This window comes from Bufo bufo, chromosome 9 (genome assembly GCF_905171765.1).
Source record: "Bufo bufo chromosome 9, aBufBuf1.1, whole genome shotgun sequence".
Taxonomy (NCBI): Eukaryota; Metazoa; Chordata; class Amphibia; order Anura; family Bufonidae; genus Bufo; species Bufo bufo.
Window position 1 is genome coordinate 35,282,351 of NC_053397.1, and position 60,948 is coordinate 35,343,298.

General features: G+C 45.9%; 2 protein-coding genes across 2 annotated transcripts in view; one reads left to right on the plus strand and one right to left on the minus strand.

Moving 5' to 3' along the window:
• Positions 1-2,732, plus strand: part of ARF4 (ADP ribosylation factor 4) — a 25,683-nt gene extending 22,951 nt beyond the window's left edge. The window contains exon 6 of the mRNA XM_040406977.1: positions 1,658-2,732. Coding sequence (XP_040262911.1) covers positions 1,658-1,744 — 87 coding nt within the window. The 3' untranslated portion in view covers positions 1,745-2,732. The remainder of the gene's footprint in view (positions 1-1,657) is intronic.
• Positions 2,733-43,918: 41,186 nt separating this feature from the next.
• PDE12 (phosphodiesterase 12) lies at positions 43,919-53,319 on the minus strand. The gene is made up of 3 exons (XM_040407684.1): positions 52,077-53,319; positions 49,879-49,957; positions 43,919-44,436 (listed from the first exon to the last, which is right to left on the minus strand). Exons 1-3 carry the CDS (start codon positions 53,247-53,249, stop codon positions 43,994-43,996), a joined length of 1,695 nt encoding a protein of 564 aa, XP_040263618.1. The 5' UTR covers positions 53,250-53,319; the 3' UTR covers positions 43,919-43,993.
• Between the last annotated feature and the right edge of the window lie 7,629 nt (positions 53,320-60,948).

Genomic DNA, 60,948 nt, shown 5'->3' on the forward strand with positions numbered 1-60,948 from the left:
CAGACGGTTGTATTATCTGAACGGATCCGTCTGTGCAGATCCATGAAGGATCCACACCAAGCGCGAGTGTGAAAGTAGCCTAAGAAGAATCCGTTCTAACTCCAATACAATATAAGAATAAAAGTGTTTATACATGATGAATATGTAGCTGCTGTGACATATGGTGTGCCTTACAGACAGTTGCAGCGTTAGCGCCTCATTCCATTGGTCTACTTACCCAAATCCCTTTCCCATTTCCCCCTTAGACTCACTAAGCAGATGTCTATACACCAGAGATATTAAAGCTTTAATGGATCCTTGAGTCAGAATCTGCTCTATAACAGGGACCACAACACAATCTACGGGATCTGTTCTGAATTGTGCCGGAAATGGGTGTTGAAGCTGCAGAAATTGGTAAAAAGCAGTGCGAGGAAGGGCAAACTCATATTGAAGCTGTTCAAATGACTTAAATGCCCCTTTCTTCTGAATCTGACGTAAGAATAGCACCTCCTTTCTCTTCCCACGGGGAGAACCCTTCCAAAAGGAATATCTCTGGTAGACTAGGATCCCGCCACAGTGGAGCCAATTGTGTAAATCCTTTTACAGACAGTAGATCCTGGAGCCCACACCATACCCTGCGCGGTTACTTAGAACCATATGCCTCACATGAATAGTATCAGTTTGGACCTTCATGGGCTTCATATGAACAGTAAGTAACCCCATCATGTACCTGACATTAAGCTCATGTTACCCAGTATGTGAGGATGTACATGATGGGGTTGCTTACCATTAATATGAAGCACAGGCGGTCTAAACTGATAAAACCATGTGCCTCACATTACTAGTAGGCAACCCCAACATGTACCTCACATTAACCCCAAGTTGTCAATTATGTGAGGAGGTAGTTGATGGTGTTACTATTAACGTGAGGCACATGGTTTTATTAATTTAGACTTGTATGTGCCACCCGTTAAGGGCTCGTACACACGACCGTGCAGTTTTTTCAGTCTGCAAATTGCGGACGCTGCCTGTGTGCGTTCCGCATTGAACAGAAGGCCCTGACCATAATAGAAATGCCGTTTGTTGTCTGCAAAACGGACAAGAATAGGACATGTTCTGTTTTTTTTTCTTTTTGCGGGGCCACAGAACGGAGCAACAGATGCGCACAGCACACGGAGTGCTGTCATCTTTTGACGCGAATGGGTCCGCAACTGACCCGCCAAAAATGCGGCTCTGATGCGGACCCAAACAACATTCGTGTGCATGAGCCGTAATAGTAAGACCCCATCAATTACCTCCTCACTAAATGGGCAGTTGATGCTTATGGCAAAGAAAAGTGCACACACAAAAAATACCCACAAAAATACCCAGGCAGCACAGGGTTAGGCTAGTGATGATTTACTTTTCATTATTCTGTATGTGATTTTTTTTTTTTTTTTGTTATTGTATATTTTTAATCACTTAGTAAATATATTTATTCACTTAGCCTGCATAAGCCTATTCATTCTCAGATCTTTCACATTACAATGTGTGGGTGTTTATTTATCTTTTTGCTTGTTATAAAATTGGTGTCAAGTATTTCAATACTTGGTATCGAAAACAAAATTCTGGTGTCATGATATCTCTTCTATGAAGTTTTGATAACTTAGTAGCTGATTCTCTTTCTTTTGTCTTCTAGTGGTACGTGCAAGCAACATGCGCAACTCAGGGGACCGGTCTGTACGAAGGACTGGACTGGCTATCAAATGAGCTCTCCAAGCGTTAAGGCGGAGTGGCGTTCAGCAGAGGACACAATGAATAGAAGTGGTCTAGGCGCATAACATCCAAACTAGTTCTAAAATGGTATAAAGAAATGGAATGGGGGCAGCAAACACTCTAAAAGTTTCCAGATTCTTTTGTTGCCGGTTACTTTACAGAGTTTTCACGTTGCTTTCAGAGCAATGTGGTTAGACATAAAGCAGAAAATAATAAATTCTCCCTTATGTGAAAGTGTTTTCTGGTTTTACTTCTCCTTACCATGCCTGGAAATCATTGTGATGCTATAGATTTGACTGCCTCCCTCCCCCCACCCCCTTTCCAACGCAAATACAATGTCATTTCCAAGTCGGTCGCAGCTCTCCTTTGTAAAGTCAGGGCTGTTTTAATTATTGCACACTTGGCAGAATTCTTGCTTTACTGATGTTTTTTGAAGAAGTGTCCCCATCTTCTGCCCCCACGTGTCATTCCTTAGACTTTCTGCTGAATTAAAACGTAGCATTCCATGTCTATTTATTGTTCATCCATGCCAAAAGATTTAGTTTTTGGGTTTTTTCTTTTTTTTTAACTACTTGCCCGTTATCAGCAGACAACACGAAACACTATTCGAAACACCAATTTTCATTTCTTTTATTTAGCCACGTGTTAGCTGAGACTAACTTTGCTTTTGCAATGAGGGTTGGTGGGAAAGGCCTTTGCTGGAGAGCGAGTTTGCAATAACGGCTTTTGCTCAGAACTTGCAGCGGAGGAGCCCCGGCTTGTTTTATTTCAACAGATTTGTCTTCAATTTAGGGTATTTTTTTAATGTTGCTTTCAGCTTGACTGGTTTTGCCCATTGTATCATAGTTCTGCTGATTGTTTTATTGTTTATTGGTGAACATATCTTCATGATGCAAGATTATTCTTTTTTTTGTTTTTGAAATTCCTGAATCTAAACAATTGACGTTTTCTTCATACCCCACTAAGAATTATTCCTAATAAAATAACAAAAAAAGTTTTTTTCTTTGTATTGTTTCTGTTAAGAATGATTTAATTGTGGATGAGATGCCACTCAAAAACGGTTACTCGCTACTACATTTGGTGCTTTAAGGGGTTATCTAACTGATGGCCTATCTGGACCCCTGCCGATCAGTTGTCTTAGGCCTCTTTCACACTTGCGTTGTCCAGATCCGGCGTGCACTCCACTTGCCGGAATTACACTCCGGATCCGGAAAAACGCAAGTGTACTGAAAGCATTTGAAGACGGAACAGTCTTCCAAATGCTTTCAGTGTTACTATGGCACCCAGGACGCTATTAAAGTCCTGGTTGCCATAGTAGGAGCGGGGGAGCGGTATACTTAGTCAGTGCGGCTCCCGGGGCGCTCCAGAATGACGTCAGAGCGCCCCATGCGCATGGATGACGTGATCCATGCGCTTGGGGCGCCCTGACGTCACTCTGGAGCGCCCGGGAGCCGCACAGACGGTAAGTATACTGCTCCCCGCTCCCCACTACACTTTACCATGGCTGCCAGGACTTTAGCTTCCCGGCAGCCATGGTAACCACTCTGAAAAAGCTAAATGTCGGCTCCGGCAATGCGCCGAAACGACGTTTAGCTTAAGGCCGGATCCGGATCAATGCCTTTCAATAGGCATTAATTCTGGATCTGGCCTTGCGGCAAGTGTTCCGGATTTTTGGCCGGAGCAAAAAGCGCAGCATGCTGCTGTATTTTCTCCGGCCAAAAAACGTTACGTTCCGGAACTGAAGACATCCTGATGCATCCTGAACGGATTTCTCTCCATTCAGAATGCATTGGGATAATCCTGATCAGGATTCTTCCGGCATAGAGCCCCGACGACGGAACTCTATGCCGGAAGAAAAGAACGCAGGTGTGAAAGAGCCCTTAGGCTACTTTCACACTTGAGGGGGTTCCGGCAGGCAGTTCAGTCGCCGTAACTGCCTGCCGGATCCGTCAAAACGTATGCCAACTGATGGCATTTGTAAGACTGATCAGGGTCCTGATCCGTCTTATAAATGCATTGAAATGCTGGTTCCGTCTTGACGGTGTCATCCGTAAAAACAGATTTTTTTTTTTATTTTTTTTTTCGGTCTGAGCATGCGCAGACTGGAAGGACTGATCCTGCATTGCAGTATTTTAAATGCCAGATCTGGCATTCCGGCAAGTGTTCCGGATTTTAGGCTGGAGAGAAAATTGTAGCATGCTGCGGTATTATCTCCATCCTGAACAGTCAAAAAGACTGAACTGAAAACATCCTGATGCATCCTGAACGAATTGCTCTCCATTCAGAATGCATGGGGATAAAACTGATCAGTTATTTTCCGGTATAGAGCCCCTAGGACGGAACTCTATGCGGGAAAAGAAAAATGCTAGTGTTAAAGTACCCTTAGAAAGCCCCAGCACTCCTGTGAGCGCCGGGACCTTCTTGCTGCTTAACCTAGGCCAGTGGTCGGCAAGCCGCGGCTCGCGAGCCACATGCGGCTCTTTACACACTTTAATGCGGCTCTTCTGCAGGGCTCCAGATGCCATTTGCGACTGGACCCGCCGCCGCAGCTCTGCTCAATACAGCGGCGGGCACAGGAGATGATCGTTCTCAGCAGCGCAGGAGGAGTCTCTCCCTCCCCCCTGTGCTGCTGCTGCCCCCGCCGCTGCCAATAAGAAGAGACGGGAGGAGGAGGGGAGGGGCTGTGGCCACTGCGCCACCAATGAAGAAAACTGACCTGTTAATACAAATACAGGAGGCGGGTGCCGGAATCAAATAGCCAGCACCCGACCTCTGTGACAGGGAGCTGCGATCCGCTGCAGTTGAGTTAACCCTTCAGGTGCGGTACCTGAGGGGTTAACTGCCGCTGATCGCAGCTCCCTGTCACAAAGGTCGGGTGCCGGCTATTTGATTCCGGCACCCGCCTCCTGTATTTGTATAAGAAACGTTGGTGGCACAGTGCGCCCCCCCCCCCCCCAGTATAATAAACGTTGGTGGCACAGTGCGCCCCCCCCCCCAGTATAATAAGTGCGCCCCCCCCCCCCCCCCCCCAGTATAATAAACGTTGGTGGCACAGTGCGCCCCCCCCCCCCCCAGTATAATAAACATTGGTGGCACAGTGCGGTTCCCCCCCCCCCCCCCCCCAGTATAATAAACGTTGGTGGCACAGTGAGAAGTGCCAATGAGGGTTAAAAATAATAAAAGAAAATTAACTCACCTCCTCCAGTTGATCAGGTAGCTGCCGGTCTCCTGTTCTTACTTCTTTCTAGTTTCTTCAGGACCTGTGGTGACGTCACTGAGCTCATCACATGGCCCATTACCATGGTGATGGATCATGTGATGAGCACAGTGATGTCACCACAGGTCCTGCGTCCTGAAGAAACTAGAAAGAAGTAAGAACAGGAGACGATCAATTGGAGGAGGTGAGTTAATTATTTTTTTATTTTTTAACCCTCATTGGCACTGCCCACTGCGCCACCAATGTTTATTATATTGAGGGGGGGCCGCACTGCGCCACCAATGTTTATTATATTGGGGTGATGGGGGGGCGCACTGCGCCACCAATGTTTATTATACTGGGGTGATGGGGGGGCGCACTGCGCCACCAATGTTTATTATATTGGGGTGATGGGGGGGCGCACTGCGCCACCAATGTTTATTATATTGAGGGGGGGCACACTGCGCCACCAATGTTTATTATATTGGGGTGATGGGGGGGGCGCACTGCGCCACCAATGTTTATTATATTGGGGTGATGGGGGGGCGCACTGCGCCACCAATGTTTATTATATTGGGGTGATGGGGGGGCGCACTGCGCCACCAATGTTTATTATATTGAGGGGGGGCGCACTGCACCACCAATGTTTATTATATTGGGGTGATGGGGGGGGCGCACTGCGCCACCAATGTTTATTATATTGACCTTCTACTATGCATTCTGTATTCAGAATGCTATTATTTTTCCTTATAACCATGTTATAAGGGAAAATAATACAGTGAATAGACTTTCATCCTAGGAACCATGCGTGAAAATCGCACTTGCTTGCGATTTTCACACAGCCCCATTAACTTCTATGGGGCCTGCATTGCGCGAAAAACGCACAACAGAGCATGCTGCGATTTTCACGCAACGCACAAGTGATGTGTGAAAATCACCGCTCATGTGCACAGCCCCATAGAAGTGAATGGGTCCGGATTTAGTGCGGGTGCATTCCAGTATTTTGAATGCCGGATCCAGCACTAATACATTCCTATGGGGAAAAATGCCGGAGCCGGCATTCAGGCAAGTCTTCATTTTTTTTCGCCGGAGATAAAACCGTTACGGTTTTATCTTTTGCCTGATCAGTCAAAATGACTGAACTGAAGACATCCTGATGCATCCTGAACGGATTACTCTCCATTCAGAATGCATGGGGATAAAACTGATCAGTTATTTTCCGGTATAGAGCCCCTGTGACGGAACTCAGTGCCGGAAATGAAAAACGCTAGTGTGAAAGTACTTTAAAATATTAAGTTTAAATCCCCCCTTTCCCAATTTTACATATAAAATATATAAACAATAAATAAATAAACATATTACATAGCCTTTTTAGTCACCTTGTCACCCCAAAAAATAGGATAGGACTGTTCTATTATGGGCCGAATGTTTCATAAAATGCGAAATGCACGTGGCTTTTTTTGGTGTTTTTTTTTTTTTGCACGGTATTGAGTATCACAATACTTTTTTATGGTGACGAAAGCGAATCAAAATTTTGGTTTCAAAACAACCCTACGCCGATCTGATCGGCGTAGCGTTGTCACGATACCAAAATTTTGATTCAGTTTCGATTTGGCGACTAAAAATTTGATTTGGCTCCTAAATCTTTCAGTTCAGGAGCCAATGGCTACTAGGAATTTTTTTTAGTCTGGAGCACTGTTCTGTGTGCCGGGCGCCCGCTGCCCTCCCTCCTCTCGGGGGCGGCAGCCTGCGGCTGTCCTGCCTACATGTGTGCCGTGCGGCGCTCAGGCCAAAGGAGGCGTCACTGACTGTATTTTCGGTTTTAAAAATGTGGCTCTCAAAATAAATTTCAATCGTGGTTTTGGCGAGATTTGGCTCAGTTGAAAAAAAAGGTTGCCCACCACTGACCTAGGCCAATGACATCACGACCAACAGTCATGTGGCCTAGGCGCAGCTCAGCCCTAATCATCCATATGTCTGTTTCACAGTCCCGCAAAAATGATTTGTCTCTGTTTTGTGGACAAGCATAGGTACTGTATTGTTATAATGGGTCCACAAAAAAAGTGAATGCAACACAGACGCCACCTGTATTTTTTGCGGATCCTTGCTTTGCATACAGCAAAATATGGTCTTGTGAATGAACCCGAACGACCATAGAAGTGACTGTGCGTTACGGTAACGGCATAGCACAGTGAGCTTGGCTACTGGATGTGTCGGCCAGCTGGACAGGGCCGCTCAGTCAGATTTTTGGCTTATTCTGTGGATCTCAGAATACCGTTAGAAGGGTTAATCCCATCTAGACATTTCTTGCATATTCACAGGATAAGGCCTAGTTCACACGAACGTGTGTGATCCGTGGCCGTATTGCGGGCCGCAATACACGGCCACAGTTCCGTGTGCATTCCGCATCACGGATGTGGACCTATTCACTTCAATGGGTACGGAATTGCGGAACGGCCGCACAGAACGGGACCCCTCGGAAGCATTACGGAGTGCTTCCGTGGGGTTGCGTCCCGTACTTCCGTTCCACAAAAAGATGAGACATTTTTTATCTTTTTGCGAAATGGGCGGATCGCAGACCCATTAAAGTGAATGGGTCCGCAATACGATGCGGCTGACCTACGGCTGGCGTTTGTGCATTGCGGCCCGCAATTTGCGGGCTGCAGCACGGGTCACACACGTTCGTGTGAACTCGGCCTAAGCCTTATAATAGCTGGGCACCTGCCACAGATAGTGAGATGGTGCTGCTCTCTCCATTCACTTCTATGGGATTTTGTAAAATAGTTGAGTGCATTTACCTACTCCTAGAGCTGGCTGATTCTCTTATGTTGCTGAAGGTGAGCGTCATCAGATGCATCACAGTCGGTCCTCTGGTTAGGGTGAAATTGGTTATTTTAGTTTGGTAGAATCTGGTTTGGTTGTCAGACTAGGGCAGTGCCTTATAGAGGAACCAAGATCAATATTCTAATCTTAAGGTATATGCACAGATGTTTGAGCAGAAAATCCGCAATACAAAACCAGCTAAGGGTACTTTCACACTAGCGTTATTCTTTTCCGGCACTGAGTTCCGTCCTAGGGGCTCAATACCGGAAAAGAACTGATCATTTTTATCCCCATGCATTCTGAATGGAGAGCAATCCGTTCAGGATGTCTTCAGTTCAGTCTTTTTGCCTTTTCAGGACGGAGATAATACCGCAGCGTGCTGCAGTTTTATCTCCGTCCAAAATTCTGCAACATCCAGCATTTTTTCCCATTGACATGCATAAATGCCAGATCCGGCCCCCGAGTGTTCCGGCAAAACTGATCCGTTTTTGTGGTCTGCGCATGCTCAGACCGCAAAAAAAGTGAAAAAAAAATAAATACCGGATCCGTTTTTCCAGATGACACCAGAGAGATGGATCCGGCATTTCAATGCATTTGTCAGACTGCTTTGCAATGCAAAAGGTAAGATCTGGAACAAATCTGTAAGGCTACTTTCACACTAGCGTTGTTTGAATCCAGCGTTCAATTCCGTCACCGGAACTGCCCGCCGGATCCGGAAAAACGTGTGAAAACTGATTACATTTGAATCCTGATCAGGATTTTTATCACAATGAAAAAATGCATTGGAAAAAACGGATCCGCCATTTATGGACTTTAACTTTTTTTTCAAATTTTTCGGGTTTAACATGCAAAAGCCGGATCCGGTTTGACGGAACACACTGCACCGGATCCGGCGTTAATGCAAGTCAATGGGAAAAAGGCCGGATCCGGCATTCAGTCAAAGTGTTCCGGATTTTTGTCCGGAGGTAAAAATACAACATGCTACGGTTTTCTGAAAAGCCTGATTAGTCAAAAAGACTGAACTGAAGACATCCTGATGCATCCTGAACGGATTGCTCTCCATTCAGAATGCATGGGGATAAAACTGATCAGTTATTTTTCAGATTTGAGCCCCTAGGACGGAACTCGGTGCCGGAAAAGAAAAACGCTAGTGTGAAAGTACCCTAAGTAATACATGTGGATTTTGGTGCAGAAATGCAGTAAAAACTTTGTGAAAAACCACATACACTACACTGGGATTTTCCAGGCATTAAATATTAGTGATCTATCCTCAAGATCATCTCAGTGGTATGTGTCAGACTCCTGGCAACCTGCCTTTCAGCTGTTAGAAGAGGCCCTATTGCTTGACTAAATGCTGTGGCCTCTTTGTAGTATATACCAAGGACTCTGCCGTACATTGTATAGTGGTTGTGCAGCAGTGTTCAGCTAGGAAACACTAAGAAGGTGCACCATAGGGTGATAACGTACGTATATAGTAAGAAAATGTCTCCAATAAGGAGGCTCGCCTTATGTAGTTGTGCTATACTCAGGCACAACTCTAGTGTAAGCTCATCTGGGGTTGTTTTGATCCCCCTCTTAAACGGATGGTGTGCAGCCAAGGATGCAGGTACTTCTGGTCAGGGGTTCCTGGAGTCCCTCAGAAGATAAGTAGATCAGCAGAGAAGATGTCCTGCGGCACAAGAAACCATCCAATAGTTTGAATCAAATACAGAGGTTTTATTCAGCAAGTGGTAAAACGCGTTTCGGGGACAACGGTCCCCTTCGTCAGGTACAGAATGCTTGTATACAATATTGTGATTACTACACACACAAATACCCTAAAAAAAGCACTGATTTGGGGGTCAAGGGGTGGGAATGGGCGGTGACATTGCTCAGCGATTATGCTAGGTTTTCAGTAAGGCTAGTGTGTAGGCATAAAGAGGGTTAAACATTGGTGGGGTAAGTGGTGTGCGAAAACTTTCTTGTATCACGTAAAGGGAAAGTCTCTCGGCGATGCCTGGTGTTTGCAGAGGCGCTCATGTGACCCGGATCTGTGGAAACGTGATCGCAGAAGTGGGCACGTGACCGCCGATGCCCAGTAACGAGATGCTGAGGCAGCGAGACGCGATTAGAATGTACAGGGAGTGCAGAATTATTAGGCAAATGAGTATTTTGACCACATCATCCTCTTTATGCATGTTGTCTTACTCCAAGCTGTATAGGCTCGAAAGCCTACTACCAATCAAGCATATTAGGTGATGTGCATCTCTGTAATGAGAAGGGGTGTGGTCTAATGACATCAACACCCTATATTAGGTGTGCATAATTATTAGGCAACTTCCTTTCCTTTGGCAAAATGGGTCAAAAGAAGGACTTGACAGGCTCAGAAAAGTCAAAAATAGTGAGATATCTTGCAGAGGGATGCAGCACTCTTAAAATTGCAAAGCTTCTGAAGCGTGATCATCGAACAATCAAGCGTTTCATTCAAAATAGTCAACAGGGTCGCAAGAAGCGTGTGGAAAAACCAAGGCGCAAAATAACTGCCCATGAACTTAGAAAAGTCAAGCGTGCAGCTGCCAAGATGCCACTTGCCACCAGTTTGGCCATATTTCAGAGCTGCAACATCACTGGAGTGCCCAAAAGCACAAGGTGTGCAATACTCAGAGACATGGCCAAGGTAAGAAAGGCTGAAAGACGACCACCACTGAACAAGACACACAAGCTGAAACGTCAAGACTGGGCCAAGAAATATCTCAAGACTGATTTTTCTAAGGTTTTATGGACTGATGAAATGAGAGTGAGTCTTGATGGGCCAGATGGATGGGCCCGTGGCTGGATTGGTAAAGGGCAGAGAGCTCCAGTCCGACTCAGACGTCACAGGGCCACGGGGCCTTACTAGGGTCACCAGGAGGTTCCAGAATACGGGATCGTCCTTATCAGGGCGGCCATTCCGTTCTTAGGCAGGGCTATTTAGCCCAGGGCCAGGAATAGCGACAGATTAGACTCCATCTCTGTCCCCTCAGTCCATTTTGACCCGTACTTCTGGACGATTACAAGTATCATCTTCCATGTCATCAAGGATATATCTTCTTTTTTGTTCTTTTTCTATGTATGTCTGTGGGAGTTTTGTTATTTTATGTTATAATTAGATTAAAGGCTACGTTTTAAACAGGTCGTTCCCTGTGATTACATTAATTGGATTATATACCACCTGTGGTTATTATTCCCTCTGACGGGATATTGTCTTAGCTGTGATTACTTTTATTTAACCATTTTGTTACCTATCCGTGAGCTTGTCTCACGCATTGATATGGCTGGCTTTCTTAGCACACAATTAGATACCAATAAATGGCTCCTAGAAGCTAATGAAATTTTTTCAGAGAAAGAGCTGACGGGCACAAATACCGTTGCTCCATCAATTAAAACCACTTTCAAGGAACTCTATGAAATCCATAAGGAGTATCACAAATCCTGGTGGGAGGTTCAGTCTTTAGATAACTACATTAGGAATTCGATCATACCTAGAGGCCTACGAATCTTTCTAAAACCCGCACCACGCATCTGTACCCCAGATTTTTTGACCAGGTGGGAAAATGAAATAATAGAGAGCTCTCTACGGCTTATGCGATTGTTGCTGGATCAGGAGCGGGTTAATTTGGAGACGGTTGGGAGATCACTGAACACCCAGGTGGAGATAGCACTGGGATTCAGGGACCACCCAGAGTTCTCAAAGAAAGAAGTTGAGCTACAAACTAATGTTGAGAGGTTTAAGTCTAACTTAGTTGAACGTAAGCACCGACAATTCATTAAGGACTTGGCGGACTTTAGAAATAAGACAGCGTATCTAGTAGCACAGTCTACTGAGAAAGCCTCCGCCAGTGAGGGCTCGGCCTCTGAGGCTGAAAGCTCAGATTTGGATTATTATCAATCCCAACAACATCAATACTCTAGGCGCCGTGGTAACTGGAGAGGCAAGGGTCGAGGCAGAGGGAGAGGTCAATATAATCAGAGGCCTCAGACAAGAGGCTACCAACCCACAGGCCAAAGGTCTGGGGCATCATGGGGAATACAGGCCCCCTCCCGCCAAACTGCAAGAACAGATACTGTCGACCCAGAACCAACAAACAGGTTAATGATGGCCCAAAGTGGGACCACCTTATTGGATACTGCCTCCTCATCTGGTATCTTACCAGCTATAAACAACTCTTCTTCCTCTTCCTCTTTTTTAGGCCCACCCCCACCCAACACCTACATCCTGAGAGACCGTACGCAAACACAGTGCCAACCTGTGAAGAAATACTGATCTCACCAGAGGGTCAGCCTGTGATTCTTAATCTATCCGGGATTGATTTATCAGAGGTTGAACTTAAATTATTAAATAAAGGACTGTCGTTTGTGCCAACCACCCGTTTCTGTCTTTTCGATTGGGTAAAGGATCTCCACTTATTTGTGAGAAAACTACGGTGGCGCAAGCTATTTTGCGCCTCCGACAAAAAGAGGAGCATCGAACTTGGACTTGATCCAAGTGACCTTATGGGCTATGATGCCCTAGTGGATCTATTGGACGACAACGACCGTCCTCCGGGCCAGGGTCCATTTACGAGTCTCAGAAATAAGAGTACGAGGATGCCTCCCAAAACACTGGGTGAGGCTCATATTGATTTGTTTCTTAAATCAGTAACCAGGGACTTGGGGAATCTAACATCGACACAGGTGAGCGGTATGAAAAACTACACACAGAGGGAAATGGAAATACTACGGGATCTTAGTACCAACAAACAACTCATATTCAAACCATCGGACAAAGGGGGGAACATTGTTGTTATGTCTAGTGAACAATATTGTAACATGTGTATGTCGCTCCTATCTGATGGATCCAGCTATGAGTTGCTCAAACTGGACCCAACTCAGCTGTATGCGAGGGAACTATCCCAGATCCTACAGGAGGCCCTTGAGGGGAGACTTATTGACCGACGTGAATGTGACTACCTTGAAGTATCTAACCCCCGGGTGGCGACGTTCTATTGTCTCCCCAAGGTTCATAAAGGCACGGTCCCCCTCAAGGGTCGTCCAATTGTATCTGGGATAGGGGGCCTTACAGAACATGTAGGCACCTATATAGACAAGATCCTGCGCCCATTTGTGATGTCTTTACCCTCATACCTCCGCGACACAAATGATCTACTGAAACGGATAGATGGCATTTCATTGGATCCAGGTGTGTGGCTAGCCTCCATTGATGTGGAAGCTCTTTATACCTCTATTCCACACAATAAGGGCTTGGCAGCAATCAAATATTTTCTAGACACCAGATCCATCGATCTCAAGGAACATAACCATTTTGTCATCAGACTCCTAGATTTTGCCTTAAGACATAACTACTTTGTGTTCAATGGTCGGTTCTACCACCAGCTCAGGGGCACGGCGATGGGGAGCCCCTGTGCGCCCACTTACGCCAATTTGCTCCTGGGCTGGTGGGAGGACACCATTGTCTTCACTGAAGGGATGCAGAGATGGACCCGCCATATAATATCTTGGTCGAGGTTCATCGACGATATCCTGTTATTCTGGTCAGGTACTGCGGAGGATTTTGATGGGTTCATGAAAGACCTTAATATCAATCATATTGGTCTATTTTTTACCCATGAACTACAATCCAGAACAATCAATTTCCTCGACCTACAGATTAGTAAGGACATAAACAACACCTTAACAACCACCCTGTTCCGTAAATCCACCTCAACAAATAGTTTATTGAGATGGGATAGTTTTCACCCCAAACCACTCAAAAAGGGTATCCCTAAGGGACAGTTTCTGCGGATCCGCAGGAACTGTTCCGATCAAACCGAGTTTGACAAACAAGCCAGTACCCTATTCCACCGTTTTAAACAGAGGGGGTATTCTGAGGACTGCCTTTATGAAGCTTGGAACCATGCTGGATCTCTTGATAGATCAGCACTAATCCACTCTGTGGGGAGAAAGAAAACATCGGATGAAGTGATCAGAATTATAGGTACATACGACACTGAAGCTAATCAAGTCCGCCAGATCATCGGACGATACTGGTCACTGATTAAAGCTGACCCTGACCTGACTGATCTTCTTCCGGAGCATCCCTCAATCACATTTAGGCGAGGTCGGAGTATAGGGGATCAATTGGTACATAGCCACTTTGAACCTGCCCCCCCCTCATGTACGTGGCTAGTAGATAGGAGAAATGGTACCTATAGGTGTGGTAAATGTAAGGCTTGTTCCTTCATAACAGTAGGCCAATCCTTTACGAACACCGAACAGACCCATACGTATATGACCCGTGGCTTTGCTAATTGCAATACAATGGGCGTGGTTTACATGGCCCAATGTAAATGCAGCCTTAGATACATCGGCAAAACTTGTAGAGCCTTTAAAAAGAGGATCCTGGAGCATATTGGCGATATTCGCCACAAGCGCGATAAGCCTTTATCCAGACATGTGGTTTTAAAACATGGAGGAGACCCGAAAGCTATAAATTTCTCAATGGTGGAAACAGTAAAACATTCCATCAGGGGAGGAGACATTGACACTATCCTGAGACAAAAAGAGTCGAAATGGATACATATGCTTAACACCATGTCACCTGCAGGATTGAACGAAAATATCGATTATTCCTGCTTTCTTTAGCCAGCCATATGCTATTTTACATGGGGTTAACATATATATCTTGAGCACTGTAGTATTTCGAAGGGGAGGATATGTGGCCACCCCCATTATAGTGCCGCTTTTGATCTACCCCATGAAGAACATCAATTTATACATATATATATGCTCTATTCACTACGATATAATATAGTATTCACTAATAGCGTTATTTAGCCTGCAGTACTTTTCCTTTTTCCCCCTTCATTGGTGTATATTATGTGCACCGTGCCCCTAGGGGCGTATACCTGTCCCAAATGCGGTCCATGGTCTGCGCATCCATATTGCGCTAGTTGCCCCCCCCCTCCCACCCCCCTCAGATTGCGCTAGTTGCCCCCCCCCCCCCCCCCCCCGAAACACCCTTTTTTCTTAATCAGGGTCAATATATCTACACTGGGTCCTCTTGATCGCTGCATAACTGTGCTTTCTTGTGAAAAACCCGATTCTGACCCCTGTATTATAAGTATCCTACTGTTTTCTTACATCTTATTGTCACATGATCGGAGGTGGTGGGTGACGTCATCGGGCGGCGCTCCGGCACTAGTAGGCTACAACATTGTGACCATGTGATCGGGCGCGCCCGATGACGTCATCCACGAGGCTCGCACGCCGGCCGGCCTGTATTCCGGGTCCGCCCCCCATCATGGGGACACACCCCGTATGGGCGTTACTGGACGGGGGTGGCACCCTACACAGACTGAGTACTAGAGGACAGGGGGTCTGGTTGAATCTATCCATCATTACGGGCACGCCCATAGGAGGCGTGGGCGGGCCATAGGCCCACGCCTAACCTTAGGTATGAAAGGGGAGGGGCGGGGCGATATCCGGCCCCCGGCTCCATCTCTCAAGGGCGGGCTATTTAAACCAAGCAGGTTTCACTGCTCAGCGACCTCACACATAGGACCAGTGAGGCACCACTAACTGTGAGTTCTTTGGAGAACAGGGGGGCTGTTTCCCCCTACCCACAAAAGGTTAGTCTCTGGCCCTATCTGACTTTTAATCCTGACTATTATTTATGTCTCAAATAGTGCAGATGCGGGCTATGGCTGGAGTGATAATGGACATATGACTATCTCCACAGACAGCTTGGGCCACTCCTGGCCGTATATGGACACGCAAGTAGTATCTTGTTACCTGTTTGCCATGCGATCACATGTGTCATCATGCATGTGTGACTGTTTGTAGGAGGTTGTCACCCTGACTATTCATGTGGGAATTCCTATGTTGGCTCATCGCCGGGATATATATGTGGACATATCACCACACTGGCGAATGATTGTCTTGTGAGCAGACTCCATAGGCCCCCTTATGTGGTCCCTATATTTGATCATCTTAAGCTATTAAGTGAATGAACATAATGCGACCAGTAAATGATCTGGTCTAACGGTGTCATCATAATTGAGGACCTTGCCACCAGTTTGGTTACCTCTCTCTGATGCCAAAATACAGCATTGTACTTTGATATACGTCCCCTGAGGAACCCGACAATCAATCAGGGTGAAACGCGTTGGGACACTGGCATCTGATTGCATACTAGACGTAGTGCTTCTGGTGCCGTACGTGTATATACATCCTAATTTATACACTGATATGTACAAATGTTAACGGCGAATCTTGGTGTGTTGACGTCACACGGTGTATCCGGTGTGTGGGGTCTACACAGTGAGATCGTCCATTGATGATGCATATTCATAGATAGCCACACCTGTGGGTGTCTATGCATTCTTTATGACATATTTATTATTGGCAGCTTTTCCACCCACGCCACTGAGCATCCAGGGGGGTGGCTGTTCTGCTGCTTTCTATATTATTATTTATACTTTGTTTTTGTTTTGTGTACCTAGAGTAGGCCCTGAGTAGGGATCCACCAGGGTCACAGGGCCTTACTAGGGTCACCAGGAGGTTCCAGAATACGGGATCGTCCTTATCAGGGCGGCCATTCCGTTCTTAGGCAGGGCTATTTAGCCCAGGGCCAGGAATAGCGACAGATTAGACTCCATCTCTGTCCCCTCAGTCCATTTTGACCCGTACTTCTGGACGATTACAAGTATCATCTTCCATGTCATCAAGGATATATCTTCTTTTTTGTTCTTTTTCTATGTATGTCTGTGGGAGTTTTGTTATTTTATGTTATAATTAGATTAAAGGCTACGTTTTAAACAGGTCGTTCCCTGTGATTACGACTCAGACGCCAGCAAGGTGGAGGTGGAGTACTGGTTTGGGCTGGTATCATCAAAGATGAGCTTGTGGGGCCTTTTCGGGTTGAGGATGGAGTCAAGCTCAACTCCCAGTCCTACTGCCAGTTTCTGGAAGACACCTTCTTCAAGCAGTGGTACAGGAAGAAGTCTGCATCCTTCAAGAAAAACATGATTTTCATGCAGGACAATGCTCCATCACACGCGTCCAAGTACTCCACAGCGTGGCTGGCAAGAAAGGGTATAAAAGAAGAAAATCTAATGACATGGCCTCCTTGTTCACCTGATCTGAACCCCATTGAGAACCTGTGGTCCATCATCAAATGTGAGATTTACAAGGAGGGAAAACAGTACACCTCTCTGAACAGTGTCTGGGAGGCTGTGGTTGCTGCTGCACGCAATGTTGATGGTGAACAGATAAAAACACTGACAGAATCCATGGATGGCAGGCTTTTGAGTGTCCTTGCAAAGAAAGGTGGCTATATTGGTCACTGATTTGTTTTTGTTTTGTTTTTGAATGTCAGAAATGTATATTTGTGAATGTTGAGATGTTATATTGGTTTCACTGGTAAAAATAAATAATTGAAATGGGTATATATTTGTTTTTTGTTAAGTTGCCTAATAATTATGCACAGTAATAGTCACCTGCACACACAGATATCCCCCTAAAATAGCTAAAACTAAAAACAAACTAAAAACTACTTCCAAAAATATTCAGCTTTGATATTAATGAGTTTTTTGGGTTCATTGAGAACATGGTTGTTGTTCAATAATAAAATTAATCCTCAAAAATACAACTTGCCTAATAATTCTGCACTCCCTGTATGTGCTGGCAAGAGGGGAAGCACAACAGCGCACACGGGAGGCTGGAAATATCCCTCTCAGTACTAAACTGGCAGGGGGATCAGATGGGGGCGCACACAAAGGCACATTGATGTGCAAGAGATGTACAAATTGGGTAAAAAATATAAATAAATCTGAAAAGTCAAATGACTGGATTAAAACTTGGATGAAGTAATGAATGGTGGGCAGTGGCGTCTACAATTTGATGTAGAAATTTAATTAGAACTTAGATAAAAATGAAAAGTGATGCATAAAAATAATTTAAAAAATCAGTAAGAATTTGGTACTGTATTTAGTAATGTGAGGGTCACTGTCGAAAGTGGTATCTTGGAACCGAATCTGAGTTTGGGAAATGTTTTTTTTTACAGTACAAATTAATTTATGAAGTTATTACTTGAAGTATCGCGAGACTTCGCAAAGCAATAACTTTGGCTCATCGGAGCCAATACATTCTAGTACTGTACGGAGCTTCTGCTCTGTACAGTATTGGAACAAAGTTTTATGCGAATAAACTTCAGATGTTTCATAGATTCGCTCATCCCTAGTTATAATCTTTTTGCAGAAAAGTTCTGCCGGCTGTGGTCCCTCCCTAGTGTTTTCTATTCATTCTCTCAGGGTGCGGTCATGGGCATAAAGGAAATATTGGATTACACTTACTGGTAATTGGTTTTCCATGAGCCCATGACAACCTTTGTTTCTTAAAATTAAATTTTATAATGTATGTAAGTATATAGAGAAAGGAGTATATGTTTATAGCTGTGTATGTGTATGTATGTATATATATATATATATATATGTACAGTTGTGTTCAAAATAATAGCAGTCAGACCTTAACCTGATCAATCACTGTTTTTGGTAGAAATGATATTTCCACATGGCAAATAATTTACTAGCAGGTGTAGTAGAGTAATAGAAACCCAACAGTCATGACATGCATGCTGCTGATTGTGTATTTAAATCACTTATTGAAAGGGGCATGTTCAAAATAATAGCAGTGTGGAGTTCAATGAGTGAGGTCATTCATTCTTTGAAAAACCGGTGGCAATTATTGCCCTTATTTAAGGAAGGAAGGCAGCAAATGTTGTACATGCTGGTTACAGTGCATTTCTCTCTGAAATTCTGAGGAAAATGAGTCGCTCCAGACATTGTTGAGAAGAACAGCGTACCTTGATTAAAAAGTTGATTGGAGAGGGAAAAACATATAAAGAAGTGCAGAACATGATAGGCTGCTCAGCTAAAATGATCACAAATGGCAACCAACACCTGAAAGACATGGAAGAAAGCGAAAAACTACCATTTGAATGGATAGAAGAATAGCCAAAATGGCAAGGGCTCCGCCAACAATCAGCTCTAGGAAGATCAAAGAAGGTCTTAAGTTACCTGTGAGCAGGGGAGCACCCAGGAATTTTGTCTAGGGGGGGGTCCGAAAGGCAAAAAAATGTGGCACGTGTAGTGCGCTGTGCCAATTCTTTTACCTGCCCATTTTTCAAAGCCCCCTTTATATTTAAAAATGCAGGAAGGGGGGGGGGTGTAGTGTGTTGCGCGATTCCAAAAGCTCTGCAGGAATAGAATAATGCGGCGCGCGCCACTTTTTAGCCCTGCCCATTATTAAAAGCCCCTCCTACATATAATAGGCCACTCCCAACAAACACTGTACAGCTGACATTCTATAGTTGAGGCCTGTCTCTACACATCATACGGAGAGGGGAGGCCTGTCCTGGCTGCACTGCCTGCTTATACAACAAGCTACAGCCAGGAGGCTCCTCCGCTCTCCTCCCTCCCAGATCCTGCTCATTGCCTGTGGTTCCCCCCACCATCTGTCACCCGCCCGTGGCCTGCTGCCCCCTTGGGCCGTCCTCACCCAGCTCTGAATCCTCCTTCTGCAAATGGCAGGGGGAGGAGCCGGAGCATCTCCTCTCCTACATAGCGCCCTATACCTCTTACATCCAGTGATGTCACCTTTGTTGTAGACGTTCTCTTTCTTTATCTTCTCCACCAGACCGCCATGATGATTTTTCAGCCATCTCCCGTCTCTGCAGAGATTAACAAACAGACATTAGTTTCCCAAATTTCCATCATCTTCTGAACACCCTTTCCTGCCACCCCCAATACTATACTGCAGAGAAAGTCCCCCTGGAAATACTACTACCACACAGATAGTACCGCCTTCAACAATTATTGGCACACAGTGCTCTAAAAATAACTGCGCCCAGACACTAATAGTATAAAGATAATGTCCCCCAAAAATTATTGTGCTAAGCTGATACTACGCCAGGGTGCCCCCCAAAGTAACAGTGCTCCCCAAAATCCCACCAATATAAATAATTCTCTGCCAGAGCACACTTAGTAGTAATAATGCCCCTACAGTGCCCATACTAGTAATCATGTTCCTCATAGACCCCCAGTAGTAGTAAAGCTCTGCATAATACCTCCTAGTACTAATAACTCTCCCTACAATATGACAGTACATGAAATACCCCCGCTTAGTGCCCGCTGTTGAGCTAATGTCCCCATAATGTGCCAGTATAAAATACTCCTATATAGTGCCCCAGTAAATGCCCTCATAGTGCTCCTCTCCCCCTTCCCCATAGTGTCCCCCATAATATGCCAGTAAAAAATGCCCCAAGTGCCACCATATGCCCCAATAGTGCTCCACTCCCCCCTAGTGCCCCCAAATAATGCTGCTCTCCTTTATAGTGCCTCCCATAATGTGCCAGTAAAAAAATACCCCCTTAGTGCCACCAGATGCCATAATGCCCCCCATAATGTGCCAATAAGAAAAATAGGCCCCTTTAGAACCCCCACTTCCCCATAGTCAATTCAGACCTGCGGTTTGCGGCTTTTACCTGGTGCGGCGGCGGTGGTGCCATCAAGTCCCCATGGGGCTGTAGGTGGGACCTGATGGCATGGAAGGCAGAGCGTTCAAGTCCCAAAGTGGGACAAAAAATAAAGTGAAAAAAAAAGTTGCAAAAATAAAGTTTTCCCCCAAAAAAATAAAGTTTCAAGTAAAAATAAACCAAAACTTCATTTTCCCCAAATAAAGTTAAAAAAATTGGTAAAAAATAGGGGGAAAAAAAAAAGTATACATATTAGGTATCGCCGTGTCCGTATCGAGCGGCTCTATAAACATATCACATGACCTAACCCCCCAGATGAACTCCGTAAAAAATAAAAAATAAAAACTGCTAAATAAACAATTTTTTTGTCACCTTACATCACAAAAAGTACAACAGCAAGCGATCAAAAAGGCGTTTGCCCACCAAAATAGTACCAATCTAACATCACCTCATCCCGCAAAAAATGAGCCCCTACCTGAGACAATCACCCAAAAAATAAAAAAAACTATGGCTCAGAATATGGAGACACTAAAACATATTTATTTTTGTTTTAAAAAAGCTGTTATTGTGTAAAACTTACATAAATAAAAAAAAAGTATACATATTAGGTATTGCCGTGTCCGTATCGACCGGCTCTATAAAAATATCACATGACCTAACCCCTGAGATGAACACCGTAAAAAATTAAAACTGTGCTAAATAAACCATTTTTTGTCACCTTACATCACAAAAAGTGTAATAGCAAGCGATCAAAAAGTCATATGCACCCCAAAATATTGCCAATCAAACCGTCATCTTATCCTGCAAAAAATGAGACCCTACCTAAGATCGCCCAAAAAGTGAAAAAACTATGGCTCTCAGAATATGGAGACACTAAAACATGATTTTTTTTTGGTTTCAAAAATGGCATTATTGTGTAAAACTTACATAAATAAATAAAAAAAAGTATACATATTAGGTATCGCAGCGTCCGTGACAACCTGGTCTATAAAAATATCACATGATCTAACCTGTCAGAAGAATGTTGTAAATAACAAAAAATAAAAACGGTGCCAAAACAGCTATTTCTTGTTACCTTGCCTCACAAAAAGTGTAATATAGAGCAACCAAAAATCATATGTAAACAAGATGTCTGTGGATCACTACAGCTGGATAATTTGGATCAGGTGCTCTTGGTCTTTGTGACCCACACAGTCACAGAAGAGGAATTAATAAGTAAAACAATTAGACCAGGCACTCAAATATGTGGTCAAAATTGAGAAATATTTAATTAAGCTCCCTAAAATAGCGTTAATTCATAAGTATAGCAGCATGAAGATCACATATAACATAAATCATTCATAAATATAGCAGCATAAAAATCACATAAAAACAAATCACATAAGTAGCAGCGATAGGTGCTTATCAAAGTGCAAGAATGCGGATAATAGCAGCAATGATGGTCAGAATCCAAAATGTGGACAACCACAATCCATATATTTAATCTTCAAAAGTAATAGTCCTCTTATATATCCGGGTAACACTTTATCTTAAATAAACAGATTCTCAAATAATCGTGGTTCCGTGTAATGTTGCTACTGGCTTTCAGCAGCAGCAGCGCACAGATGAATGTCACAAGTCCTTAAAGGAGACAGAGAAGACTAAGAGGCACAGTGCGGTAACGTACTGAGGTGGCGTCCCACCTATTATTGCAACTGTGTTAGTGTTACCTCGGTCTGGTCGATGTCCACTTGCCTTTGTGCGGGCTTGGAGGTTCGTAATGAACCGAATATCAGCTGACTACGCGCTTGTTGGAGCTCCGTATCATCAGCTGACTGTGCGCTTGTTGGGGCTTCGTATCGTCAGAGCTTTCTCCAATGTTTTTTTTTAATAGTATCTTTTTATTTATTAAAATTTAGCAAAAAGCATAACAAACACATCAAATACAGACAATCATCAATTGAGTCCAGTACAAATCAAATACATGGGATCAATCATAACAGTTCCTCATGACCCAAGTTTGGGACAGAAGAAAAAAATATCACTTTCAGGATGAACAGTACCCAACATATCAATCCTAAGGAAGATTAAAAGTACTGCACACACACACACATTCACATTCACACACGCCTTCATTGGTCAGAACAGTCTTTCAGTCATCTATGGTACTAGAGTCTGGGCTCCAATCCAGAGGTCCCATATCTTCATGAAGCGATCAGGGGTCCCTCTTCTCTCATACACAAACTTGTATAATTCAAGATCAGCATTAACTAGATGTACCCATTGTTGCACAGTAGGATTCTTAGGAGGTTTCCAGTTGAGAAGGATAGTTTTCCTAGCATAATATAAGAGTATTCTATACAGCTTCCTGCCAAATTTGGTGGGAACAATCTCGTTGGCTACTCCCAACAGACTAGTGAGTTCAGTACAGACGTTAGGAAAGCCTAGTTTGTCATTAAAATATTTATGGATCTCTTCCCAGAAGCCATGAATAATCGGACACTGCCAAACCATGTGTATAAGACAACCGTTTTCATGTCCACATCTTGTACAATGAGGGTTCGGCAATTTACCCATTTTAAATAGTCTCACAGGAGTATAATAAATCCTATGAAGCCATTTAACTTGAATCAACTGATCCCTAGCACTTACCACTGTAGATCTCCATGTACAGCTAGATTCTTTAACATGAACATCTTCCAAACCTTCAATGTCCCTTTTCCACCTAACAAATGCCCTGTCTAGGGGGGAGTCCTGCAACGCCATCAACGACGCATACAGGGTCGACACTGGTTTGACCAACGGAACCCTCCTAATCGCTGCCTCAACTGTACCACACTCCAGCTTTAAAGGTTCTCTACCAAACTGAGCCTGACAGGCATGCCTGAGTTGAAGATATCTATACAAACAACACTGGGGCAAATTAAACTCCTGTTTCAAACTATTAAAGGTTCTAAATAGGCCCTTATCATATAGTTGGGTAAGGTAGCGCACCCCCCTCTGAGGCCAAAATTCAAACTCCAGTAATGAGAACAGCTCCGGAAGCACTCTGTTTCTCCACAAAGGCAAATATGGCGACCAAGTAATATCATTCTCATCAGGGTTACATTTCTGACCCCATTTGACCCACATCTGTACTGCAGCAGCCATCGATTGGGTGTAGTGTATTGTAGACCTAGCCCCCCTCCTATACGCCAAGTTCGTAAGTGCCTCATAGGACCCCAATAAAGCTGCCTCCAACACTACCGCCGGGTTACCTGAGTCAGCCCGTACCCACCACGCCACATAGCTCAGCTGCACCGCTACATAGTACATGTACAGGTTTGGCAAGGCAAGACCCCCCCGCAGGTAAGACGCCTGGAGGGTGGATCTCGCTATTCTGGGAGAAGACTTATTCCATAGAAAGGGAGCGATTATTCTATCCAAAGTAGCAAAATGTCTCTTGGGGAGTAACACTGGGGCAGCCCTATATAAGTATAGCAATTTTGGGAGAAGAATCATTTTTACCACATTGATACGCCCAACCAGAGTTAAAGGAAGGTTTTCCCAAGCCTCTAGCTTTCGAGTAATGGATTGCATTGTAGGAGCAACATTCAAATCATAAAATTTTGCCACTTCTTTATGAACAATAATCCCCAAATATGTAAATTGCTCCACAATCTGAAGCTTATTGTTCACCGAAATGCGAGCTGGGTCAACATCATCAACCAGACATAGACTAGACTTAGCCCAGTTCACACGGAGACCCGAGAAACCCCCAAATTGATCAACAACACCTAAAAGGGTATCCAAGGATTTCCCTGAATCTGCTAGGTAAACCAGCATGTCATCAGCATATAATGAAAGCTTTTCTGATATTCCAGCTATTTCCCAGCCATCTATACCTGAATTAGAGGATATGAGTATCGACAAAGGTTCCATAATTAATGCAAATAACAGGGGGGAGAGAGGGCAGCCCTGTCTAGTGCCTCTACCCAAGGGGAAGGAGTCCGATGTGTACCCATTCACCCTGACTCTCGCCGAAGGGGATCTATAAAGCATTTGTAACCAGCACAAAAATTTCTCCGGAAAGCCCATTTGAGTCAGCACTGCCCACATAAATTCCCATTCTACTGAATCAAATGCTTTTTCATTGTCTAAGGACGCAAGAGCCCTCATACCTCTGTTATCATGTTTGACCTGAAGATTAGTGAACAATCGCCTTAAATTAATATCTGTGGTTTTCCCTGGCATAAAACCCGATTGATCTACCCCAACCAAGGAGAGAATTACCCCCCGCAATCTTAACGCCAGTACCTTCGCAAAGATTTTGACGTCAAGATTCAGAAGTGAGATAGGTCGATAAGAGCTACACTGGTCAGATGGCTTCCCCGACTTGTGAATCACTACTATCGTTGCCTCCAGAAAGGACGGTGGCAACGAACCACTTTCCAGTGCATACCTCAACAGCTTCCCAAATCTACTAACCAGGTCTTTAGAAAATCGCTTATACCATTCAGCAGGAAATCCATCGGGTCCCGGGGTTTTCTTGGTTGCTAAGGAACTAATGGCCGTTTCAATCTCCAGGTCAGATATGTCTGCCGCCAGGGCTCCCCTGTCATCTCTGTCCAAAGAAGGAATATTAATACCTGCTAAGAAATTGACAATTTCCTCCGAAGTACACGTGATCTTGGGGGCATACAATGTCTCATAATAGGAGGCAAACTGTCGGCAGACATCTCTAGGCTCCCTCAATAAGATCCCTTGGTCATTCAGAACTCCCGCCACCACCGTTTGCTGTGTCTCAGATCTAGTCAAGTACGCCAAGGCCCTGCCACACTTATCACCATCTGAAAAAATAGTTTGCCTCTGATTTAAAAGTTTCTTCTCAGTATATTCAGTTAAATGCAAAGTAAACCTACGCTGCGCCTCAAGCCACAAAGTCTGCTTCTCAGAGCACGGATCTAGTATATATAACCTCTCCTTATCAGCTAGTTCCGTCTCTAGTTTTATCCGTTTGATATTCAGTTCCTTTCTATGAGTTGCAATAGCAGCAATCAATGCCCCTCTCATTACTGATTTGAAAGCATCCCATTCTACCAGAGGATTCGTAGACCCTTCATTTTCTGCCCAGTAGTTCCCCATTGCATCTAGACTCTCGCTCACCACAGGTAATACCTCGAGCCACATAGGGTTTAACCGCCACTGCTTATCAGTCGAAGCCAGCGGCTGTGACAGTATCAGAAGGAGGGGGGCATGGTCTGAAACTCCTCTCGGTAGATAATCACTAGACTTGATATAGGGGGATAAGTCTCTGCTGACAAAGGCCATATCTATACGAGAGAGTGAGCCAGTAGAAGCTGAATAGCAAGAGAATTGCGCATCCGTGGGGTGGAAATAGCGCCACGTCTCACACCCAATGTGATAGGACATTGTTGTGTGAGGCCTGGGGAACCCTTCTGTCCCGTATAGGATCTAAAGTGGCATTATAGTCACCCATAATAATATAAGGTATTGCCGGAAATCCTGCTATTTTAGCTGTAATTAAGTCTAGGACCTCCCTGCGGAATGGCGGAGGAATATATAGTCCCACAAATAGGTACTGCAGGCCTCTGACACAAGCATGTAAAATCACATACCTACCATAAGGGTCTAGCTGCACAGATAGTATTTGAAATGGAAGACTTTTAGCAATTAAAATAGACACGCCTCTAGCGTGGTTTGAGTAAACCGCATGATATGTGGGGCCTATCCATGGGCGCCACACAAGCTAGTACTTTCTGGCCCTGCAGGTGCGTTTCTTGCAATAACATTATGTCAGGGTTATACCTCTTCAGATAATTGAACACTAAAGACCGTTTAATCTTATCATTCAGACCCCGAACATTCCATGAAAGTAGCTTAATTACCGCCATTTATTCTTCCAAAGATAACATCTCCATAGTTTCCAACCAATGAAGGCACATTCACGCACACACACAATCCACATCAAAGAACCCCCCAACAGAGATACTCTCTTCAACCCACCCATTCCCAACCTCCCTAACCCACCCTGCCCAAACCTTCCTAACATGGTTGAGCCTGACACCCCAAACTAGTAACTCCTGGGTACGATAACCTACCCTAACTCATTAGAACATATATACCATATAGGTACGTTGGTGATAGGAAGCAAGTATATACGTCTACCCACAACAGTGCATAGTCATACAGGGTGTTGCCACCCAGCATACCAATATGGGGTTAAACATCTGATCAGTAGACAAAGTCAAAGAACAGGGATTCTAACAGGAGTAATAATGGTGCATTTAAACCAGATACTCCCCCCCTCCCCCAACCATCTTGTCAGCAAAACAATTTAACATTTAATCATGTATTATTTGCTCCAGCTGCCAACACTATAGTATAAACCAGGGGTACTCAACTAGTTTTATTAAAGGTCCACATACCTGGGTCTGCAGTCAGGTGAAGGTCCGAGCTGAACGCCAACAGTAAAGATGCCATGCGATCATGTGATCCATGCGCGTGGGGCGCTCTGACGTTATAGTTGAGCGCCCCGGGTAAGTCCCAGAATTAGTAATGGCCACATTAGTGCCCCAGTAAGAATAATGCCCCCAGTAAGAATAATGTCCCCATTAGTGCCCCCAGTAAGAATAATGTCCCCATTAGTGCCCCCAGTAAGAGTAATGCCCCCATTAGTGCCCCCCTTCTCTGCTTTTGCAAAAAGATAAAATAAAATTTGCATTCACCTGGCTGCGGTGAACATTCGCTGCTGACTGCACGCTCAGGACCGGTGCTCCAACGTGATGACGTCTTGTAGGTCCTGTCTTGAGCTTCTAGTCAGCAGGGAGTGTTCTCCACAGCGTGAGCAAATGGAGGTGGAGGTACCGTAATTTTATTAATTTTTTTACTAGCACAAGTAGCGGTGGAGGTAACGGCTGTACTAATGGGCGTTCCATGATGGAAGCGCTCATTAGTAAGGGTACTTTCACACTTGCAGAAGGACGGATCCGACAGGCTGCTCACCCTGTCAGATCCATCTTGCCACTACTTCGCCGTGCCGCTGCTCTCTGCCCATCGACTATAATGGGGATGGGGGCAGAGCTACGGCGCAGCACGGTGAGAGGCCGCCAGACTAAAAGTACTACATGTCCGACTTTTTCGTCTGGCGGCCTCACGCTGTGCACTGCCATGCTGCACCGTAGCTCCACTCCCGCTATAGTCAATGGGGAGTGGCAGTCCGGCGAAATAGCGGCAGGACGGATCTGACAGGGTGAACAGCCTGTCGGATCCGTCCTGCCGCAAGTGTGAAAGTCGCCTAACAGTCCTTACAGGAAAATTCTGGCACCGGCAAGGGAACTAAAATACCAGCCTTGCTGGTGAACTACTGGCCGGGTGGCAACCCAAGCCACAGAACAGACATATGATAGTTTTGTTCCGCATCCAATTCCCATTATTGGGGGATTGGATGCGGCCCCTTAATTACAATGGGGCCCCAAGAGATGCAGACAGCACACTGTGTGCTGTCTGCATCTTTTTCCGCTCCATTGAAACTAAGGGGTCCGCATCCAATGCCCCAATAATGGGAATTGGATGCGGAACAAAACTATCATGGTTTGATGGGGCTTAATCACTTTATTTAATCAGGTTACCTAAAGAAGATGGCCCAGGGGAGATGGGAACATGACACTGGAGTCAGTGACGTGTTCGCGCCTCTCTGTAGCCCTCTCCACGCACCCCTTACTTTCCAAATGTGACATTTATTTCATTGGTGGCAGTGGTGATGTCCCTCCCCTCTCCAGCAGCACGTAAGTGTCCTTTGGAGCTTGAAGCTCCCTTATGTGCTGCCGCTGCTGCGGGGGAGGAGGGACCTGTGAGCGCACTGAGGGAGAAAGCTCTGGTGCCTGCATGTGGAGGGAGCCGTCTCTCACTGCGCCCCTGGGGCAGGAAGAAGTGCGCCGGTAAGCTCCTCCTCCTGCACATACCAGAGTGTGCAGGAGGAGGAGCGCTACATGTGGAGGGAGCCCGCCTGTCTCACTGCGCTCTGGGACAGGAGGAAGTGCGCCGGTAAGCTCCGCCTCTTGCACGTACCAGAGTGTGCAGGAGGAGGAGCGCTATATGTGGAGGGAGCCGGCCTGTCTCACTGCGCTCTGGGACAGGAGGAAGTGCGCCGGTAAGCTCCTCCTCCTGCACGGCACAGTGTGCAGGAGATAGTGATGGGAAGTTCGGATCTTTTAGGTGAATCAGCTCATTCGGATCAGAATCGGATCTTCGGTTCACTTGGCGAGTCAGACTGCTGAGCTGACTCACAAGTGAACTGAAGACTCTAGGTGCCGGTGCGCATGCGCAGCTGCTGACTCAGTCAGTGACACTGCAGTGAGTCGGCTCTTCAGCTCTCTGAAGTTGAACTCGTCTCTGATTAGTATTGAGTGAGTCAGGAAGAGTGATTTTTTTTATAGTAAAGGGAAGCTGAGGCTGACGTTGGACAGGCGGACAGGAGGAAGCTGTCACTGTGGTGTGCAATGTGAATTGTTGTCTGTTGTGCATTGTTCCCCACAGTGACAACAGTCTGACACTGACAGTAGTACAACCAACCAAGTGAAGTGAAATGTGAATGCACAGGGAAAACTATGTGCTGAACTGTGTCATCTGTCCCTTCTCTTATCTCTCTGCTCCTGTCCCTTAATCTTATCACTGCTGCAACTCAATGAATCGAATGAGTCACTAACTAATCGGATCTTTAGGTTCTTGTGACTCATTCCATTCATTTAGACTCCCTGACCCTGCACTACTCCGAGGACTCGAGTCAGAGCTGCCAGTGTGCTGTGCTGGCCTCGCCCCCTCAGCTCTGGTCGGTGATTGGTTGGTGGGCAGGGAGGGGTGGGGCTGGCAGAAGCAGCTTCCACTCTAAGATCATATTACTGACTCCTCCCAGTCCCTCCCTCAGGCTCCTGCTGCCAGCGTGAGGTGAGCGTCTCTGTCAGCATTGCTGTGTGCTGTGACTGAGCTGAGCCGGTTCAAACGGATCGGATCACTCTGAACTGAATCGATTGGAGGAGCGCTCTGAAGGATGGCCGGGGTCCGGACAACTGGCGGCCGCGGTCCGTATTTGGACCGCGGTCCGCCAGTTGAGTACCCCTGGTATAGACCATCAGCGGTGAGGCCTTGCATTTAGATTTCTCTCAATCCATTCAGTAGCCTCTTCAGGAGTACTAAAAAAACTGACTGTTTCACCATCCTGCACCCTCAAGCGAGAAGGGTAGATCATGGCATATTTCACATTTTTGTCCCTCAGCCGCGCTCGGACCTCAGTAAACTGCTTCCTTTTCTTCTGGACCTCTGCAGTAAAGTCCGGGTAAAAGGACAAACGGACATTCTCATAGCTGACATTCCCCTTCTGTCGAGCAGCTAGCAAAATAGCGTCCCTGTCCCTGTAGTTCAGGATCTTCATGATGAAAGGTCTAGCAGGGGATCCCGGCGGTAAGGGCCTGGTTGGAATCCGATGTGCCCTTTCTATAACAAAGCAACTGGAAAGTGAGATGGGATGTAACACTTCTTTTATGAGCTGTTCCGCAAAAATTTCTGGGGTAGACCCTTCTGCTCGCTCCGGTAAGCCCAGGATACGGACGTTGTTACGTCTATTGCGGTTCTCAGCGTCCTCCGCCCTGGCTTGCAGCATCTGTACCTGTTGCAGCAACTGCCTGGTGTCATTTCCAGCTGCTCTGGACGCATCTTCCACATCACTCACTCTTTGCTCCACTGCAGATGTTCTTTCACGTATTTTGTCAAAATCGTGTGGCGCAAACAGCTAAGGTCAGACTGTAGATGATCTATCTTTGATGTAAGAGCAGCTTGACAGGCAGCTATAGCTTTCATAATTTGAGAGGCTTCAGCAGAGGAACCAGGGACAGGAGACCCCTCACTTTCCTGTTCAGTTTGACTCATGGCGTCCATGAATCGTTTAACAGATGATGGAGCCACAGAAGAAGTTTTGCGGCCCATAGAAATAGTCCACAGACACTTTAAAGATCTGCTGGGGTTTGTCACTCATGCAGCAAAGCAAGATGAGGCTTTATTAAATTCAGCAAGTCCTGCCACACAGCCAAGTAGACTGCAAGATATCTTTACATTCCTCAGGGGGAGGGGGATAAGTACACCAGCACCACCACTAAACTTTCATATAAACTGCGGTGAACTCTGCAGCTTTCATATATAAGGACTCCTAACAGGATTACCACTGCAGGACTTCAGGATAATAGTGGAAGTAGGGAGATACCGAGCGTTTCGCCGATCCACTCCGTTTGCTGGGGCAGAGAGGAGCGCCGCTGCACATACACTTAACAGCAAGATGGCGCCCACCGCGCGGCTTCTTCCCGCCTCGGTCTTCGGCTCAAGATTCCAGCAGGTATCGGCAGCAGTCCAAGGTAAGTTGTTAGCAACTTTCAGCAAGCCGTACCTGCGCTGTGTACCTTGTGGCGGATCGTGTCCCGGCCTCACTCTCCTCAGTTTGCGTCCCTCTGCTCCTCTCCCTCAATCCGTCGGCATCCACAGCACCACAGCCAAAACTCAGCAATCCAGCTCCGGGCAGAGTGTCCCCAAGTATGAAGGGGTCCAACATATAGTGAATGCGCTCAAAAAAACCCGATTATGCCAGGTGTATAAAGGATATTTGCCAGGATTTTGTAGGAGCACTGCAATCCTGCTTCCTCACTCCATGCTGGCTCGGCCACGCCCCCCTTTCTCCAATGTTTGCCGGTCTTTGACACAACTGTCTTTGCTTTAAAGTTCAGGAAAACTTCTTTCCCAGCATGCCAGTGCAAGGTATAAACCATACGCGTTTCAGGAATGTTGAAATGACCCCTTCCTTCCACTGAGGAAGGGGTCATTTCAACATCCCTGAAACGCGTATGGTTTATACCTTGCATCGGCATGCTGGAGGCACCTGGAGGATTTCCCACCTTCTCGGGGACAGGAAACAACTGTGAGATCAGCCAATAAAAGGCCCCCTCCCTCTTACCTCTCCAGTTGTTTCCTGTCCCTCTGAAGAGCAGGATCGTGGATCAGAGTTTGTCGCACGGCCTTTTGGTTTGTATTCCCGGCTTTGACGGAGGGCTGCTGCAGGAGGAGGGGGCGCGGGGCAAGTGAGTATGCTCCTCCCTCCTCTCGGTGTAAATCCAGCGTGTGTCTGTAACCCCGGGCTTCCCGTCCCATGTTCCTGTGGGACCGGCGGATATGTGGTAAAGGGAACGTTCTTGGGGCCTGGGAACGCTCCCATCGGCCTCCTGACCTGCCGCAATGACGTCTGAGCATGGAGCGTCGGCACGCTGGGGGCGGGGCGCTGACGTCATCGCACCTACCAGTAAATAAAGAAGGAACACCGGCTTCTCAGTGTTCCTCGTACAGCGGTACTGTGTGCATCTCCTGGACAGCATGTCTCTGCAGGGGGAGAGCAATACCTCCAGAAAACCCACAGATGTCTCCAGGCCCTCTAGCCCGGTAAGCCTCCTCCCTATTATGTTTGGGGTGTGTAACGGGTCTCCTGGCACCCCGACCGGGTACCTCCGTTGATAGATGCTCCTAGTGCTTTCCGAGGACTCCAAGCACTCCACTTGACACCGTACGCACTGCAGACCCCACGAACTGCCGAAGCTTGGTTGAGGTCTCACCGTCTCCTACCCACCCTGGACCTACGACAAGGCTCCAGTGGGTGAACCTCTCCTAAAACCAGAGAGCAGGAACAGCTCTTACAAGAGCTAGTAGTAAAGCCAGGGGAGTATAGCAAATCTTCAGCATATAGCAATCCCCCAGTGTTGATCAGTTAACCAAACACCAGCCTCAACATAATGAAGGATAAAACAGGCACTCTTTATTGAGGGCTACCCGCCCGTATTTATGCAGGTCCCCATCTGGTGGACACGCCCCTAGGGGACCAGAAGGAAGACTGCGACACAGGACAGATATGCAGCAATTCAGGATACACAGACACAACACATCCCCACAATGCATCATGGTTTCCTCCTCTCTGCCCTGGAGACACCCGAGGAGTAATTCAATTATCTCTCAGGACAAAGGGAAATCGCCAATACACATGTGGAGACAACAGGACAGAAATCACCACCCAAACACACAATGTCACACCTCCACAGCAAACACAGACATTTAACATATTCCCAGATAGCTCAAGTCTGAGTGCATATCATTAGGTGAATGGCACTCATACAATAAAATTAGCTATCTGGGTACCCTCACATAACAAAATACAATTGCAAAGACAGATTTAAGCTGTGCGGCCGGTCTGTCTTCTCCTTTAAAGTTAGTATGGGCCATAATCCTGAGGCAAGGGGCTGGTAGCCAGGCCCCTCCGAAACCCAGTGGCGAGGTTGGTTTCGCCACAGGGTGTAATTTAGCACTTCTTCTGGCTATTATGCACCTGTCCTTTTTTTTAGGTGGCGGTTTCCCTTTAAAAAAAAAACAAAAAACAACTTATTGCAATACTGTCTGGCTTATGTCTCCTAGGGGAGAAAGCATTAAAGGGGAACCGTCCCTGAAAAGGAAATGTGCCATTTGTAAAAAGGTGCTCTCTGGCTCTTCCAAAAAACCTCTATGTAAAAAATGCTGCAACAGAGTAGTCTCGGAGGAAACCCCTTCCCTTGTTGAGTGCTTAAGGACCATGATAAAAGAGGAAGTCGGTGCAGCTGTAGAGGCTAAGCTGTCAGCCCTCCCGTCCAAACCCTCCACTTCAAATGTCTCAATGGTGGAACAGGTTTCTGACATAGATGAGGGTGAAATTTCTTCTGACACAGATTCTAATATTTCTGAGGATGCCTCGGGAAGACCTCTATGTTTTATTGAAGAGACAGAGTCTCTATTAAGAACCATAAGAGCCACAATCAACTTGGAAGAACCTAGAGAGCCATTATCAGTTCAGGACCAGATGTTCACAGGTCTTGTGGACAGGGAAAAGCGAGTATTCCCGGTCCATAATAATATAAAGACCCTGATCCAGAAGGAATGGAAAGAGCCTGAAAAAAGACAAGCTGATTCCAAAATGTTCAAAAGGAAATACCCATTTTCGGAACAAGACTCGGCTACCTGGGACAAAACTCCTAAAGTCGACGCTCCTGTGGCTAGAATCTCCCAAAAATTAGCGTTACCCTTTGAAGATCTAGGGTTGCTTAAAGATCCCATGGATAAGAAGTGCGAGTCTCTTCTTAAAAAAACTTGGGAGTCCTCCACTGCCATATTAAGACCTGGAATCTCGGCGACCTATACAGCCAGGACCTTGTCCTTGTGGTTGGAACAGTTAGAAGAACACATTGAGTCCACTACTCCCAGGGGAGATATTCTGGCTTCCACCCCAATGTTAAAGCAAGCCTCCAATTTCCTGGCAGATGCCTTGGCTGATATGGTAAAGTTATCAGCAAAAACAGCCGCCCTATCCAATGCATCTCGCAGAGCGATCTGGTTAAGGTCCTGGTCTGGTGATACAGCATCTAAAAATAAATTATGTTCTTTGCCATGCGAGGGCGATCTGGTATTCGGCACTGCACTGGACGATATACTTGAAAAAGCGTCAGACGGAAAAAAAGGTTTCCCGATGGAATCTAAATTCTATCATCCAAGGCGCTCCTTTCGTCCCCAGAGACGTAATAGACCAAAAGAAAAAAGAATCAGGCTCTTCATGGCAAATCTCTAAAGGAAAAGGAAAGGGGTTCCTGTTTAACCCTGACAAGTCTGCTCGCCCCTCTTCCCAATGAAGTGGTGGGGGGAAGACTGAAACTCTTTAACTCAGCCTGGGAAAATATTCAGGCCTCTCCCTGGGTACTCGCTATCATAAAAGAAGGGTATCGTTTGGAGTTCTCACATCTTCCTCCAGACAGATACATGGAAAACTCCAGACTAGAAGGAGAAGATCAAGAGGCAATGGACTAACAGATTTTTCTCCTCTTGAAGAAAGAAGCCTTAATTCCTGTGCCAATAGAAGAACAGAGGACGGGGTTTTATACTCCAATCTTCCTAGTGAGGAAGCCGAACCTTCAGAGCAATAATAAATCTGAAAATGTTAAACAGGTATATTGTTTACAAAAAATTCAAGATGGAAACAGTAAAATCAGTCATCCATCTACTGTCAAAGAACTGTTTTATGATAACGTTAGACCTTGCAGATGGTTATTATCATGTCCCAATTGAGAAGAACGACCAGAAGTTTCTGAGGACGGCAGTGTGGTTCCAGGGTACTCTCCATCACTTCCAGTTTCAGGTTCTGCCATTTGGCCTCTGCTCAGCCCCAAGGGTCTTTACGAAAATTATGGCAGAAGTTGCTAAATTTTTTCATCTGGCAGAAATCCTGTTCATCCCATACTTGGACGACTTCCTAATTGCACCCCCATTAAAAAATATCCTTCAGTATCAGCTTCAGAAAATACTGGTCACTCTTGCAGACCTGGGTTGGATTATAAACGGACAAAAATCCTGCCTTCTCCCCTCACAAAAGAGAATTTTTCTAGGAGTATTGCAGGATTCCCAGGTGATGACCTCCTTCCTTCCGGATGAGAAGCGACCAAATCTAGTCTCCAACATCAGGAAATTCCAGCGACAAAAGTATCCTCATTCAGGGAGATAATGACTATTCTGGGGCTCATGACCTCGACAATTCCATCAGTAAAATGGGCCCAGTCCCACTCAAGAATTCTCCAAGCCTTTCTGTTGAAAAAATGGGACAAAAAACAATCTTCCCTAAACAAGAAAAAAATTCTATCGCAGGTAAAAATCCCGCTATCCTGGTGGACAAACCAGACAAATCTCTCCAGGTGGGTAGAGTGGCGACAGATAGACCAAATAGTCATTACAACCCCGATGCCAGCAAACAAGGCTGGGGAGCACATATGGAAATGGCCGTAAAGCAGGGCCTATGAAAGACAGATCTTAAACAAGCTTCCTCCAATATGCGGGAACTTGGTGCGGTCTGGGAAGCCCTAAAAGCCTTCGCTCTCTCAATTCATCTGAGGAATGTAAAAATCCTCTCAGACAACTCCACTACAGTGGCCTACCTGGACAAGCAGGGGGGAACCAGAAGTCGCTCACTATCCTTAGTGGCAGAGAGGATCGTTGGTTGGGCCACGAAAAACCTGTTGTCCCTATCGGCAGCCCACGTAAAAGGGAAAGAAAATCTTGTAGCAGACTTCCTGAGCAGGGATCAATTAAAAGAGGGAGAGTGGAGTCTAAATCCACAAGTCTTCGGTCGGATTTGTACCAGATGGGGCACTCCAAAAGTCGACTTATTTGCCTCAAGGAGAAACAGACAAGTGTGAAATTTTTACTCCCTATCCATTCTAGACCAACCCCTGAAAGTTTGACGCCTTATCAACATCTTGGCCTCAGGGACTTCTCTATGCCTTCCTGCCATTCCCTCTAATACCAAAGGTCATAACCAAAATCATAGAGGAGAAAGCTCAAATAATCTTGATAACTCCTTTCTGACCCAGGAGGGCATGGTTGCCAGTGCTAAAGAGCCTAGCAGGGAAAGACTTTTGGACCCTTCCACCACTCCTTCCGGATCTTCTACTCCAGGGTCCAGTAGTTCATCCTAGGATCTCCCAACTCCGCTTAACTGCTTGGAAACTGAAAGCAGCATCCTGAGAAATAAAGGCTTTTTCGAATGCAGTAATCACTACTCTGTTTCAGAGCAGAAAGCCAGTTACATCTAAAATCTACCTGAGATGCTGGGAATCTTTCCTACGGTTTGTAGATAGTACATGGGATCCTTCTATGGCTCCAGATATTACCCTAATCCTGGACTTTCTACAAGCTGGACTCAACAAATGTTTATCTGTAAGTACCTTAAAGGTCCAGGTAGCGGCTCTGAGCCCTTTTTTGGGCACCAAATTGACAGATCTAAATGTTGTCAAAAGATTTCTTAAGGGAGCTAGTAGGATTCGCCCAAAACTTAGATCTTCGGTCCCTCCTTGGGACTTAAATTTAGTCCTATCTAAACTGATGCATCCTCCTTTTGAGCCCATTCTTGTTGGCCATTACTACAGCAAGGAGAGTGGGGGAGATCCAGGCCTTTTCAATCTTACCTCCCTACGATCAAATTCCACTGTCAACAAGAAATTACTCTTCCCTCCTTTTGTTCTCAGGCAGGATCAGAAAAAGAGAGGCTATTCCATAACCTGGACGTCAGGAGGTGCGTACTTCAGTATCTTGAAACCACAAAAGATCTAAGAAAATCTAACCAACTGTTAGTGCAGTATCTGGGACTTCATTGAGGAAAGGCGGCTAGCAAAGCTTCCATTTCCAGATGGATTAAGGCTTGCATCGTTCTAGCTTATGAGACTGAGGGTGTTACTCCTCCGCCTATGCTGAAGGCTCACTCCACTAGAGCATTGGAAGAAATCTGTCGGGCTGCTACCTGGTCTAGCCCTTGTACCGTTTTCAGACATTATAAACTGGAAATCTCTTCCAACAAAGACTTATCCTTCGGCCGCAAGGTCTTATCTGCTGTTGTCCCACCCTGAGAAGAACTGAAGTCAGGGATAGTGGAGTGAATAAATTAAGTGTTAGGCGGTGCTGGGCTCCGGATCGATGGGCGCGGCTGGGCTCCAACATATCGTGGGACAACCCCTTGGGCTCCTGACAGAGGTGATTTACATATGAATAAGATCGGTTTTTCTAAGAATCTAACACACACAGAGCAGTAACAGTGGGATCATTTTAAACACTGCATGAAGACTGATGGGCACATATAAATATCGCTATATCGTTAATCCTGGTGACAGAATCCCTTTAAGGTGAAAAATGGCAGGGTCCTGAAGGGGTAAAACACACTACTATTATTTTGAACACAACTGTATATGTATATACACTTCTCAAAAAATAAAGGGAACACTAAAATATCACATCCTAGATCTCGATGAATGAAATATTCCAGTTGCAAATCTTTATTCATTACATAGTAGAATGTGTTGAGAACAATAAAACATAAAAATGATCAATGTAAATTAAAATGAATATCCCATGGAGGTCTGGATTTGGAATGATACTCAAAATCAAAGTGGAAAATCAAATTTCAGGCTGATCCAACTTCAGTGGAAATGCCTCAAGACAAGGAAATGAGGCTCAGTAGTGTGTGTGGCCTCCCCGTGCCTGTATGACCTCCCTACAACGCCTGTGCATGCTCCTGATGAGGTGGCGGACGGTCTCCTGAGGGATCTCCTCCCAGACCTGGATTAAAGCATCAGTCAACTCCTGGACAGTCTGTGTTGCAATGTGGCGTTGGTGGATGGAATGAGACATGATGTCCCAGATGTGCTCGATTGGATTCAGGTCTGAGGAACAGGCGGGCCAGTCCATAGCATCAATACCTTCATCATGCAGGAACTGCTGACACACTTCAGCCACATGAGGCCTAGCATTGTCTTGCATCAGAAGGAACCCAGGGCCAACCGCACCAGCATATGGTCTCACAATGGTTCTGAGGATCTCATCCCAGTACCTAATGTCAGTCAGGGTACCGCTGGCTAGCACACGGAGGGCTGTGCGGCCCTCCAAAAAATGCCTCCCCACGCCATTTTTGACCCACTGCCAAAACCGGTCATGCTGGAGGATGTTGCAGGCAGAACGTTCTCCGCGGTGTTTCCAGACTCTGTAATTTCTGTCACTCGTGCTCCGTGCAAACCTTCTCTCATCCGTGTCAAATCTGCCAGTCTTGGTGTTCTCTGGCAAATGCCAATCGCCCTGCATGGCGTTGGGCTGTAAGCTCAACACTGACACGTGGACGTCGGGCCCTCATGGAGTCTGTTTCCGACAGTTTGAGCAGACAAACGGATATTAGTGGCCTGCTGGAGGTCATTTTGCAGGGCTCTGGCACTGTTCCTGCTTGCACAAAGGAGGAGGTAGCGGTCCTGCTGCTGGGTTGTTGCCCTCCTAAGGCCCCCTCCATGCTCTGGACACTGTGCTGACAGACACAGCTAACCTTCTTGCCATAGCTCGCATTGATCTGCCATCCTGGATGAGCAGAACTACCTGAGCCACTTCTGCGGGTTGTAGACACCGCCTCATGCTACCTACCTCTAGGAATGAGAGCAATGATGAAATGCAAAAGTGACCAAAACAGCCATAAAAGATGAGAACAAAGAATAGAGGGAGGAATAATGTGATATAGTAGGACGGTGTTATTGCCTCTCATTGATCGACGATTGGATGACTGAGAGCTCTCTTAAACTCAATGGTTCCAAAACAGAACTCCTTTTCCTCCATGCAAACCGAAACAAAAACCCTAGAACGACATGCACGTCACTCACCATTCTTGGACAAACCATCACTCCCAGCACCAAAGCCAAAAGCCTCGGAGTCATCTTTGACTAAGACATGACAATGGATGCACAAATAGGATCAGTAGGCAGCGGATCCCACCATCTTCTTCGCCTGCTGCGTAGACTCATCCCCTTCATCCCTGAAGGAGATGCAGCAGCAGTAGTTGGAACAACCATCAATTCCCGACTTGACTACGCAAACTCCCTCTATCTAGGACTTCTCAAATACCAAATTTCACGTTTACAAGTTGTCCAGAACACAGCCGCCAGACTGATAACTGGAAAAAAAAATGGGAATCTATCACCCCGTCTCTGAGGACTCTCCATTGGCTACCCGTGAAGGATCGGATTACATTCAAGACCCTCTGCCTCACACAAATGTACACAAGGGAAAGCACCCCAATATCTCTGTGACAAAATAAAGCACTACACCCCAGGTCGCCCCCTCCGGTCAGCTAACTAGAATCTCCTACATCCCAAAGACCCGCTACAAATCAAAAGGCGAACGAAGGTTTGCAGTCCTAGGACCCCGGCTATGGAACACTCTACCCGCGGAGATCCGCTCAGAAGAAAACCATCTGGCCTTCAGGAAGAAGCTCAAGACCCACCTTTTCTGAAGGCACAGGCGGTCAATGGCTGCAAAAAAAGCACATTGAGGCAATTTAGTTCGCAATTGTAGCGCTATACAAGTTATTCATTCATTCATTCGCGCATCTGATCTGGGGGAGCTGCTCTTTTTAAACTCCCAATAGAAGTTCCTGTCCTGGATGAGGTGGTCTCTCGGGGTGCTGTCATGGGCTCATGCAAAACAGATTGCCGGTAAGTGTAAACCAATATTTTTTCCCTTAATGAATCGGTGAGAAAAAAAATACTAAATGAGAGGAACCGTATGGGCACCATAATAAAGATTCACTTACAGGATCTTAATTAGTTGACCTATAGCGTGTGATATTACCTGAATCACTCTACCCTTAGGCCCCTTTCACACGAGCGAGTTTTCCACGCGGGTGCGACGCGTGAAGAGAACGCATAGCAACCGCACTGAATCCTGACCCATTCATTTCAATGGGTCTGTGTACAGGAGCGTTTTTTTCTGCGTTGCGTGAAAATCGCAGCATGTTCTATATTCAGCGTTTTTCACGCAGCCCTGGCCCCATAGAATTTAATGGGGCTTCAGTGAAAAACGCTTTGCATCCGGACGAAATGCGTTTTTTTACTGATGGTTGCTCGGAGATGTTGTTTGTAAACCTTCAGTTTTTTATCACGCGCGTGAAAAACGCATTGCACTAGCGCAGAAAAAAACTGAACAACTGAACACAATCGCAGACAAAACTGACTGAACTCTTGCTTGCAAAATGGTGCGAGTTTGACTGAACGCATCCGGACCTAATCCGTCACGCTCGTGTGAAAGAGGCCTTATTGTAATAGAAATGAACCTTCATGCAGACAGCGGTGCACTGTAAAGCATGGGGGAAGGAGAGCAGTATTTAACAAGATGGGAAGGTGGATTCCGTTAGGGAGCAGAGCTATTAAGCAACACACCATATAGAAAATACATGGGGAGGGGGGGGGATGTATCAAGTATGAACACCAGAAAAGTGGCATACAAAAGTCGGAATTTTTGGCACAAGTGTCATTTTGTGTGAAAAATTAGGACTTTCCTCATTTCCACCTCCTTCCCCACTATTACAAAAAGTGGGTGGGAAGAGACAGTCCCGAGGACAGACCTGTGTAACGTGCTGCAAAACTGGCGCACATTAGACCAAAAATCGACGCCAGCTCCCTAGTACCGTATGCCAGCAGGGTTTGCTGGTGTCCGAAACGCCAGCGTTCATAAACTCCCCGCTATAAAGTGTTCTTCAATGCCAGAGTTACATGTCCACAAATAGGTGACAGACATTGCGAGTGAAATTCCTAGAAAAGCTGCATGGACGAGATTATCTACGCCAGGGGTCAGCGACCTTCGTGCCATTCATTTCTATGAGAGTTCCGAGAAGAGTAGAGGAAGTATGCATACTGGGAGTTGTAGTTTCACAACAGATGGTGTGCCGTAGGTTGCCTACCCCTGATCTACGCAGTCAGCCCCTGATGGACTTTTGCTGTACTCAGGGGTGCACCGAGCCTTTCTGCTGCCCGAGGTGAAAACTGAAACCGCCCCCCCCCCCCCCCCCCATGCCAATTTCTTAACCTAACCCCTTTGCCACAATGAAAGTGCTCAATGCCCATGGCCCTTCCACTGCCCCCCTCTTGCACCTGTCTGACCTGGCCTCGTTGGTGGTGCACCCCTGGATGTACCCAGGCATAAAGTGGGTTACATGACATTGTATGGCCTCTCTAGCAACCCTTCCCAGTCAAATACGAATTTGGTGCAATCAGTCTTCAGGCACATAGACCGTACAGGTGCAAATGGCACTAAGGGAAAATGGCTTATCTGAAATGGCTTTTTCTTCCCTGTTAAAGGGTTTCTGTCACCCCATTAAACCGTTTTTTTTTTTATTTCTGGCGCTGTTAGAATTTGAAATCTCGCGCCTGCGCCGTACCTGGCTTCAATCAGCGCAGGCGCACTGAGAGGCGGCCGCTCTGCTCGACCGCTCCATCCTCAATGCGCCTGCGTCGATGACGTCATCGCATACACCCGGAAGAGAAAACGCCGGCGTCTTCTCTTCCGGGTGTATGCGATGACGTCATCGACGCAGGCGCATTGAGGATGGAGCGGTCGAGCACTGGCCGCCTCTCAGTGCGCCTGCGCCGATTGAAGCCAGGTACGGCGCAGGGGCGAGATTTCAAATTCTAACAGCGCCAGCAGAGAAGGATTCCCTTCCCTGGCCCTGTCAATCAGCATGCCGAGGGGGCGTCATTACCATCGGAGGATGCGGCTGCTACCAGCAAGTAGCCGCCCTACTTGCTGGTAGCAAGGTAATTACCATATTTTAAAAATCGTTTTTTAGACAAATCTACTGAACCAAAATTATTATTTGATTATGTATCATGAGATCGCACTATAGGGATTATGATTAAAGAAAAAAAAAAAAAAACGGTTTAATGGGGTGACAGAAACCCTTTAAAGACCTAGACATAAGACCTAGTGGGAAATTCCTTGACTGAGAAATCCATTTTCATACATCTGAGGAGGAGTTCACATGTGTAAGGTTAGGTTCACGCACTTTGATGCGGATTATGATTTCCCATTGTAATGTCAAGGAGAAAATGGGCTTCACAAAATCTGTTGAAAATGATGTATTGTTTAAATCACGTTTTTATGTTAAACTTTTTTTTATAATTTTTGGGGAGTTTTCTTTAATTTGTCCATGTCAATATATATATATATATATATATATATATATATATATATATATATATATATATATATATAAAATACTAAAATTTTCAAACTGGCCCCTGGGTCTAATAAGTCAAGATTTTAGACTGTTCTGTACAGGTAACTTCTCATTACCACCACAAGCAGAATTACAACGACAAGTAACACCTCTGTATAGATAACACATGATCCACCATTCACAATAGGTGATATCGCAGATTATCAGCTCCCTCCTGACCTCTGCACAGGTCCTATGCCTAGAAAACTCTCCTATATACATTAATGGGGTCATCTCCTGTCCGTTGTGTCTACGGCCCATGTAGTCTTAAAGGGAACCACCAGTGACCTCCCTATCTGTTTGCATAGACGCGTAGCTGTGGTTCACCTGATTAAAACACAGTTTTTCTTTTGTTGATCTAAGGCTCCCTTCCAGAGTTATACTTTTTCTTCATATAAAAATTAGGCATTTGGTGCAATAAAGGCATCACCATTGCTCTTACTGCACCCTAGCTCCGCTTTTTGTCACCAGCCTCTCCTTGGCTTCTGATTGACAAGACCAAGCAGTGGCCAAACAGCCGTGGAGGGGCGGACCACCGTCCATACGGGGCTCTGCACTCCTAGCAGACAAATGGTCACCGCACTTCTGCTAACAAAGTTGCATCGGCAGAAAAAGCTTCGATTTTCACTGCAGTATTGGAATCAGACTTTCGCTGATTGGCAAAGGGTCGTCTTCTCTGACGAGTCACAATTTCTGCTACATCAAAAGGATGGACATTGGCGAGACACATCAGAGAAGAAATATCCTGCAACCCCTGCTGGAAGAGCAGAAGCTGGTGGTGGCAGCGTTATGGTCTGGGGAATGTTTTTGTGGCATTCTTTGTGCCCACTGATCCATGTGGAAGGCACGCTCAACTGATTTTGGTATGAATCCATCCTTGCAGATCACGTACACCAGGCATGCTCAACCTGCGGCCCTCCAGCTGTTGCAAAACTACAGCTCCCAGCATGCCTGAACAGCCTACAGCAGGGCATTGTGGAAGTTGTAGTTGGGGGGCCGCAGGTTGAGCATGCCTGATGTACACCTATACATGCTGATTGTCTTTTGCTGGAGGATCCCTTCCAACCCAGGGAAGACAATGAGATGTCACACGGCTAGAAATGTCTGACATTGGTTGGAAGAGCAAGACCAAGACTTCCAAGTATTACCCTGGCCCCTAATTCCCCCCCAGCTTGAGCATATGTGGGACCACCTCGATGATCGTATTCGCTCTGTGGACCCTGCCCCACACACCCTCCAGATGCAGTGCAGTCAGCATGGCTCCAGATACCTGTGACCACCTACCTGGACCTTATGGAAACACTCCCAGCCTGTCTAGCTGCACACGGCCGTTGCTCTGGATATACTGAGGGCACTAAAAACCCAATGAAACATGGCTGTTAAAAATGGATGCACACGCTGATGGAAAATGGCCATGAAGAACTGACAGGGTGACTGTTTTTAATGGCCATATTTTTTTTTTCACTCGTGCACATGTAGCCTTGGACAAACGGTCTAGACCTGCACCACATCCATCACAGGGGCTCAGACTGGATGAGAACTCTGGTGCAGGGATGGACACTTTTCTCTAACTTGATGCCACTTATTAGTTGGCTTAGTTTGAGACAGAATTTTACAGAATTGTGGCACGAATTTGGTGCAGAAATGGCACATATTATTCCACAGACATGGGGCAGGAGCAGATGCCGGTCACATCAGTAAACGTGGGCCAGTGAATGTAATGTGGAGCATCTGAGATCTCCATAATGCTCAACGAGGCAAGGAGACCACAAATCGCTTGAGAGACATAGACATTCGGGGACATAACGTTGTCTTTTATGGAGGCGGTTGGGGTTCCACAAACTGGTTGCTGCCCTGCTCTTTTAATGGGAAGCAGCCAGCCATCACATCAGCTCATTCATGACCTACCGCAGCTTAGCCAGGTCTGTACCACTGGGTTCATAGGCATCGGTTTAGGATACTTTACTGTAGAAAGAAGACCCATAGCAATGCTGAAGACATTTTATGGAGAACAGTGTTAGTATCAGCAGCATAAAATATGACATGTAATCATGGATGGAGCTTACTTCCACCTTAGGTCACATATAAGAGCTATATGGTCAGAGGGGTGTGAAACGCTAGGCAGAGCCTGGTGGCTGGTGACTTCTTCATGACTTGGCATAGGAATCACTTGTTCCACATCTAAACTTTCAGAGTCAATGAATATATAATCTAAGCAGCCATGGAAGCCACCCACATAATTGGTGTAGGCAGGCTCCCCGCTGGCGCTCTTTAGTTTCAGAGGGTGGCTGAGGGACATGTTGCAGCGTTCCTCATCTCCATTCGATGTCCAGTCTTCATGGTCCTCAGCGATGGTCCCATCTCTTACGAAACTGTACATACCAGTGGAAGGGGTGCTATTAAAATCTCCACAGAATATGATGGGAATGCCAGGGTAGAGTTCGTATGCCACATGTCGGATGTGAGATAAGGCAACAGCTATCTGAAGTAACCGGATGTTGCCACCTGGAAAGACAGAAACGAGGGCATTCAGATTTAAAAAATAATAATATCTGACCACGAGGAAATTTATCATGGTCTGTACATCAGTTTTCTGGTGTTAAGAAGCGTCACACATTTTGGCACTAAGTTGTGCAAAAAATGTTTTACTTTTAGAGAGTTAATGCCGTTCATGGCACTTAAAGAAAAAGAAAGTGGGTGGGGCTTAGTGGAAGGGTGCTGACATCATCATTTGAAATAATAAAATTAATTATACCACCACTAATAGTGTATATGCAGTGGTATCTGATTACACCCAAATCTAACAGATAACTTTTGTAAACTGGGAATCATTAAAACGTAACCTTTACTAGGTCATTTAAAATATTGATTCACATTTGGTGGGAGACATCAATAACAGTAAATTACCTCCACTATATCACATTGTATATGGTTATAGAAAAAATGAGAAAACGGTAGATCTCACCTCGTCTGAGCAGGATCCACAGGTAGGTCCTGGCAGTTAATGGTGCCTATGACCGGTGTGACCAGGGTGCTTGTGTTGTATTGGCATTACATCCACTCCTACGCCACCCTATTTTGGCTTTCCTGCCTGTCTAGGGGTAGGGGGCTGTAAAGTGGACCTGCCTACCACACATGGAGCACCCGCCCCGACAGGGGCGACCCCACACCGAACCTTTCCCTGGGGTATGGGTCTAGTGTTCTATAAAGCCCTAATTACAATGCCGTACATGCCATGTTTCTGTCTTTCTTGACATCATCAGGGGCTTCACATATGTATTCAAGGACAAATAGAGATCAAGGTGGTTTTTGCCTCGTATCATCACACGGGATAGTGGGTAATTCTTATCCTCACTGTATCATGGGAAGTGTCCCATGTCAGTCTGTGTCTGACATCTATTTGTCCTTGAATACATATGTGAAGCCCCTGATGATGTCAAGAAAGACAGAAACATGGCATGTAGGGCATTGTAATTAGGGCTTTATAGAACACTAGACCCATACCCCAGGGAAAGGTTCGGTGTGGGGTCGCCCCTGTCGGGGCGGGTGCTCCATGTGTGGTAGGCAGGTCCACTTTACAGCCCCCTACCCCTAGACAGGCAGGAAAGCCAAAATAGGGTGGCGTAGGAGTGGATGTAATGCCAATACAACACAAGCACCCTGGTCACACCGGTCATAGGCACCATTAACTGCCAGGACCTACCTCCACGGTTGTGGATCCTGCTCAGACGAGGTGAGATCTACCCTTTTCTCATTTTTTCTATAACCATATACAATGTGATATAGTGGAGGTAATTTACTGTTATTGCTGTCTCCCACCAAATGTGAATCAATATTTTAAATGACCTAGTAAAGGTTACGTTTTAATGAGTCCCAGTTTACAAAAGTTATCTGCTGACATCATCATTCCAACATATTTATCCATAGCTTAAAGGGCTTCTGTCACCCCCCAACTTTCAGGTTTTTGACTTATTATATTTGTTAATGTAAGCAGATTCTATATATGCCCCTCTTAATCCTGCACCGTACCGCTCAAAGAAGGACGGACGCTCCTTCCTCAGTGCGCCTGCGCCGTACCAGTCGTCATTCGGTGCAGGCGCTCAGAGAAGGACGGACGCTCCTTCCTCAGTGCGCCTGCGCCGATGACGTCAGCCCTACACCCGGAAGAGAGGTAGAGCTGACGTCATCGGCGCAGGATTTGAGGCTGCAGGCAGGGCCAGCGAGAGGAGGAGAGCGCTCGCTGGCCCTGTCAATCAAGTGGAGAAGGGGGCGTTTTTTCAAACAGAGGATGCGGCAGCTACCAGCAAGTCCGCCCAACTTGCTGGTAGTGAAGAAATTTACATATAATAAAAGTACGTTTTTTACTGTAATTACTGCACAGCCCGAGGTAAGAGGGACATATATGGAATCTGCTTACATTAACAAATATAATAAGTCAAAAACTGAAAGTTGGGGGGTGACAGAAGCCCTTTAAAGGGGCATTCCCATCTTAGACATTGGAGGCATATTGCAATGTCCGATAGGTACAGGTCCACCTCTGGGATCCAGATCTATACTTCGAATGGAGTCGCAGAGCACACTGTGGCATCTGCGGCCACCCTCCATTCACTCCTATCATGGGAGCGCCAAAAATAGCCAAGTGCTGGCTTGGCTATTTCCGTAAACCCCCATAGAAGTGAACGAAGCGGTGGCCTTGTTTGCGTAGGGCTCTTCCCATTCATTCCAATGGGTCTTTCAAAAATAGCAGAGTGCCCTGCTCGGCTATTTTCGGCACTCCCATAGGAATGAATGGTGGTCACGCCTGCACGGTGCGCCCTCTGGCACTTTGCGGGCTCCGTTCTAAGTATAGTATCCTATCCTAAGTATAGTATCGAATGTTTAAGATGGAAATACCCCTTCAAGGCCTTGTTCACAAGTCTTATTGACAAGTCCTCAATGATTTACGGATGTGAGCTGTCCATGTTCTCCAAGGACAGCACATGTACCCGTTGATTTCAACGTGTTTATTTACACATCCGTGATTCTCAACTGAATGTGGGTCAGAGAAAACAAAACAAAACACGGAGACGTGCACTATTTTGGTCCATGAATCGGCCCAACTATGCCCATTGAAATCTAAGGGGCCCCTGAAAAACCACTGACAACACTGATGGCATCCATGTTCTACTACTGGTAGATGTTCTGGAAATTAATTTTCAGCCTAGCCATGTCCGTGGAATACGGATGACAAAAAACAGAAACCGACCAAACACGGATCCTTGAAGGATGAACTACTGACCGTCTTGTCACAGATGTGTGAATAAGGCTTAAGGGGTTGCCTGGGCTACAGGTGTTGACGACCTATTCTCAGAATAGTACATCGATATCCGATCCTGTGGGGACCCAACACCCCCACCGATCAGCTGTTTCGGACAGCCACAGCACCAGGAACTACAGTGTATGAAGCTCCGTGGTCCTGGGCCGGAAAGTACATAGTGCGGTGCCATGGCTGCCCAAAGCAACTGATAGGTGAGGGTTCCGGGAAGTCGTACCCACCACAGATCAGATCCTAAGGATAGGACATCAATATCTGTAGACCGGACAACCTGGGATTTCAGTTTGATATAAAGCTGTACATACGCAGGCCGAATATGCGGCAAATTTATTGACAGCTCTGCACCTCTTTATAAATTCACCTCAAATCAGGGTGGATAAAAATCAATGATTTTCTGTTTCTGATGACACAAAGATTTGTAACAGGGTTGATGTTCCTGGAGGGATACACCAAATGGAAAAGGATTTAGGAAAACTAGAGGAATGGTCAAAAATCTGGCAACTAAAATTTAATGTTGATAAGTGCAAGATAATGCACCTGGGACGTAAAAACCCAAGAGCAGAATATAAAATCAGTGATACAGTCCTAACCTCAGTATCTGAGGAAAGGGATTTAGGGGTCATTATTTCAGAAGACTTAAAGGTAGGCAGACCATGTCATAGAGCAGCAGGAAATGCTAGCAGAATGCTTGGGTGTATAGGGAGAGGCATTACCAGTAGAAAGAGGGAGGTGCTCATGCCGCTCTACAGAGCACTAGTGAGACCTCATTTGGAGTATTGTGCTCAGTACTGGAGACCATATCTCCAGAAGGATATTGATACTTTGGAGAGAGTTCAGAAAAGAGCTACTAAACTGGTACATGGATTGCAGGATAAAACTTACCAGGAAAAATTAAAGGACCTTAACATGTATAGCTTGGTAGAAAGACGAGACAGAGGGGATATGATAGAAACTGCTAAATACATAAAGGGAATCAACAAGGTAAAAGAGGAGAGAATATTTAAAAGAAGAAAAACTGCTACAAGAGGACATAGTTTTAAATTAGAGGGACAAAGGTTTAAAAGTAATATCAGGAAGTATTACTTTACTGAGAGAGTAGTGGATGCATGGAATAGCCTTCCTGCAGAAGTGGTAGCTGCAAATACAGTGAAGGGGTTTAAGCATGCATGGGATAGGCATAAGGCCATCCTTCATATAAGATAGGGCCGGGGGCTATCCATAGTATTCAGTATATTGGGCAGACTAGATGGGCTGAATGGTTCTTATCTGCCGACACATTCTATGTTTCTAGGTTTCTATATGTGTAATGTTTTTGGTAAATAAATTCCATTAATCCATTCACAATGTCCGGCTCTTCCAGAGGTTTTTGTAAGATTATTGGGCAGTTTCTCTGCCTACAAGATATTATCACAGATGCTTGGTTTACTTTTGCAGTTCTCAAAACTGAATTTGACTCAGCAGAGATCACAGGCCTCTTCTTCACAGCAAAAATGTTATAACATGAACAGAGTTGAGATAAATACCTTAATCCTAACTTCTACAAACCTATGAATGCAGAATCAACCTAATCAAACTAATATGAAAAGTTGTTTAAATCTTCATCTACTTGCATATTATAAGTTATACCAGCAAGAATTAGTCTTTATGTAGAAAACTATGATTTAAATCAAGCCTTACTGACTAGTGATTTAAATCAAATCCACCCTGCCACAAATCATTCCAATGGATTTTTCACTAAAGGCCCGTTCACATGGCGGGTTTTACCGCAGAATTTTGGTGCAGACAGCCACACCGATATTCCGTTGAAAACAGACGGCGGCCATGTCCTTTCTGCCTCTTAGGCTCCATTCACACGTCTGTGGTGTGTTGCGGACCCGCAACACACCCGCCCCGGCACCCCTAAAGAAATGCCTTTTCTTGTCCGCAGCTGCGGACAAGAATAGGACATGTTCTATTTTTTGCGGAGCTGAAGATCGGGGCCTCGCTCCGCAAATGCTGACAGCACACTGTGTGCTGTCCGCATCCATTCCGTCCCCATAGAAAATGAATGGGACTCATTTGCGGACATGTCAATGGAGCCTTATACATTTCAAGAGGAGACATAACTGACGATCGCGGAGCAGCAGCTTATAGCACTGCGCCGAGAAGGGACATGTTTGTTCTCGCCGCCGCTCCGCAGTCCTCGGTGCTACCGCTCATTGAAATCAATGCGAGGCAGAAAGGACGCGGCTGCCAGCGGGTCTGTACTAAAATCACACTGTAAAACCCGCCAAGTGAATGGGCCCTAAAGGTTCTTTTACATGGGCACATTCTGCCCAGTAATGCACAGCCTCAGCCTCCCCAGAGATAAGCGGTGCCAGGTGCCTCGCATATTATTTAGCCTTGGGCTGTACACCACTGAGGCCACTGACTGGCTGCAGCAGTATACAGGAGGTCTCCTCTGCAGCCACAACAATATGTCACTGGCTGATGTCTGGTGAAAGAGGACGGAGCAGCAGCGCTGGATTGGAGGAGCTGATGGTGAGGCAAGTTATTTCAGCATTTTACCAGCCCCGCAGCAGATTAGCATAATAACATAACTCGGACAACCCCTTTAAGGACAGCATCGTCTGGAGAAGCGCTCAGTCAGTCACCTTTTGGGTGGAAGTAAAGATGGGTGTTGGCCACACATATTTTTCTGGGAGGATCAGCAGTGGACTCCAGGACAGACACCTAGGAGAACAGATCACATCGAGAAATATTAAAATGCTGAAAAAATAAAAAAGTTAAAATTAAAAGTCACAATAACATGCAAAATCATCACTACCCAAGCAAGAGGCAGCTTTTGGGCCCAGTAAAGGTGTCCATACATGGTAGGTATTGTTCAGGCGAATACCCTTTTAGGGCTGCACGCCGACTTGTACTGCGCTGCAACATCACATCTAATGGCTGACACTGGGATCGAGGTGTGAAACGTCGCAACTGTGACCGTCACAAATCATCCAACACTGTTGGATTTTTGGTCGCAGCTTGTCAGTGACTTTGTCATCATAGAGCACCATACAAGTTGCATACGGCTTTTCTAGGATTTTTCTGTGTTTTCACAGCTCTAAAATAGTCACCCGACAGAAAGTGCAGTAACTTTTGAGACTCTGTCACATATCACACAAGGCCGTATAGCCCCAACCTTAGGCTATGTTCACATTAATCCAGTAGCCTGTTCTAGCAGAGGAACAGGCTCCTGGAGTTACTGTATCCAGCGTAGCCGTATACCGCCATATACTGCTGCATCCACATTCACTATAATAGGATCCAGTGGCTTTCTGCATGCAATGGTATTTGTACGGCCGAAAAGCCGTTGTATCCCATTATAGTCAATGGGGAAGCAGCAGTATGCGGTGGTATATGGCTATGGCTTCTTTCACACTAGCGTTAGGCCTGTCCGGCAGACTGTTCCAGCAGGGGAACAGCGTGCCAGATCCAAACCTCCGGCAGCACACGTGTGCAAGTGTTAGTACGGATAGACAAGCCTAACTATAATGGGAACGGGCGGGAGATGCGGCACGGCAAACATGCAAAGAGGCAGCCGGACAAATACTGGAACAGCCTAAGGCCCCTTTCACACGTCAGTAGAACGCGGTCCGCGAGATACCAGACTGGCATCCTGCTGAGTGCAGGAGAGCACGGCGTCATTGGTTGCTATGACGCCGTACGCTTCTTGCCGCCGCGGCTGTACAGCAATACACTTGTGATGGATCCTATTTTCCCCCGTTTTGATTTCACACAACCGCATCCTAACGGAACGGATGAATCAAAACGGATCCGTTTTATTCTGGTATTGAGCTCCTCTGCCGGATCTCAATACTGGAATTAACAAGGCAAGTGTGGAAGTAGCCTTAGAGATGTGAACACACCCTTAGGGTCCGGCCACACGGGCAGGTTTCCTGATGCAGTTTTGGAAGCCAAAATCAGGAGTGGATCATAAACGGAGAGAAAGTGTAAGGCTGCGTTCACACCACTGTGGTGCCGCTGTGCTTCTGTTGTGGACTGCAAACTGTGATCTGCAAGAGACGGTGAAAGATGGAATGTGTCCATTTTGTGGCAGGGAGACACAGACTCGGATGCCCATGGAAACACACAGAAACCCATCCGTGTCCGTACCGCAAAAGATAAAACATTTTTCGCTGCATCTTGGGGTTGGGTCCGCACACCAATGTGAGTGCACACAGTCGATGCCAGCGTTTTTGCGGACTCGCGGTTTGCAGACTCCACAACACGGGCACAGCAGCACCACGGTCGGATGAATGTGGTCCAACAGCAGGCACCTCTCCAGTGGAAACCAGGGACACCACTTTAAAATCTAACAGCTAGGCTGTGGAGCAGTTTTAAAAACTGCATGGTGTGCACATTCCTGTTCACTTCAATGGCACATTTGGCCGCTGCTGAAAGAGTATAAGGCACACGAAAAAATAAAATTAAAATTGTGCCAAAGAAAAAAAGGCTCCTCGTTGTCACTACTGATAGGCTACATAATAAATCATTACAACTGGAGTATGATGGAGTTCCCCTTTAATTGCAGCTCATGTGGCTAAGCGCACAGGAAGTGGAGCCTGTGTCCACAGCAACCAATAAGATTACGCCACTCATTTTCCGGCAGCCCTCTGAAAAATGGAAGCAGCAATCAGATTGGTTGCTATGGGGGGAAAAAAAAGCCAACCTATCAGATCCCTGCTTTTAGCCCTCTAGGCTGCCAGCGATGAAAGCGGACACGTCATTGGTTGCTCTTTAATTTTACAAGCACGTGGTATCAACCTGCTGTGGAACTACAGCTCCCAGCATGCCCCTTCACTACCTGTAGGGCGGAGGACCTCTGCAGCATCTTCTCCTTGGCGGCCGCGAAGCAGGACAGGCGCTGGAGCATGTCGTCGTGCAGCGGGTTCCCGGTCAGCGCCTCCCCCAGCAAGATGTCGTGCTGGCTGCACAGGCGGAAGCGGCCGCGCCGGTAGAACGTAGCCAGGCCTTCGTGCTGCTTGTCCTTGAGGCGGAAGAGTCCTTCCAGGCCAAAAGCCTCCAGCGCCGGGGCCAGGCTGTCCGAGAAGACGGCGCGGTCCACCTCCTGGAGGCAGAGCAGGTCGGCGCGGTAGCCGCTCAGCTCCTTGCGGATGAGGCAGTGGCGGTACTCCAGCTCCAGGGCGTAGGGGGCGCAGTAGGGGAAGAGCACGGTGCGGGCGTGCTCGGTCTGCGCGTACACGTCGGCCAGCAGGTTGTAGGACACCGTCCGTATCGCCGGCTCCTCGGTCAGGCGCTGCGTGTACAGGTGCCGCCCATCGAACGTACAGGCCCCGGGCCCGGCCTCCACGGGGCCCTCCACCTCCAGCTCCCGGCTCTCCCCGACCCTCTGGCCGTCTCCGGGGGTGCACCGTACTTTAAGCCGCAGACCGATATCCCCGACAGCCGGGGTGAAGACGCGCTCGTGGCCGGCCTCCACCCACTGTGGCTGGGCAGGGCTCCCAGGAGAGTCCCCGGCTTCCCCTCCGGCCTGCTGCTTGTACCAGACGAAGAGCGAGCGGTCGGGATCGGAGAACTCCAGCCTCAGGCGCGGGCAGACCGGGAAGCCGGCCATGACGTGCCGGGGTAGGTCCAGCTCGTGGCAGGTCGGCGGGTTCCGCTCCACCCGGTAGATGACGTTCCCCACCAGCAGCTCGGCGCCGTCCTGCCAGGCCTCCGCGTTGGTCGCCGCCTCGGACACCGGCTGCCCCAGGTAGAAGAGCCGCACCGGAGGCCCCGGGGCCGGCGGCTCCTTTCGCTTCTTGGTCTTGGTGGCGCTGGCGGAGATTCGGGCCAGGGCTCTGCCCAGCGGCTCGGTCTGGTCCCTCTGCAGCTGCCGGTGGGAGCCGGACAGGGTGAGGGAGATGCTGAGCTTCACCTCGGACGGGACGGCCCTCACTACCGCCTTGTCCATGCTGCCCGCCCGGCCGAAGAGGCGCAGCGCCCCGCTAAGCAGCCGCGATGAGACGCCGCTCATTGTACCGCCCTCTGCTGGCTGCAAACCACAGCGCCACCTGCTGGGCGATCGCGGGACTGCACCACGTGCTGCCAGTGATGCTGGACCTGGTTTAAGAATTAAAGGGGCTCTTCCATGACTAATGTAAAAATGTTTAAATCGGACATCATACAGTACGTGGCAAACTCTTTCTAAGGCTAGTTTCACACTAGCGTCAGGGGACTCCGGTGGGTGAACAGCCTGTGGGATCCGTCCTGCCGCTAGTTCACGTGTGCCCCCGGACTGCCGCTCCGTCCCCATAGACTATAATGGGGTGGGGGCGGAGTTCCGGCGGCGGCACGGCGAGAGGCAGCTGGACTAAAAGTACTGCATGCAGAACTTTTAGTCTGGCTGCTTCTCGCCGGAACAGCCTGCCGGAACAGCCTGCCGGAGTCCCCTGCCGCTAATGTGAAAGTACCCTAATTCCTCTTTGACACGACCGTTTTTTTTTGTTCCATTTACGGGCCGTTTTTTGCGTTCTGTATATGGAACCATTGAATCAAATCATTTCAATGGTTCTGCCAAAAAAAAAACAGGAATGTAATCCGTATGCATTCCGTTTCCGTTTTTCCGTTCCGTTGAAAGATAGAACATGTCCTATTATTGCCCGCAAATCACGTTTTCGTGGCTCCATTCAAGTCAATAGGTCTGCAAAAAAAACGGAACACATACAGAAATGCATCCGTATCTGTTTCGTTTTTGCGGAACCATCTATTGAAAATGTTATGCCCAGCCCAATTTTTTCTATGTAATTACTGTATACTGTATATGCCATACGGAAAAACAGAAGAGAAACGTAAAACAAAAAACAGAACAACGGATCCGTGAAAAACGGATCGCAAAACAGTGAAAAAGCCATACGGTCGTGTGAAAGAGACCTAACAAAGCTAGAACCAGCCCTGTACCTCACATGGATCCAAAGATCTCCCCATTCATTGCTCTGCTAGATTTATATCAGGGGTGTGTCCTGTCTGCTGCAGCTCTCACCCTATCATAACTCAGGAGGCAGTTGAAAGATGAAACAGCATGTGCTTCCATCTCAGTAAGTAGGACTAAGAAGAAGAACAAACAGCAGGTGGCGCTATACAGATAGATTTTATTGAATAACTTAGTGGCTATATAACATTTTTAATCACGTACAATTATAAAAGTATTCAGATCCTGATGCTGGTTTGAAAACTGTAGAATATTTTTCGTGGGACAACCCCTTAAAGGAGGATTCTGACTACTAAGCCTACATTCACATCTCCACTAAAGGTAATCCAATAGTCGGTTCCACATGTAGCGGAATTTGTCCAATAGAAAGGCAGCATTTATACTGGAAAGCGTCAGGTTCCATTAGTCAGTGGTGATCCGGAGGTGCCTGGTGGTGTCCTCCTATCTTCCTCTGCCGGAATAGACCACTAGAGTACCCTAGGCGGAGATGAGAACCTACCCTTTACAGTACAAACTGCAAAGAAAAAAAGGGGGGTCAGTCAGCACATCCCAATGCGCAGGTGAACGTTGCTATGGCTGAAAACAACAAAGAACAAAACATGCAATGCAGCAGCTCACTGTAAACCAAATAAAGTACAAAAATGCATTATAATTGCTAATGCTATGCTTATAAATTAGAGATGCTTGGCAAATACATTTTGTACAAAATTATTTGGGCCCATCTGCCACACGTCAAGGCGATTTATGTAAGATGGGAACCTAACACTAAATTCTACCTGTTATGTGCCATGACGGCTACCATACAATTCAGGGAGTGTAGGCTTTACATGCATGCTGGGCCCACTTTAATTTTTATTATCTTTGGTGCCAAAATGGCCTCCATTATATCCAGGCAATGCAGGTACCAACATGCATGCCGAGCCCACTCCACACCTCTCCTGGTGCCAAATGGCCACCAACTAATGCAATGAGAGTCCACCCTATACCTCTCCTGGTGCCAAATGGCTTCCAGCGAGTGAAGGAGAGCAGGCTAAGCTTTAGGCTGGGTTCACACGGGCGTTGCGGGTGACGTGCGGGAAAAGACGCGGGTGCATTGCTGGAAAATGCACGATTTTTCCCCGCGAGTGCAAAGCGTTTTAATGCGTGAGAAAAATCTGCATGTTTTGTACCCGAACCCGGACTTCTTTACAGAAGTTCGGGTGATGGACCATGTGATGAGCGCAGTGACGTCACCAAAGGTTCTTTTCCTCCCAGGTCATCAAAGAAGAAGAAACACACTTGGAAAGGATATATGGGAGGTTGCATCAACTGTTTCATTCTCTGCAGTTTTGCCTGTGCATAACCTTCAGCATGACAGGAAGATGCGCATTAAGGAATTCAATGTATGGCTTGGTGAATGGTGTCTGAACCAAGGGTTTGGCTTTGTGTCTCATGTTAGCTCTCGTTGGAATGGAAAAGAACTGTACAGGAAAGATGGTTTGCATCTTTCTCTCAAGGGAACGAATGTCCTCAGTGAACAGTTCCAAGTGTTTGCTAATGAGCATTTAAACTAGGAAAGGGGGGCAAAAGGGTGATAATCCAGCAGTCCGACTGCCCCCCGGCACAATGCCAGAAGATGCCAGTAGCACAGATGTTAAGAAATGACAAGCTCAGAGTCTTGTCTACAAATGCTCGCAGTTTAGGGAATAAGATCAATGAACTTGAGGCTATAATGGCACCTGAGAATTTAGATTTAGTGGCTGTTACTGAGACGTGGTTCAATGGGAGTAATGATTGGGATATAACAATACCAGGGTTCTCTCTAAATAGGAAAGACAGAGAAGGCAACAAAGGGGGAGGAGTGGCCCTGTATGTGAAAGATAGCATAAAATCTAATTTAATTCAAGTTAGCAAGACCAATTTAGAGTCAGTTTTGGTTACCTTGCAGCTTGATAATGATAAGGTAACTCGTGTAGGTGTGATATATAGACCACCTGGCCAAGTCAAAGAATTAGATGATCTACTAGTTGAGGAAATAGCTAAAATGACATTGAAAGGGGAAGTTATCATTATGGGAGACTTTAATCTTCCTTATGTAAACTGGAAAACCAAAATAGCTAGTTCTGCAAGGAGTACAGATATTCTAAATTCCCTACTGGGATTATCTCTACAGCAAGTAGTTGAGGAGCCAACCCGGAAGGAGGCCATTTTAGATTTAGTATTCACAAATGGGAATTTGGTATTTGATATTACTGTAGGGGAAAGCTTGGGATCTAGTGATCACCACTCAGTGTGGTTTACTATAAGTACAGTGACAGTCACACAAAAACAAAAGTTTTAGATTTTCGAAAAACTGACTTTTCTAAAATTAGATTAGTGGTATACGAGTCCCTATCAGATTGGAACCGTTTTAATGGAGTCCAGGAGAAATGGGACTACTTAAAAGTGGCACTATTGAAGGCAACAGATAATTGCATTAGGCTTGTCAGTAAAAGCAAAAAAAAAGGAAGAGACCACTGTGGTACTCAGTGGCCAAAATCATAAAAAACAAAAAGATAGCATTTAGGAATTATAAAACAAAACGAGGATGACAGGCAAATTTATAAGATTAGGCAGAGAGAGGCCAAACAAGTTATAAGAGCTTCTAAAGCACATGCAGAAGAGAAATTAAATCAGTCAGTGAAAAGAGGCGATAAGACATTCTTCAGATACATAAATGAAAAAAGGAAACTAAAACAAGGAATTACAAAATTAAAAACAAAAGAAGGAAGGTATATGGAAGAAGATAAAGAACTAGCTGACTGCCTCAATGAATACTTCTGTTCAGTTTTTACAAAGGAAAATGAAGGAAAAGGACCTCAGTTAGGAAAGAAGACTAATGAATCTTTTGATGCATGTGTCTTTACAGAGGAAGAGCTTCTAAGTCAGCTGTCTAAAATCAATACAAATAAGTCACAGGGGCCTGATGGGATACACCCAAAGCTATTAAAAGAGCTTAGCGGTGAATTTGCAAAACCATTAACAGATTTATTTAACCAATCACTGGCAACAGGAGTCGTCCCAGAAGATTTGGTGAGTGGATATATATAGGTGCTCACTCCACAACCCACCCCAGGTTGTAGCAAGGAAAATAAATTGTGTATACAGTGCTGCCCATAATTATTCATACCCCTGGCAAATTTTGACTTAAAGTTACTTTTATTCAACCAGCAAGAAATTTTTTGACGGGAAATGACATAGGTGTCTCCCAAAAGATAAGACGATGTACAAGAGGCATTATTGGGGGGGGGGGGGGGGACATTTCTTAGCTTTTATTTACATTTGAGCAAAAAGTGTCCAGTCCAAAATTATTCATACCCTTCTCAATAATCAATAGAAAAGCCTTTATTGGCTATTACAGCAATCAAACGCTTCCTAGAATTGCAGACCAGCTTTTTGCATGTCTCCACAGGTATTTTTGCCCATTTATCTTTAGAAATGACCTCCAAATCTTTCACGTTGGAGGGATCTTTAGCTCCCTCCACAGATTCTCAATTGGATTCAAGTCTGGACTCTGGATGGGCCACTCCAAAGTGTTAATGCTGTTCTCTGCTAACCATTTCTTCACCACTTTTGCTGGGTGTTTTGGGTCATTGTCATGCTGAAATGTCCACTGGTGCCCAAGGCCAAGTTTCTCTGCAGACTGCCTGATGTTGTCGTTGAGAATCCTCATGTATTGCTCTTTTTTCATGGTGCCGTTTACTGTGATTCGGTTCCCTGGTCCATTGGCTGAAAAACACCCCCAAAGCATTAGGTTCCCACCACAATGTTTGACTGTGGGGGTGGTGTTCTTTGGCTGGAAGGCTTCTCCTTTTTTACGCCAAATGAAGGAAACATCATTGTGACCAAACAATTCAATTTTAGTTTCATCTGACCATAACACAGAAGACCAGAAGTCTTCTTTGTCTTCTCTGTCCAGATGAGCTTTTGTAAAGGTCAAAAAATTACCTGCTGGTTGAATAAAAGTAACTTTAAGTCAAAATTTGCCAGGGGTATGAATAATTATGGGCAGCACTGTATATGTAATTAGAGGGTTGGCATTCAAACTAGAACCTATTATCTTGTCATCTAATAGGTGGTGCCAGTGTCTCCGGATAATTCTTTCTACCCCTTTAAATTGGCTATTAAATGGCAAGACAATTCTCAATGTTTCTTCCTCGTGTTTGCTTTGCCTGGGTGTGAAGAAGTCTATTCTATTCATGGCCCTTACTTTGTTTAATGACCTATCTAATTCATGATCTAGATACTCTTTCTCTATAAATTTTTGTTTAAGGTCATGGGCTTCTCGTTCAAACTGCTCTTCTGAAGTGCAATTTCTCTTCAATCTCCTGAATTGACTTGTAGGTACATTAAGTAGCCACCTAGGGAGGTGGCAATTAGAATGTAAAATAAAACTATTCCTCATAACAGGTTTAAAATATGTACTACAGGAAATTTTGTCATCTACTACAGTCATGGCCAAAAGTTTTGAGAATGACACTAATATTAGTTTTCACAAAGTTTGCTGCTAAACTGCTATTAGATCTTTGTTTCAGTTGTTTCTGGGATGTAGTGAAATATAATTACACGCACTTCATACGTTTGAAAGGCTTTTATCGACAATTACATGACATTTATGCAAAGAGTCAGTATTTGCAGTGTTGGCCCTTCTTTTTCAGGACCTCTGTAATTCGACTGGGCATGCTCTCAATCAACTTCTGGGCCAATTCCTGACTGATAGCAACGCATTCTTTCATAATCACTTCTTGGAGTTTGTCAGAATTAGTGGGTTTTTGTTTGTCCTCCCGCCTCTTGAGGATTGACCACAAGTTCTCAATAGGATTAAGATCTGGGGAGTTTCCAGGCCATGGACCCAAAATGTAAACGTTTTGGTCCCCGAGCCACTTAGTTATCACTTTTGCCTTATGGCACGGTGCTCCATCGTGCTGGAAAATGCATTGTTCTTCACCAAACTGTTGTTGGATTGTTGGAAGAAGTTGCTGTTGGAGGATGTTTTGGTACCATTCTTTATTCATGGCTGTGTTTTTGGGCAAAATTGTGAGTGAGCCCACTCCCTTGGATGAGAAGCAACCCCACACATGAATGGTCTCAGGATGCTTTACTGTTGACATGACACAGGACTGATGGTAGCGCTCACCTTTTCTTCTCCGGACAAGCCTTTTTCCAGATGCCCCAAACAATCGGAAAGAGGCTTCATCGGAGAATATGACTTTGCCCCTGTCCTCAGCAGTCCATTCACCATACTTTCTGCAGAAGATCAATCTGTCCCTGATGTTTTATTTGGAGAAAAGTGGCTTCTTTGCTGCCCTTCTTGACACCAGACCAGCTTCCAAAATTCTTCGCCTCACTGTGCGTGCAGATGCGCTCACACCTGCCTGCTGCCATTCCTGAGCAAGCTCTGCACTGGTGGAACTCCGATCCCGCAGCTGAATCCTCTTTAGGAGACGATCCTGGCGCTTGCTGGACTTTCTTGGACGCCCTGAAGCCTTCTTAACAAGAATTGAACCTCTTTCCTTGAAGTTCTTGATGATCCTATAAATTGTTGATTGAGGTGCAATCTTAGTAGCCACAATATCCTTGCCTGTGAAGCCATTTTTATGCAACGCAATGATGGCTGCACGCGTTTCTTTGCAGGTCACCATGGTTAACAATGGAAGAACAATGATTTCAAGCATCACACTCCTTTTAACATGTCAAGTCTGCCATTTTAACCCAATCAGCCTGACATAATGATCTCCAGCCTTGTGCTCGTCAACATTCTCACCTGAGTTAACAAGACGATTACTGAAATGATCTCAGCAGGTCCTTTATTGACAGCAATGAAATGCAGTGGAAAGTTTTTTTGGGGATTAAGTTCATTTTCATGGCAAAGAAGGACTATGCAATTCATCTGATCACTCTTCATAACATTCTGGAGTATATGCTAATAGCTATTATAAAAACTTAAGCAGCAACTTTTCCAATTTCCAATATTTATGTAATTCTCAAAACTTTTGGCCACGACTGTACATCGACATTAATATCAAGAAATTCTACATGATTGGTACTTATTGAGGAACTGAATCTTAAATTTTTATCATTATTGATCTCTTCTAAAAATAAGTGCAAATTTTCCTTTGTTCCTTGCCAGACGAAGATCACATCGTCTATATAATGTGTCCAGAGCACCTGGTCCTCCCCCAGCCTAGGGCCAATGGTCTGATGCTCCCACTGGGCCAAAAAAAGATTAGCATAGCTGGGGGCGAACCTGGTGCCCATGGCGGTGCCCCTCATCTCTAAATAATACTGCAAATCAAATGCAAAATAATTATGAGTTAAAATATACTCAATTCCTTCCAGACTATATTGGATCTGATCCACCTGTAACATATTCTTACAGTTCAACTGGTTGTGTAGAGCTTCTAAACCTTGTGCGTGTTCTATGATGGTATACAAAGAATTCACGTCAAGAGTACCTATAATCCAGTGATCCTCAAATGATAATTCTTCCAGTGTATGAATAATGTCAGTGGTATCCTTAATGTAGGATGGAATAGTTTTAACAAACGGCTGCAACAATCTATCTATATACTGTGAAAGGTTAGTCAGTCCCGCAGTGAAACTCCAATTGTGCAGCCACAACACCCACCGGACCGGTAATGTACACAAAAAATATCTGTGTGTATGTGTCCGCATTATAACAAGTTTGGGTGTGAAAAGTGAACCACGGAGTGCTGTTAAAATTGTG

Coding starts and splice junctions, on each gene's coding strand:
- PDE12 (XM_040407684.1), bottom strand. CDS start 53,249: ATGAGCGGCGTCTCATCGCGGCTGCTTAGCGGGGCGCTGCGCCTCTTC. Junction 49,958..52,076: donor AGAGGTCCTCCGCCCTACAG/GTAGTGAAGGGG, acceptor CTGTTCTCCTAG/GTGTCTGTCCTGGAGTCCAC. Junction 44,437..49,878: donor TCTTTACTTCCACCCAAAAG/GTGACTGACTGA, acceptor CTGTCTTTCCAG/GTGGCAACATCCGGTTACTT.